The following is a 60948-nucleotide window of genomic DNA, read 5'->3' as shown; positions in this document are numbered from 1 at the left end:
AGGATGTCTTGGTGTCATAACTTCTTAAAAAAGTCAACAAACTCATAGATAATATCCTGTACAAAATATACGATCTATAATAAGAATTTCCTCAAAATAGGAATAAAATATGATTTTATGGGTCTAATATGTCGAAATACAAGTTTGGATGAAAATCCCCCGTCAAAATCATAAAAAATAAGCTTAAAATGCGAAAGTGGTCAAAAACCGGAAAGGAAGTGCGAACCAACAAAGCTGAGGTTCACATGGGAGAGGGTTCGCTGGCCAGAGGAGGTTTGCTGCGAAGGTGGGGAGGAGAATGTGCAAAGGTGACGTTCGGTGCGAAGGCAATTCAAGGTGTGAAAGTAGCTTCAAGGAGAGGAGGTTCAGAACGAGAGGGCTTCTGATGCGAGTCTTGTCGGTGAGAAGAGAACGCGTCCGAGTGCTTGCGAACCAACCCGTTTTCATGCGAAACTGCTCAGCTTTCGCCTGAGAGAGTGTCAGGTGCGAAACCTCCCGAGTAGACCTACGAACTTCGATTCAACAGCTGGCAAGGAGAGGGATGCGAAGGCTTACGAGGGTTTGCAGGTGAACAGTACCCTGCGAACCCTCAGCTCTCTAATTGACTTCTTTCTTCTGTATCAAGCTGTTTTCGACTAAGGGAAGGTTCGGGATGGTACACATGATCATATAAACATTGGAAAATTTGATTTTCACTACCAAGAAGTATGAGAGAGATTTTTGAGAGAGGTTTGGGAGAGATAGAGATATAGTATGAGAGATTGAGAGCATCAAACATAAAAACAAATATGTCAAAAATACAATTTCACGAACATAAAAAGAAAATGTATGCATGTTGTCTACTACTTCAAACAAATTAAACACATGTAGCTACATCAATTGAATACCCAATTACATGCAAATTGAAAATCTTAGTTTCATGGATTAAAGAACAAGACCATATGTTACTCATGACATGATACGATCGGTTGGAATAGCCGATTACAACCACATGAACAGTAAGTAAAGAAAATAGAGTTTTAAATACCATTCTTTATTAATCAAAAATCAACTCCTAAAACTCAAAGGTGGCTAACCTATTTATAATTAAACTAAAACCCTAATATGACTCATAATTATGATTGAAATCATATAAATTAGGAGATTATATAAATATAAATATTTTATTAATAAAGGGCATAAAAATTCCTAATAAAGATAACCCTTAACCGAAAAAATTATAAAATAAAATAACCTTAATAAAATTAAATCATTGATTTATCTTTCAAATACCTTGCATCATCTTTCTCATAGTGAAAACAACTCATCATCGAGTGTACATCTCTCATCCATGGTTTCCAAAGGACAAACAACTTCCACACTTCAAAATGAATACGGATAAATCAAACAAGACAACATGCACGATTATAGTTTCCACTTACATATATTCCTACTGATTGTCTCATTTATGAGTTCTTGAGTAACTTTAGGAGGACAACCATATTTATAAAAAAAAGCATTATATTATAACACTCGTGCCGCTATTTAATTTTATTGAATTTCCCTTAAGAGTTATAATAAATATATAACTAATATTACAAAAAAAACTATTAATTATCTAACATCTATAGAAAGATGTATATTTTTCGCAAAGAACTAAAAACTATAATTTTAAAAACTTAAAATGCTAAGATCTTTGAAGGAGCGACCTAAGTTGACAAATTCTTTTAACTTGCATGAAATCACATGGGGGATGAGATCCTTCATCGAGGCCGATGGTAAGACTTATCTCGCTTTCATCCCATATAAAACTCAACATTTTGAATCCTTATCAGACCATATCGTAACCTAAATGTCCCCCAAATCGGTAAGTTGTGTTTTGTAGATAAGAGTGTACAGAGAAAGTAGAGAACCATGTGGAAGAGGGTAATCAAGTGGAAGGCAGTGGAACAATAAAAGGTTATATGACCTTTCCCTTCATTAAACCCAAATTTTGGAAAAGAGAACTCGATTTTTTCAAAAACCATGTCTTCATTTACTTCTCTTATGTGTCTATTTGTAAGATTAAATCGTACCATGTGCTTTAAAAACGTGAGAAGTCCAACTTTTATTGTTTTTATCTTGACGAGTATGGTCGTTGTGGTTTCACTTACTTGCGTGACCGATAAATAACTATGTAAACTGACTTTCGTATATTTTTAAATGTGTTTTTTTTGTCTTTTTGTTTTACTTTTTATTGTTAAATAAGATAACAAATAAACCCAAACCCTACCCCCCCCCCCCCCCCCGACCTACCTTATGTCACTATACCTACCCCCATTCCATTCATCTCCCTTCTTTGGTCGCCCTCAACCGCTACCGTCATTACAATCACCATCCTCAATCACCAATTCAAAGCAGAAGGTTTTTAGGGTTTTACCCACCCGTACTTTCGTTATTGTCATCAACATGAACATCAATAAATAAAGCAACAACCTCCCCTTACCCATGGCAAATAAAATAAAATTATAAAGCCCTATGGTAACTAGCAAATGAGAGCAAAACTCATACAAGGATTCTCTTGAAATTTATTAGTAACAAGCAAGTGTGAACCTAAAACATATGAACAAATAAGCCAAAAATACAATGTCACTAGAAACAAAAAGTTAAAGTGTGAACGTTGCCTACTAGTTAATTAAATTAAACACATGTAGCTACATCCATATAATCAATAGCTAATAACATACAAAAATACGAATCTAGGTTTCATGGATTAAAGAACAAAACCTTGTGTTACTAATGGCAAATGGATTAAGATGACACAAGTTCCCGATCATTAAAACTCGTAGGTAATTGACTCGAACAGGGGGGAGCACATATCGTCTGATCAAGCAAAGAAGACGAGAATCAGTATGAAATAATTTATTGTTTCCTATTTTTTTTTAAAGTTGTTTAATAGTTTAACCTTTCATCAATCTTCGCCTCTTTGCTCGGTGTTCTATCATCGCAGAAATCTAGGAGGATCGTTGATCCAACATCCACACATAAATCAAAATTGTTGGTTGGGGTGTATTTTAGAAAAAAGTTAGTGGAAGAGACATATGATTAGATGTAGATTATTGTAGGATGTTCCTTCCAACTTCTTCATTAGAAAGCACACATAGAGATTTGGCACATGAAACATGCACTACAAGAATAATAACTATTAGTGACGACAGACGTCGCCGCTAAAAGCCCCGACATGTCGCCGCTGTTGCTTCGTCGCTAATACCCAATCGGTCGCTGCTAATGCTTACCGTCGCCACTAATAGTTTTTGTCGCCACTAAAAGTGTCGCCGCTAATTGTAGTTTTCTCTTTTTTTAGTTTTTTTTAAAACATTCTTTCCATATACAAAACAAACGTAATAAAATTATAAAAACTGTTATAAATTATAAAAACTTTATAAAAATATATAACCAAAAACACATCAATACATACACAATACACATACAAAAACATATACATACATATACAAAAACACATATGCATACATGATACACATACTAATATACACAAATACATACAATAGACACATATAAAAACACTATATATATATATATATATATATATATATATATATATATATATATATATAAACTAATACACAAATACATACATAATAGACATATAAATACACATACATATACAAAAGATACATTCTACATATAAATGAGTTCATAGAAGAGAGAAGAGGGAAGAAGGAGCTGAAGGAGGAAGATGGACCTGAAGGAGGAAGAAGGAGCTGAATTGGGGTATATCTGCGAATGGCATTAGCAGCGGCGCCTTTTAGCGGCGACACGTTGAGTATTAGCAGCGACATATAGAGTATTAGCGACGACACCTTTCGGGGGAATTTTAATGGTCAAATTTTTTGTGTATTATCGGCGACATCTTTGGGGGGAAACTTTGGCGGTCAAAATTTTCGAGTATTAGCGGCGACACAGTTGCTGCTATTGGTGTCGCTGCTATTGGTATGTACATTATCGATTTTCAGTAGTTGGATTAGGGACAAAATCAACGACTAAGGTTTCACCTTATATTTCGACGCGGATCGGGGTCGATGACGTTAGCGGCGACAGCCACCTTTACCGGCGACACATAATGCGAAAATTATGGTTATAAATCCCAACCATTGGTTGATCAAACTGCGTTGATTAGGCATTGCTATTTAGCAACCCACCTTGCTTTTTCCTAGTAGTTTATTTTTATGGGTATTTTTTTGCCAAAATTTTGGACTTATATTTACTGTTTCCATTAATACTATAAAATCCAAATATATTTTTTGTTATACTTTATCTTTCTATATTTTTTCAGGAAAATTAAGAATTTATTATTATTATTTTTTTTGCAATTTTAGACGTCTAATTAATACAAGTAATTTACAAACAACTAGTAAAGACATTGTGTTAGTAAAAGGGGATGTTAAATTTGTGTGCAATACATCGTTATAAAAGTTTATGCTGATAATCCGTAGTATTGTGCTTTTCTCGGTGAATGTAGTAAGTTTATAATGTATGTTATGTATGGGTACAAGATATTGCCCACATACACCTTCTTCTAACCAATTTTGATATGTGTCTAACAAACCAGTAAAACCCATCATCAAACGGATTATACACATAAATAGTTTTCGATAATTGTGCACTTTTTTGTAGTGCACGTAGGCTAATCTTTTGTGTCAAGAAAAGCTTGGAATGCATCAATTAAAAAATAAAATGTACATAAAGCATCCTTTAACTATAATAATTATCTCATGTGGAAACGGTCAATATTGTTCTTCAAGACTTTTTCATTTTCTTAAAAAATTGATATAAGTAGAAAATTCCTATACATAATAAACATTCAAGGTTCCATTAAAATTAATCCTAAGTATGGAAGTTATGAAAAAGTATATACCTAAATATAAGAATGGAAGGATCACAGACATATAAGGTAGTAGTTGCAACCTTTATGAAATTAAGAACCAGACAACGTAAGTTGAATGTATCTTGCTTCTAGAAATCGAACAACAAAATCTGAATGCATCTCAAGATGATAATGATGACGCTATGATGGTATTAGTCTTGATGATCCTATATTTTCACTATAAAAGCATTGCGAGTTCCATTCTTTATTTCATAGATTTCCCAAGCTACCATAATTAAGTCATCAAAAACAAGTTTTCGGCTTCTCAACAATGACGTCTCATTTGCTTTTACTTGGTCTCTTGGTGGCGGGTTGCTCCCTTGTGTTTGCATCGGACCCTAGTGCTCTTCAGGACTTCTGTGTGGCAGACCAAAATAGCACAGGTAAGAATTTATGTGTGAAGGTCAAGAAACTCTCCGGCATTTCCATGCATTATTTGAAAACATATTATATTTAATAGTTTATTTATTTAATTTTTTCCCTCGTAGTATTCGTGAATGGTTTGGTTTGCAAAGAGGCAAGGCTTGTACAACCTGATGATTTCTTTTATAGAGGACTGCAACTAATGGGAAACACTTCGAATGCGGTTGGGTCTGCTGTGACTCCGGTGACCGTAGAAGAGCTGCCAGGACTTAACACTCTTGGTATCTCAATGGCACGTATTGACTTTGCCCCACAGGGTATTAACCCCCCACATACACACCCTCGGGCCACTGAAATTTTGACTGTTATGGAAGGCCGTATTCTAGTCGGATTTGTCACGTCCAACCCTCAAAACCGACTCATCACAAAAGAACTTCAGAAAGGTGATGTTTTCGTGTTCCCAGAAGGTCTGATTCACTTCCAGAAAAACGTGGGAAATGGCTATGCTGTTGCAATTGCAGCTTTGAGTAGTCAAAATCCAGGAGTTATTACCATTGCAAACGCTGTTTTTGGGTCAAATCCCGATATCGCTGGAGATATTCTTGCGAAGGCCTTTCAAGTTGACATCAACGTCGTCTATCAAATTCAATCGAAATTCTAGCTTTTACATGCTTTTAAAATGTTGCTTTTCTTATCAATGTTATGATATTTGTTATGTTTATGTTGTTATATTTAAAATCGAATAATATATATACTACTATCATAGTGATTTTGATTTACTTATGTGGAATTAACTACTTCAAAAGTAAGATATAAACTCAAAACCCAAGAGTGTGCAAAAAATAGGCTTAGAAATCACAAACTTAAATTTATGTAAGAGTGTGAAAGAAATAGACTTAGAAATCACAAAGACAAACCTAAGTTTGTGCAAGAAATAGACTTGGAAATCACAAAGACAAACCTAAGAGTGTGCAAGAAATGGACTTAGAAATCACAAAGACAAATTTACGTAAATAACCCACTTGCTTTAGAAAGACTAGAAGTTCAACCATCAAATTTTTCAAAAAGATTAATATGGTCCTTGGTGTTTCGATTACTTACTAGGTCGGTCAACAAGCTATACCAATTTAATTTTCTTTCCTTTTAACTCTTTTGTTTTAGTTGTCATAATGAAAAATGAAATTAAATAATCCCTAAACCCATCCACCTCACTTGACGCCACCCACCTCCCATTCCATTCCGTTATTCTATCGCCTTCCACCACCACCGTTCCCATTCCATTCCGTTCTTCTGTCGCCTTCCACCACCATCGTTGTCAAGCAGAAGTTGGTTAGAATTTTCCCCAAACCTATTTGTATCATCTATCTTCAACTTATCCATCTATAATCAAAGAAAAAACCTCCCAAGATCCAAGCCTAAAAATAGAAATCACGAAGTGCTTTGGTCTCTGACCAGCCTTTCAAGATTTCGTTAACTAAAAGAAAATGAAGTATGCATAGTAAAACATAAAAATCTATGTTTGAAAAAGCCACATAAGAGCTTCAATTGACATTCAATTGTAACTAGAAAGTGAGAGCATCAAACATACAAACAAATATGTCAAGAATACAATTTCACAAACAGAAAAAGAAAATGTATGCATGTTGTCTACTACTTCAAACAAATTAAACACATGTAGCTACATCCATTGAATACCCAATTACATACAAATTGAAAATCTTAGTTTCATGTATTAAAGAACAAAACCATATGTTACTCATGACATGAGACGATCAGTTTGAATAGTCGATTAGTACCACATGAACACAAAGTAAAGAAATAAGAGTTTCAAATTCCATTCTTTATTAATCAAAATCAACTTCTAAAACTCAAAGGTGGCTAACCTATTTATAATTAAACTAAAACCCTAATATGACTCATAATTATGATTGAAATCATCCAAATTAGGAGATTATATAAATCTAAATATTTTATTAATATAGGGCATAACAATTCTTAATTAAGATAAATCTTAATTGAAAAAATTATAAAATAAAATAACCTTAATAAAATTAAATCATTGATTTATCTTTCAAATACCTTGCATCATCTTCCTCAGAGTGAAAGCAACTCATCATCGAGTGTACATCTCTCATCCATGGTTTTCGAATGACAAACAACTTCCACACTTTAAAACGAATACAGATAAATCAAACAAGACAACATGCACGATTATAGTTTCCACCTGCATATATTCCTAAAGGTTGTCTCATTTATGAGTTCTTGAGTAACCATAGGAGGACAACCATGTTTGTAAAAAAAATGCAATATAGTATAACATTCGTGTCGTTATTTAATTTTATTGAATTTCCCTTAAGAGTTATGATAAATATATAACTAATATTAAAAATAATAATTATTAATTATCTAACATAAAAAGATGTATATTTTTCGCATAGAACTACAAACTATAATTTTAAAAACTTAAAATGCTATGATCTTTGAAGGAGGGACCTAAGTTGACAAATTCTTTTTCTTGCATGTAATCACATGGGGGAGGAGATCCTTCATCGAGGCCGATGGTAAGACTTATCTCGCATTCATCCCATATAAAACTCAACCTTTTGAATCCTTATCAGACCATATCGTAACCAAAATGTCCCCTAAATCGGTTAGTTTTGTTTGAAGATAAGAGTGTATAGAGAAAGTATAGAAACATGAGGAAGAGGGTAACCAAGTGGAAGGCCAGGTGGAAGGCAGCGGGACAATAAAAGGTCATATGACCTTTCCCTTAATCAAACCCAAATTTTGCAAAAGAGAACTCGATTTTTTCAAAAATCATGTCTTCATTTACTTGTCTTATGTGCCTATTTGTATTAGATTAAATCATACCATGTGCTTTAAAAAAGTGAGAAGTCCAACACATATTGTTTTTATCTTGACAAGTATGGTCGTTATGGTTGCACTTACTTGCGTGACCGATACATAACTATGTAAACTGACTTTCGTATATTTTTAAATATATATTTTTTTGTTTGTTTTTGTTTTTTTTTTGTTTTTTTTTTTTTTACCTTTTTATTGGTAAGAAAGATAACAAATAAATCCAAACCCTACCCTCCCCCACCCCGGCGCTGACCTACCTTATGTCACCATACCTACCCCCATTCCATTCATCTCCCTTCTTCGGTCGCCCTCAACCACTACCGTCATTACCATCACCATCCTCAATCACCATTTCAAAACAGGAGATTTTTAGGGTTTTACCCAACCCTATTTTCGTAATTTGTCTTCAACCTGAACATCAATTAGTAAAGCAACAACCTCCCTATACCCATGGCAAATAAAATAAAATTATGAAGCCCTATGGTAACTAGCAAATGAGAGCAAAACTCATACAAGGATTCTTTTGAAATTTATTAGTAAGGAGCAAGTGTGAACCTAAAACATATGTACAAATAAGCCAAAACTACAATGTCACTAGAAACAAAAAGTTAAAGTGTGAACGTTGCGTACTAGTTAATTAAATTAAACACATGTAGCTACATCCATATAATCAATAGCTAATAACATACAAAAATACGAATCTAGGTTTCATGGATTAAAGAACAAAACCTTGTGTTACTAATGGCAAATGGATTAAGATTACACAAGTTCCCGGTCATTAAAACTCGTAGGTAATGGACTCGAACAGGGGGGGAGCACATATCGCCTGATCAAGCAAAGAAGATGAGAATCAGTATGAAATAATTTATTGTTTCCTAATTTTTTTTTAAATTTGTTTAATAGTTTAACCTTTCATCAATCTTCGCCTCTTTGCTCGGTGTTCTATCATCGCAGAAATCTAGGACGATCGTTGATCCAACATCCACACATAAATCAAAATTGTTGGTTGGGGTGTATTTTAGAAAAAAGTTAGTGGAAGAGACATATGATTAGATGTAGATTATTGTAGGATGTTCCTTCCAACTTCTTCATTAGAAAGCACACATAGAGATTTGGCACATGAAACATGCACTACAAGAATAATAACTATTAGTGACGACAGACGTCACCGCTAAAGGCCCTGACATGTCGCCGCTGTTGCTTCGTCGCTAATACCCAATCGGTCGCTGCTAATGCTTACCGTCGCCACTAATAGTTTTTGTCGCCACTAAAAGTGTCGCCGCTAATTGTAGTTTTCTCTTTTTTTAGTATTTTTTAAAACATTCTTTTCATATACAAAACAAACGTTATAAAATTATAAAAACTGTTATAAATTATAAAAATATATAACCAAAAACACATCAATACATACACAATACACATACAAAAACATATACATACATATACAAAAACACATATGCATACATGATACACATACTAATACACAAATACATACAATAAACACATATAAAAACACTATATATATATATATATATATATATATATATATACATATATATATATATATATATATATATATATATATATATATATATATATAAACTAATACACAAATACATACATAATAGACATATAAATACACATACATATACAAAAGACACATTCTACATATAAATGAGTTCATAGAAGAGAGAAGAGGGAAGAAGGAGCTGAAGGAGGAAGATGGACCTGAAGGAGGAAGAAGGAGCTGAAGGGGGTTATATCTGCGAATGGCATTAGCAGCGGTGCCTTTTAGCGGCGACACGTTGAGTATTAGCAGCGACATATAGAGTATTAGCAGCGACACCTTTTGGGGGAATTTTGATGGTCAAATTTTTTTGAGAATTATCGGCGACATCTTTGGGGGGAAACTTTGGCGGTCAAAATTTTCGAGTATTAGCGTCGACACAGTTGCTGCTATTGGTGTCGCTGCTATTGGTATGTACATTATCGATTTTCAATAGTTGGATTAGGGACAAAATCAACGACTAAGGTTTCACCTTATATTTCGACGCGGATCGGGGTCGATGACGTCAGCGGCGACACATAACGCGAAAATTATTGTTATAAATCTCAACCATTGGTTGATCAAACTGCGTTGATTAGGCATCGCTATTTAGCAACCCACCTTGCTTTTTCCTAGTAGTTTATTTTTATGGGTATTTTTTTGCCAAAATTTTGGACTTATATTTACTGTTTCCATTAATACTATAAAATCCAAATATATTTTTTGTTATACTTTATCTTTCTATATTTTTTCAGGAAAATTAAGAATTTATTTATTTATTTATTTATTTATTTTGCAATTTTAGACGTCTAATTAATACAGGTAATTTACAAACAACTAGTAAAGACATTGTGTTACTAAAAGGGGATCTTAAATTTGTGTGCAATACATCGTTATAAAAGTTTATGCTGATAATCCGTAGTATTGTGCTTTTCTCGGTGAATGTAGTAAGTTTATAATGTATGTTATGTATGGGTACAAGATATTGCCCACATACACGTTCTTCTAACCCATTTTGATATGTGTCTAACAAACCAGTAAAACCCATCATCAAACGGATTATACACATAAATAGTTTTCGATAATTGTGCACTTTTTTGTAGTGCACGTAGGCTAATCTTTTGTGTCAAGAAAAGCTTGGAATGCATCAATTAAAAAATAAAATGTACATAAAGCATCCTTTAACTATAATAATTATCTCATGTGGAAACGGTCAATATTGTTCTTCAAGACTTTTTCATTTTCTTAAAAAATTGATATAAGTAGAAAATTCCTATACATAATAAACATTCAAGGTTCCATTAAAATTAATCCTAAGTATGGAAGTTATGAAAAAGTATATACCTAAATATAAGAATGGAAGGATCACAGACATATAAGGTAGTAGTTGCAACCTTTATGAAATTAAGAACCAGACAACGTAAGTTGAATGTATCTTGCTTCTAGAAATCGAACAACAAAATTTGAATGCATCTCAAGATGATAGTGATGACGCTATGATGGTATTAGTCTTGATGATCCTATATTTTCACTATAAAAGCATTGCGAGTTCCATTCTTTATTTCATAGATTTCCCAAGCTACCATAATTAAGTCATCAAAAACAAGTTTTCGGCTTCTCAACAATGACGTCTCATTTGCTTTTACTTGGTCTCTTGGTGGCGGGTTGCTCCCTTGTGTTTGCATCGGACCCTAGTGCTCTTCAGGACTTCTGTGTGGCAGACCAAAATAGCACAGGTAAGAATTTATGTGTGAAGGTCAAGAAACTCTCCGGCATTTCCATGCATTATTTGAAAACATATTATATTTAATAGTTTATTTATTTAATTTTTTCCCTCGTAGTATTCGTGAATGGTTTGGTTTGCAAAGAGGCAAGGCTTGTACAACCTGATGATTTCTTTTATAGAGGACTGCAACTAATGGGAAACACTTCGAATGCGGTTGGGTCTGCTGTGACTCCGGTGACCGTAGAAGAGCTGCCAGGACTTAACACTCTTGGTATCTCAATGGCACGTATTGACTTTGCCCCACAGGGTATTAACCCCCCACATACACACCCTCGGGCCACTGAAATTTTGACTGTTATGGAAGGCCGTATTCTAGTCGGATTTGTCACGTCCAACCCTCAAAACCGACTCATCACAAAAGAACTTCAGAAAGGTGATGTTTTCGTGTTCCCAGAAGGCCTGATTCACTTCCAAAAAAACGTGGGAAATGGCTATGCTGTTGCAATTGCAGCTTTGAGTAGTCAAAATCCAGGAGTTATTACCATTGCAAACGCTGTTTTTGGGTCAAATCCCGATATCGCTGGAGATATTCTTACGAAGGCCTTTCAAGTTGACATCAACGTCGTCTATCAAATTCAATCGAAATTCTAGCTTTTACATGCTTTTAAAATGTTGCTTTTCTTATCAATGTTATGATATTTGTTATGTTTATGTTGTTATATTTAAAATCGAATAATATATATACTACTGTCATAGTGATTTTGATTTACTTATGTGGAATTAACTACTTCAAAAGTAAGATATAAACTCAAAACCCAAGAGTGTGCAAAAAATAGGCTTAGAAATCACAAACTTAAATTTATGTAAGAGTGTGCAAGAAATAGACTTAGAAATCACAAAGACAAACCTAAGTTTGTGCAAGAAATAGACTTGGAAATCACAAAGACAAACCTAAGAGTGTGCAAAAAATGGACTTAGAAATCACAAAGACAAATTTACGTAAATAACCCACTTGCTTTAGAAAGACTAGAAGTTCAACCATCAAATTTTTCAAAAAGATTAATATGGTCCTTGGTGTTTCGATTACTTACTAGGTCGGTCAACAAGCTATACCAATTTAATTTTCTTTCCTTTTAACTCTATTGTTTTAGTTCTCATAATGAAAAATGAAATTAAATAATCCCAAACCCCATCCACCTCACTTGACGCCACCCACCTCCCATTCCATTCCCTTCTTCTATCGCCTTCCACCACCACCGTTCCCATTCCATTCCCTTCTTCTGTCGCCTTCCACCACTACCGTTGTCAAGCAGAAGTTGGTTAGAATTTTCCCCAAACCTATTTGTATCATCTATCTTAAACTTATCCATCTATAATCAAAGAAAAAACCTCCCAAGATCCAAGCCTAAAAATAGAAATCACGAAGTGCTTTGGTCTCTGACCAACCTTTCAAGATTTCGTTAACTAAAAGAAAATGAAGTATGCATAGTAAAACATAAAAATCTATGTTTGAAAAAGCCACATAAGAGCTTCAATTGACATTCAATTGTAACTAGAAAGTGAGAGCATCAAACATACAAACAAATATGTCAAGAATACAATTTCACAAACAGAAAAAGAAAATGTATGTATGTTGTGTACTACTTCAAACAAATTAAACACATGTAGCTACATCCATTGAATACCCAATTACATACAAATTGAAAATCTTAGTTTCATGTATTAAAGAACAAAACCATATGTTACTCATGACATGAGGCGATCAGTTTGAATAGTCGATTAGTACCACATGAACACAAAGTAAAGAAATAAGAGTTTCAAATTCCATTCTTTATTAATCAAAATCAACTTCTAAAACTCAAAGGTGCCTAACCTATTTATAATTAAACTAAAACCCTAATATGACTCATAATTATGATTGAAATCATTTAAATTAGGAGATTATATAAATCTAAATATTTTATTAATATAGGGCATAACAATTCCTAATTAAGATAAATCTTAACCGAAAAAATTATAAAATAAAATAACCTTAATAAAATTAAATCATTGATTTATCTTTCAAATACCTTGCATCATCTTCCTCAGAGTGAAAGCAACTCATCATCGAGTGTACATCTCTCATCCATGGTTTTCGAATGACAAACAACTTCTACACTTTAAAACGAATACAGATAAATCAAACAAGACAACATGCACGATTATAGTTTCCACCTGCATATATTCCTAAAGGTTGTCTCATTTATGAGTTCTTGAGTAACCATAGGAGGACAACCATGTTTGTAAAAAAAAATGCAATATAGTATAACACTCGTGTCGTTATTTAATTTTATTGAATTTCCCTTAAGAGTTATGATAAATATAACTAATATTAAAAATAATAATTATTAATTATCTAACATAAAAAGATGTATATTTTTCGCAAAGAACTAAAAACTATAATTTTAAAAACTTAAAATGCTATGATCTTTGAAGGAGGGACCTAAGTTGACAAATTCTTTTTCTTGCATGTAATCACATGGGGGAGGAGATCCTTCATCGAGGCCGATGGTAAGACTTATCTCGCATTCATCCCATATAAAACTCAACCTTTTGAATCCTTATCGACCATATCGTAACCAAAATGTCCCCTAAATCGGTTAGTTTTGTTTGAAGATAAAAGTGTATAGAGAAAGTATAGAAACATGAGGAAGAGGGTAACCAAGTGGAAGGCCAGGTGGAAGGCAGCGGGACAATAAAAGGTCATATGACCTTTCCCTTAATCAAACCCAAATTTTGCAAAAGAGAACTCGATTTTTTCAAAAATCATGTCTTCATTTACTTGTCTTATGTGCCTATTTGTATTAGATTAAATCATACCATGTGCTTTAAAAAAGTGAGAAGTCCAACACATATTGTTTTTATCTTGACGAGTATGGTCGTTATGGTTGCACTTACTTGCGTGACCGATACATAACTATGTAAACTGACTTTCGTATATTTTTAAATATATATTTTTTTGTTTGTTTTTGTTTTTTTTTTTGTTTTTTTTTTTTTTTACCTTTTTATTGGTAAGAAAGATAACAAATAAATCCAAACCCTACCCTCCCCCACCCCGGCGCTGACCTACCTTATGTCACCATACCTACCCCCATTCCATTCATCTCCCTTCTTCGGTCGCCCTCAACCACTACCGTCATTACCATCACCATCCTCAATCACCATTTCAAAACAGAAGATTTTTAGGGTTTTACCCAACCCTATTTTCGTAATTTGTCTTCAACCTGAACATCAATTAGTAAAGCAACAACCTCCCTATACCCATGGCAAATAAAATAAAATTATGAAGCCCTATGGTAACTAGCAAATGAGAGCAAAACTCATACAAGGATTCTTTTGAAATTTATTAGTAAGGAGCAAGTGTGAACCTAAAACATATGTACAAATAAGCCAAAACTACAATGTCACTAGAAACAAAAAGTTAAAGTGTGAACGTTGCGTACTAGTTAATTAAATTAAACACATGTAGCTACATCCATATAATCAATAGCTAATAACATACAAAAATACGAATCTAGGTTTCATGGATTAAAGAACAAAACCTTGTGTTACTAATGGCAAATGGATTAAGATTACACAAGTTCCCGGTCATTAAAACTCGTAGGTAATGGACTCGAACAGGGGGGAGCACATATCGCCTGATCAAGCAAAGAAGATGAGAATCAGTATGAAATAATTTATTGTTTCCTAATTTTTTTTTAAAGTTGTTTAATAGTTTAACCTTTCATCAATCTTCGCCTCTTTGCTCGGTGTTCTATCATCGCAGAAATCTAGGACGATCGTTGATCCAACATCCACACATAAATCAAAATTGTTGGTTGGGGTGTATTTTAGAAAAAAGTTAGTGGAAGAGACATATGATTAGATGTAGATTATTGTAGGATGTTCCTTCCAACTTCTTCATTAGAAAGCACACATAGAGATTTGGCACATGAAACATGCACTACAAGAATAATAACTATTAGTGACGACAGACGTCACCGCTAAAGGCCCTGACATGTCGCCGCTGTTGCTTCGTCGCTAATACCCAATCGGTCGCTGCTAATGCTTACCGTCGCCACTAATAGTTTTTGTCGCCACTAAAAGTGTCGCCGCTAATTGTAGATTTCTCTTTTTTTAGTATTTTTTAAAACATTCTTTTCATATACAAAACAAACGTTATAAAATTATAAAAACTGTTATAAATTATAAAAATATATAACCAAAAACACATCAATACATACACAATACACATACAACAACATATACATACATATACAAAAACACATATGCATACATGATACACATACTAATACACAAATACATACAATAAACACATTTAAAAACACTATATACATATATATATATATATATATATGTATATATATATACATATATATATATATATATATATATATAAACTAATACACAAATACATACATAATAGACATATAAATACACATACATATACAAAAGACACATTCTACATATAAATGAGTTCATAGAAGAGAGAAGAGGGAAGAAGGAGCTGAAGGAGGAAGATGGACCTGAAGGAGGAAGAAGGAGCTGAAGGGGGTTATATCTGCGAATGGCATTAGCAGCGGCGCCTTTTAGCGGCGACACATTGAGTATTAGCAGCGACATATAGAGTATTAGCAGCGACACCTTTCGGGGGAATTTTGATGGTCAAAATTTTTTGAGAATTATCGGCGACATCTTTGGGGGGAAACTTTGGCGGTCAAAATTTCCGAGTATTAGCGTCGACACAGTTGCTGCTATTGGTGTCGCTGCTATTGGTATGTACATTATCGATTTTCAATAGTTGGATTAGGGACAAAATCAACGACTAAGGTTTCACCTTATATTTCGACGCGGATCGGGGTCGATGACGTCAGCGGCGCCACATAACGCGAAAATTATGGTTATAAATCTCAACCATTGGTGGATCAAACTGCGTTGATTAGGCATCGCTATTTAGCAACCCACCTAGCTTTTTCCTAGTAGTTTATTTTTATGGGTATTTTTTTGCCAAAATTTTGGACTTATATTTACTGTTTCCATTCATACTATAAAATCCAAATATATTTTTTGTTATACTTTGTCTTTCTATATTTTTTCAGGAAAATTAAGAATTTATTTATTTAGTTATTTATTTTTTTTTGCAATTTTAGACGTCTAATTAATACAGGTAATTTACAAACAACTAGTAAAGACATTGTGTTACTAAAAGGGGATCTTAAATTTGTGTGCAATACATCGTTATAAAAGTTTATGCTGATAATCCGTAGTATTGTGCTTTTCTCGGTGAATGTAGTAAGTTTATAATGTATGTTATGTATGGGTACAAGATATTGCCCACATACACGTTCTTCTAACCCATTTTGATATGTGTCTAACAAACCAGTAAAACCCATCATCAAACGGATTATACACATAAATAGTTTTCGATAATTGTGCACTTTTTTGTAGTGCACGTAGGCTAATCTTTTGTGTCAAGAAAAGCTTGGAATGCATCAATTAAAAAATAAAATGTACATAAAGCATCCTTTAACTATAATAATTATCTCATGTGGAAACGGTCAATATTGTTCTTCAAGACTTTTTCATTTTCTTAAAAAATTGATATAAGTAGAAAATTCCTATACATAATAAACATTCAAGATTCCATTAAAATTAATCCTAAGTATGGAAGTTATGAAAAAGTATATACCTAAATATAAGAATGGAAGGATCACAGACATATAAGGTAGTAGTTGCAACCTTTATGAAATTAAGAACCAGACAACGTAAGTTGAATGTATCTTGCTTCTAGAAATCGAACAACAAAATTTGAATGCATCTCAAGATGATAATGATGACGCTATGATGGTATTAGTCTTGATGATCCTATATTTTCACTATAAAAGCATTGCGAGTTCCATTCTTTATTTCATATATTTCCCAAGCTACCATAATTAAGTCATCAAAAACAAGTTTTCGGCTTCTCAACAATGACGTCTCATTTGCTTTTACTTGGTCTCTTGGTGGCGGGGTGCTCCCTTGTGTTTGCATCGGACCCTAGTGCTCTTCAGGACTTCTGTGTGGCAGACCAAAATAGCACAGGTAAGAATTTATGTGTGAAGGTCAAGAAACTCTCCGGCATTTCCATGCATTATTTGAAAACATATTATATTTAATAGTTTATTTATTTAATTTTTTCCCTCGTAGTATTCGTGAATGGTTTGGTTTGCAAAGAGGCAAGGCTTGTACAACCTGATGATTTCTTTTATAGAGGACTGCAACTAATGGGAAACACTTCGAATGCGGTTGGGTCTGCTGTGACTCCGGTGACCGTAGAAGAGCTGCCAGGACTTAACACTCTTGGTATCTCAATGGCACGTATTGACTTTGCCCCACAGGGTATTAACCCCCCACATACACACCCTCGGGCCACTGAAATTTTGACTGTTATGGAAGGCCGTATTCTAGTCGGATTTGTCACGTCCAACCCTCAAAACCGACTCATCACAAAAGAACTTCAGAAAGGTGATGTTTTCGTGTTCCCAGAAGGCCTGATTCACTTCCAGAAAAACGTGGGAAATGGCTATGCTGTTGCAATTGCAGCTTTGAGTAGTCAAAATCCAGGAGTTATTACCATTGCAAACGCTGTTTTTGGGTCAAATCCCGATATCGCTGGAGATATTCTTGCGAAGGCCTTTCAAGTTGACATCAACGTCGTCTATCAAATTCAATCGAAATTCTAGCTTTTACATGCTTTTAAAATGTTGCTTTTCTTATCAATGTTATGATATTTGTTATGTTTGTGTTGTTATATTTAAAATCGAATAATATATATACTACTATCATAGTGATTTTGATTTACTTATGTGGAATTAACTACTTCAAAAGTAAGATATAAACTCAAAACCCAAGAGTGTGCAAAAAATAGGCTTAGAAATCACAAACTTAAATTTATGTAAGAGTGTGCAAGAAATAGACTTAGAAATCACAAAGACAAACCTAAGTTTGTGCAAGAAATAGACTTGGAAATCACAAAGACAAACCTAAGAGTGTGCAAGAAATGGACTTAGAAATCACAAAGACAAATTTACGTAAATAACCCACTTGCTTTAGAAAGACTAGAAGTTCAACCATCAATTTTTTCAAAAAGATTAATATGGTCCTTGGTGTTTCGATTACTTACTAGGTCGGTCAACAAGCTATACCAATTTAATTTTCTTTCCTTTTAACTCTTTTGTTTTAGTTGTCATAATGAAAAATGAAATTAAATAATCCCTAAACCCATCCACCTCACTTGACGCCACCCACCTCCCATTCCATTCCCTTCTTCTGTCGCCTTCCACCACCACCGTTGTCAAGCAGAAGTTGGTTAGCATTTTTCCCCAAACCTATTTGTATCATCTATCTTCAACTTATCCATCTATAATCAAAGAAAAAACCTCCCAAGATCCAAGCCTAAAAATAGAAATCACGAAGTGCTTTGGTCTCTGACCAGCCTTTCAAGATTTCGTTAACTAAAAGAAAATGAAGTATACATAGTAAAACATAAAAATCTATGTTTGAAAAAGCCACATAAGAGCTTCAATTGACATTCAATTGTAACTAGAAAGTGAGAGCATCAAACATACAAACAAATATGTCAAGAATACAATTTCACATACAGAAAAAGAAAATGTATGCATGTTGTCTACTACTTCAAACAAATTAAACACATGTAGCTACATCCATTGAATACCCAATTACATACAAATTGAAAATCTTAGTTTCATGTATTAAAGAACAAAACCATATGTTACTCATGACATGAGACGATCAGTTTGAATAGTCGATTAGTACCACATGAACACAAAGTAAAGAAATAAGAGTTTCAAATTCCATTCTTTATTAATCAAAATCAACTTCTAAAACTCAAAGGTGGCTAACCTATTTATAATTAAACTAAAACCCTAATATGACTCATAATTATGATTGAAATCATCTAAATTAGGAGATTATATCAATCTAAATATTTTATTAATATAGGGCATAACAATTCTTAATTAAGATAAATCTTAACCGAAAAAATTATAAAATAAAATAACCTTAATAAAATTTAATCATTGATTTATCTTTCAAATAACTTGCATCATCTTCCTCAGAGTGAAAGCAACTCATCATCGAGTGTACATCTCTCATCCATGGTTTTCGAATGACAAACAACTTCCACACTTTAAAACGAATACAGATAAATCAAACAAGACAACATGCACGATTATAGTTTCCACCTGCATATATTCCTAACGATTGTCTCATTTATGAGTTCTTGAGTAACCATAGGAGGACAACCATGTTTGTAAAAAAAAAATGCAATATATTATAACACTCGTGTCGTTATTTAATTTTATTGAATTTCCCTTAAGAGTTATGATAAATATATAACTAATATTAAAAATAATAATTATTAATTATCTAACATAAAAAGATGTATACTTTTCGCAAAGAACTAAAAACTATAATTTTAAAAACTTAAAATGCTATGATCTTTGAAGGAGGGACCTAAGTTGACAAATTCTTTTTCTTGCATGTAATCACATGGGGGAGGAGATCCTTCGTCGAGGCCGATGGTAAGACTTATCTCGCATTCATCCCATATAAAACTCAACCTTTTGAATCCTTATCAGACCATATCGTAACCAAAATGTACCCTAAATCGGTTAGTTTTGTTTGAAGATAAGAGTGTATAGAGAAAGTATAGAAACATGAGGAAGAGGGTAACCAAGTGGAAGGCCAAGTGGAAGGCAGCGGGACAATAAAAGGTCATACGACCTTTCCTTTAATCAAACCCAAATTTTGCAAAAGAGAACTCGATTTTTTCCAAAACCATGTCTTCATTTACTTGTCTTATGTGCCTATTTGTATTAGATTAAATCATACCATGTGCTTTAAAAAAGTGAGAAGTCCAACACATATTGTTTTTATCTTGACGAGTATGGTCGTTATGGTTGCACTTACTTGTGTGACCGATACATAACTATGTAAACTGACTTTCGTATATTTTTAAATATATATTTTTTTTGTCTTTTTTTTTTTTTTTTTTTGTCTTTTTTTTTTTTTTTTACGTTTTTATTGGTTAGAAACATAACAAATAAATCCAAACCCTACCCTCCCCCCCCCCCCCCCCCACCCCGGCGCTGACCAACCTTATGTCACCATACCTACACCCATTCCATTCATCTCCCTTCTTCGGTCGCCCTCAACCACTACCGTCATTACCATCACCATCCTCAATCACCATTTCAAAACAGAAGATTTTTAGGGTTTTACCCAACCCTATTTTCGTAATTTGTCTTCAACCTGAACATCAATTAGTAAAGCAACAACCTCCCTATACCCATGGCAAATAAAATAATATTATGAAGCCCTATGGTAACTAGCAAATGAGAGCAAAACTCATACAAGGATTCTCTTGAAATTTATTAGTAACGAGCAAGTGTGAACCTAAAACATATGAACAAATAAGCCAAAAATACAATGTCACTAGAAACAAAAAGTTAAAGTGTGAACGTTGCGTACTAGTTAATTAAATTAAACACAGGTAGCTACATCCATATAATCAATAGCTAATAACATACAAAAATACGAATCTAGGTTTTATGGATTAAAGAACAAAACCTTGTGTTACTAACGGCAAATGGATTAAGATGACACAAGTTCCCGGTCATTAAAACTCGTAGGTAATGGACTCGAACAGGGGGGAGCACATATCGCCTGATCAAGCAAAGAAGACGAGAATCAGTATGAAATAATTTATTGTTTCCTAATTTTTTTTAAAGTTGTTTAATAGTTTAACCTTTCATCAATCTTCGCCTCTTTGCTCGGTGTTCTATCATCGCAGAAATCTAGGACGATCGTTGATCCAACATCCACACATAAATCAAAATTGTTGGTTGGGGTGTATTTTAGAAAAAATTTAGTGGAAGAGACATATGATTAGATGTAGATTATTGTAGGATGTTCCTTCCAACTTCTTCATTAGAAAGCACACATAGAGATTTGGCACACATGAAACATGCACTACAAGAATAATAACTATTAGTGACGACAGACGTCGCCGCTAAAGGCCCCGACATGTCGCCGCTGTTGGTTCGTCGCTAATACCCAATCTGTCGCTGCTAATGCTTAACGTCGCCACTAATAGTTTTTGTCGCCACTAAAAGTGTCGCCGCTAATTGTAGTTTTCTCTTTTTTTAGTTTTTTTTAAAACATTCTTTCCATATACAAAACAAACGTTATAAAATTATAAAAACTGTTATAAATTATAAAAACTTTATAAAAACATATAACCAAAAATACATCAATACATACACAATACACATACAAAAACATATACATACATATAACAAAACACATATGCATACATGATACACATACTAAAACAGAATTACATACAATAGACACATATAAAAACACTATATATATATATATATATATATATATATATATATATATATATATATATATATAACTAATACACAAATACATACATAATAGACATATAAATACACATACATATACAAAAGACACATTCTACATATAAATGAGTTCATAGAAGAGAGAAGAGGGAAGAAGGAGCTGAAGGAGGAAGATGGACCTGAAGGAGGAAGAAGGAAATGAAGGGGGTATATCTGCGACGCGTTGAGTATTAGCAGCGACATATAGAGTATTAGCGACGACACCTTTCGGAGGAATTTTGATGGTCAAATTTTTTGTGTATTATCGGCGACATCTTTGGGGGGAAACTTTGGCGGTCAAAATTTTCGAGTACTAGCGGCGACACAGTTGCTGCTATTGGTGTCGCTGCTATTAGTATGTACATTATCGATTTTCAGTAGTTGGATTAGGGACAAAATCAACGGTTTCACCTTATATTTCGACGTGGATCGGGGTCGATGACGTTAGCGGCGACAGCCACCTTTAGCGGCGACACATAACGCGAAAATTATGGTTATAAATCTCAACCATTGGTTGATCAACCTGCGTTGATTAGGCATTGCTATTTAGCAACCCACCTTGCTTTTTCCTAATAGTTTATTTTTATGGGTATTTTTTTGCCAAAATTTTGGACTTATATTTACTGTTTCCATTCATACTATAAAATCCAAATATATATTTTTTTATAATTTATCTTTCTATATTTTTTCAGGAAAATTAAGAATTTATTTATTTATTTTTTTGCAATTTTAGACGTCTAATTAATACAAGTAATTTACAAACAACTAGTAAAGACATTGTGTTAGTAAAAGGGGATCTTAAATTTGTGTGCAATACATCGTTATAAAAGTTTATGCTGATAATCCGTAGTATTGTGCTTTTCTCGGTGAATGTAGTAAGTTTATAATGTATGTTATGTATGGGTACAAGATATTGCCCACATACACCTTCTTCTAACCCATTTTGATATGTGTCTAACAAACCAGTAAAACCCATCATCAAACGGATTATACACATAAATAGTTTTCGATAATTGTGCACTTTTTTGTAGTGCACGTAGGCTAATCTTTTGTGTCAAGAAAAGCTTGGAATGCATCAATTAAAAAATAAAATGTACATAAAGCATCCTTTAACTATAATAATTATCTCATGTGGAAACGGTCAATATTGTTCTTCAAGACTTTTTCATTTTCTTAAAAAATTGATATAAGTAGAAAATTCCTATACATAATAAACATTCAAGGTTCCATTAAAATTAATCCTAAGTATGGAAGTTATGAAAAAGTATATACCTAAATATAAGAATGGAAGGATCACAGACATATAAGGTAGTAGTTGCAACCTTTATGAAATTAAGAACCAGACAACGTAAGTTGAATGTATCTTGCTTCTAGAAATCGAACAACAAAATTTGAATGCATCTCAAGATGATAATGATGACGCTATGATGGTATTAGTCTTGATGATCCTATATTTTCACTATAAAAGCATTGCGAGTTCCATTCTTTATTTCATAGATTTCCCAAGCTACCATAATTAAGTCATCAAAAACAAGTTTTCGGCTTCTCAACAATGACGTCTCATTTGCTTTTACTTGGTCTCTTGGTGGCGGGTTGCTCCCTTGTGTTTGCATCGGACCCTAGTGCTCTTCAGGACTTCTGTGTGGCAGACCAAAATAGCACAGGTAAGAATTTATGTGTGAAGGTCAAGAAACTCTCCGGCATTTCCATGCATTATTTGAAAACATATTATATTTAATAGTTTATTTATTTAATTTTTTCCCTCGTAGTATTCGTGAATGGTTTGGTTTGCAAAGAGGCAAAGCTTGTACAACCTGATGATTTCTTTTATAGAGGACTGCAACTAATGGGAAACACTTCGAATGCGGTTGGGTCTGCTGTGACTCCGGTGACCGTAGAAGAGCTGCCAGGACTTAACACTCTTGGTATCTCAATGGCACGTATTGACTTTGCCCCACAGGGTATTAACCCCCCACATACACACCCTCGGGCCACTGAAATTTTGACTGTTATGGAAGGCCGTATTCTAGTCGGATTTGTCACGTCCAACCCTCAAAACCGACTCATCACAAAAGAACTTCAGAAAGGTGATGTTTTCGTGTTCCCAGAAGGCCTGATTCACTTCCAGAAAAACGTGGGAAATGGCTATGCTTTTGCAATTGCAGCTTTGAGTAGTCAAAATCCAGGAGTTATTACCATTGCAAACGCTGTTTTTGGGTCAAATCCCGATATCGCTGGAGATATTCTTGCGAAGGCATTTCAAGTTGACATCAACGTCGTCTATCAAATTCAATCGAAATTCTAGCTTTTACATGCTTTTAAAATGTTGCTTTTCTTATCAATGTTATGATATTTGTTATGTTTGTGTTGTTATATTTAAAATCGAATAATATATATACTACTATCATAGTGATTTTGATTTACTTATGTGGAATTAACTACTTCAAAAGTAAGATATAAACTCAAAACCCAAGAGTGTGCAAAAAATAGGTTTAGAAATCACAAACTTAAATTTATGTAAGAGTGTGCAAGAAATAGACTTAGAAATCACAAAGACAAACCTAAGTTTGTGCAAGAAATAGACTTGGAAATCACAAAGACAAACCTAAGAGTGTGCAAGAAATGGACTTAGAAATCACAAAGACAAATTTACTTAAATAACCCACTTGCTTTAGAAAGACTAGAAGTTCAACCATTAAATTTTTCAAAAGGATTAATATGGTCCTTGGTGTTTCGATTACTTACTAGGTCGGTCAACAAGCTATACCAATTTAATTTTCTTTCCTTTTAACTCTTTTGTTTTAGTTGTCATAATGAAAAATGAAATTAAATAATCCCTAACCCCATCCACCTCACTTCACGCCACCCACCTCCCATTCCATTCCCTTCTTCTGTCGCCTTCCACCTCCACCGTTGTCAAGCAGAAGTTGGTTAGAATTTTCCCCAATCCTATTTGTATCATCTATCTTCAACTTATCCATCTATAATCAAAGAAAAAACCTCCCAAGATCCAAGCCTAAAAATAGAAATCACGAAGTGCTTTGGTCTCTGACCAGCCTTTCAAGATTTCGTTAACTAAAAGAAAATGAAGTATACATAGTAAAACATAAAAATCTATGTTTGAAAAAGCCACATAAGAGCTTCAATTGACATTCAATTGTAACTAGAAAGTGAGAGCATCAAACATACAAACAAATATGTCAAGAATACAATTTCACAAACAGAAAAAGAAAATGTATGCATGTTGTCTACTACTTCAAACAAATTAAACACATGTAGCTACATCCATTGAATACCCAATTACATACAAATTGAAAATCTTAGTTGCATGTATTAAAGAACAAAACCATAAGTTACTCATGACATGAGACGATCAGTTTGAATAGTCGATTAGTACCACATGAACACAAAATAAAGAAATAAGAGTTTCAAATTCCATTCTTTATTAATCAAAATCAACTTCTAAAACTCAAAGGTGGCTAACCTATTTATAATTAAACTAAAACCCTAATATGACTCATAATTATGATTGAAATCATCTAAATTAGGATATTATATAAATCTAAATATTTTATTAATATAGGGCATAACAATTCTTAATTAAGATAAATCTTAACCGAAAAATTATAAACTAAAATAACCTTAATAAAATTAAATCATTGATTTATCTTTCAAATACCTTGCATCATCTTCCTCAGAGTGAAAGCAACTAATCATCGAGTGTACATCTCTCATCCATGGTTTTCGAATGACAAACAACTTCCACACTTTAAAACGAATACAGATAAATCAAACAAGACAACATGCACGATTATAGTTTCCACCTGCATATATTCCTAACGGTTGTCTCATTTATGAGTTCTTGAGTAACCATAGGAGGACAACCATGTTTGTAAAAAAAATGCAATATATTATAACACTCGTGTCGTTATTTAATTTTATTGAATTTCCCTTAAGAGTTATGATAAATATATAACTAATATGAAAAATAATAATTATTAATTATCTAACATAAAAAGATGTATATTTTTCGCAAAGAACTAAAAACTATAATTTTAAAAACTTAAAATGCTATGATCTTTGAAGGAGGGACCTAAGTTGACAAATTCTTTTTCTTGCATGTAATCACATGGGGGAGGAGATCCTTCATCGAGGCCGATGGGAAGACTTATCTCGCATTCATCCCATATAAAACTCAACCTTTTGAATCCTTATCAGACCATATCGTAACCAAAATGTCCGCTAAATCGGTTAGTTTTGTTTGAAGATAAGAGTGTATAGAGAAAGTATAGAAACATGACGAAGAGGGTAACCAAGTGGAAGGCAGCGGGACAATAAAAGGTCATATGACCTTTCCCTTTATTAAACCCAAATTTTACAAAAGAGAACTTGATTTTTTCAAAAATCATGTCTTCATTTAATTGTCTTATGTGCCTATTTGTATTAGATTAAATCATACCATGTGCTTTAAAAAAGTGAGAAGTCCAACACATATTGTTTTTATCTTGACAAGTATGGTCGTTATGGTTGCACTTACTTGCGTGTCCGATACATAACTATGTAAATTGACTTTCGTGTATATATATATATATATATATATATATATATATATATATATATAAACTAATACACAAATACATACATAATAGACATATAAATACACATACATATACAAAAGACACATTCTACATATAAATGAGTTCATAGAAGAGAGAAGAGGGAAGAAGGAGCTGAAGGAGGAAGATGGACCTGAAGGAGGAAGAAGGAAATGAAGGGGGTATATCTGCGACGCGTTGAGTATTAGCAGCGACATATAGAGTATTAGCGACGACACCTTTCGGAGGAATTTTGATGGTCAAATTTTTTGAGTATTATCGGCGACATCTTTGGGGGAAAACTTTGGCGGTCAAAATTTTCGAGTATTAGCGGCGACACAGTTGCTGCTATTGGTGTCGCTGCTATTAGTATGTACATTATCGATTTTCAGTAGTTGGATTAGGGACAAAATCAACGACTAAGGTTTCACCTTATATTTCGACGTGGATCGGGGTCGATGACGTTAGCGGCGACAGCCACCTTTAGCGGCGACACATAACGCGAAAATTATGGTTATAAATCTCAACCATTGGTTGATCAAACTGCGTTGATTAGGCATTGCTATTTAGCAACCCACCTTGCTTTTTCCTAGTAGTTTATTTTTATGGGTATTTTTTTGCCAAAATTTTGGACTTATATTTACTGTTTCCATTCATACTATAAAATCCAAATATATATTTTTTTATAATTTATCTTTCTATATTTTTTCAGGAAAATTAAGAATTTATTTATTTATTTTTTTGCAATTTTAGACGTCTAATTAATACAAGTAATTTACAAACAACTAGTAAAGACATTGTGTTAGTAAAAGGGGATCTTAAATTTGTGTGCAATACATCGTTATAAAAGTTTATGCTGATAATCCGTAGTATTGTGCTTTTCTCGGTGAATGTAGTAAGTTTATAATGTATGTTATGTATGGGTACAAGATATTGCCCACATACACCTTCTTCTAACCCATTTTGATATGTGTCTAACAAACCAGTAAAACCCATCATCAAACGGATTATACACATAAATAGTTTTCGATAATTGTGCACTTTTTTGTAGTGCACGTAGGCTAATCTTTTGTGTCAAGAAAAGCTTGGAATGCATCAATTAAAAAATAAAATGTACATAAAGCATCCTTTAACTATAATAATTATCTCATGTGGAAACGGTCAATATTGTTCTTCAAGACTTTTTCATTTTCTTAAAAAATTGATATAAGTAGAAAATTCCTATACATAATAAACATTCAAGGTTCCATTAAAATTAATCCTAAGTATGGAAGTTATGAAAAAGTATATACCTAAATATAAGAATGGAAGGATCACAGACATATAAGGTAGTAGTTGCAACCTTTATGAAATTAAGAACCAGACAACGTAAGTTGAATGTATCTTGCTTCTAGAAATCGAACAACAAAATTTGAATGCATCTCAAGATGATAATGATGACGCTATGATGGTATTAGTCTTGATGATCCTATATTTTCACTATAAAAGCATTGCGAGTTCCATTCTTTATTTCATAGATTTCCCAAGCTACCATAATTAAGTCATCAAAAACAAGTTTTCGGCTTCTCAACAATGACGTCTCATTTGCTTTTACTTGGTCTCTTGGTGGCGGGGTGCTCCCTTGTGTTTGCATCGGACCCTATTGCTCTTCAGGACTTCTGTGTGGCAGACCAAAATAGCACAGGTAAGAATTTATGTGTGAAGGTCAAGAAACTCTCCGGCATTTCCATGCATTATTTGAAAACATATTATATTTAATAGTTTATTTATTTAATTTTTTCCCTCGTAGTATTCGTGAATGGTTTGGTTTGCAAAGAGGCAAGGCTTGTACAACCTGATGATTTCTTTTATAGAGGACTGCAACTAATGGGAAACACTTCGAATGCGGTTGGGTCTGCTGTGACTCCGGTGACCGTAGAAGAGCTGCCAGGACTTAACACTCTTGGTATCTCAATGGCACGTATTGACTTTGCCCCACAGGGTATTAACCCCCCACATACACACCCTCGGGCCACTGAAATTTTGACTGTTATGGAAGGCCGTATTCTAGTCGGATTTGTCACGTCCAACCCTCAAAACCGACTCATCACAAAAGAACTTCAGAAAGGTGATGTTTTCGTGTTCCCAGAAGGCCTGATTCACTTCCAGAAAAACGTGGGAAATGGCTATGCTGTTGCAATTGCAGCTTTGAGTAGTCAAAATCCAGGAGTTATTACCATTGCAAACGCTGTTTTTGGGTCAAATCCCGATATCGCTGGAGATATTCTTGCGAAGGCATTTCAAGTTGACATCAACGTCGTCTATCAAATTCAATCGAAATTCTAGCTTTTACATGCTTTTAAAATGTTGCTTTTCTTATCAATGTTATGATATTTGTTATGTTTGTGTTGTTATATTTAAAATCGAATAATATATATACTACTATCATAGTGATTTTGATTTACTTATGTGGAATTAACTACTTCAAAAGTAAGATATAAACTCAAAACCCAAGAGTGTGCAAAAAATAGGTTTAGAAATCACAAACTTAAATTTATGTAAGAGTGTGCAAGAAATAGACTTAGAAATCACAAAGACAAACCTAAGTTTGTGCAAGAAATAGACTTGGAAATCACAAAGACAAACCTAAGAGTGTGCAAGAAATGGACTTAGAAATCACAAAGACAAATTTACTTAAATAACCCACTTGCTTTAGAAAGACTAGAAGTTCAACCATTAAATTTTTCAAAAGGATTAATATGGTCCTTGGTGTTTCGATTACTTACTAGGTCGGTCAACAAGCTATACCAATTTAATTTTCTTTCCTTTTAACTCTTTTGTTTTAGTTGTCATAATGAAAAATGAAATTAAATAATCCCTAACCCCATCCACCTCACTTCACGCCACCCACCTCCCATTCCATTCCCTTCTTCTGTCGCCTTCCACCACCACCGTTGTCAAGCAGAAGTTGGTTAGAATTTTCCCCAATCCTATTTGTATCATCTATCTTCAACTTATCCATCTATAATCAAAGAAAAAACCTCCCAAGATCCAAGCCTAAAAATAGAAATCACGAAGTGCTTTGGTCTCTGACCAGCCTTTCAAGATTTCGTTAACTAAAAGAAAATGAAGTATACATAGTAAAACATAAAAATCTATGTTTGAAAAAGCCACATAAGAGCTTCAATTGACATTCAATTGTAACTAGAAAGTGAGAGCATCAAACATACAAACAAATATGTCAAGAATACAATTTCACAAACAGAAAAAGAAAATGTATGCATGTTGTCTACTACTTCAAACAAATTAAACACATGTAGCTACATCCATTGAATACCCAATTACATACAAATTGAAAATCTTAGTTGCATGTATTAAAGAACAAAACCATAAGTTACTCATGACATGAGACGATCAGTTTGAATAGTCGATTAGTACCACATGAACACAAAATAAAGAAATAAGAGTTTCAAATTCCATTCTTTATTAATCAAAATCAACTTCTAAAACTCAAAGGTGGCTAACCTATTTATAATTAAACTAAAACCCTAATATGACTCATAATTATGATTGAAATCATCTAAATTAGGATATTATATAAATCTAAATATTTTATTAATATAGGGCATAACAATTCTTAATTAAGATAAATCTTAACCGAAAAATTATAAACTAAAATAACCTTAATAAAATTAAATCATTGATTTATCTTTCAAATACCTTGCATCATCTTCCTCAGAGTGAAAGCAACTAATCATCGAGTGTACATCTCTCATCCATGGTTTTCGAATGACAAACAACTTCCACACTTTAAAACGAATACAGATAAATCAAACAAGACAACATGCACGATTATAGTTTCCACCTGCATATATTCCTAACGGTTGTCTCATTTATGAGTTCTTGAGTAACCATAGGAGGACAACCATGTTTGTAAAAAAAATGCAATATATTATAACACTCGTGTCGTTATTTAATTTTATTGAATTTCCCTTAAGAGTTATGATAAATATATAACTAATATGAAAAATAATAATTATTAATTATCTAACATAAAAAGATGTATATTTTTCGCAAAGAACTAAAAACTATAATTTTAAAAACTTAAAATGCTATGATCTTTGAAGGAGGGACCTAAGTTGACAAATTCTTTTTCTTGCATGTAATCACATGGGGGAGGAGATCCTTCATCGAGGCCGATGGGAAGACTTATCTCGCATTCATCCCATATAAAACTCAACCTTTTGAATCCTTATCAGACCATATCGTAACCAAAATGTCCGCTAAATCGGTTAGTTTTGTTTGAAGATAAGAGTGTATAGAGAAAGTATAGAAACATGACGAAGAGGGTAACCAAGTGGAAGGCAGTGGGACAATAAAAGGTCATATGACCTTTCCCTTTATTAAACCCAAATTTTACAAAAGAGAACTTGATTTTTTCAAAAATCATGTCTTCATTTACTTGTCTTATGTGCCTATTTGTATTAGATTAAATCATACCATGTGCTTTAAAAAAGTGAGAAGTCCAACACATATTGTTTTTATCTTGACAAGTATGGTCGTTATCGTTGCACTTACTTGCGTGTCCGATACATAACTATGTAAATTGACTTTCGTATATATATATATATATATATATATATATATATATATATATATATATATATATATAAACTAATACACAAATACATACATAATAGACATATAAATACACATACATATACAAAAGACACATTCTACATATAAATGAGTTCATAGAAGAGAGAAGAGGGAAGAAGGAGCTGAAGGAGGAAGATGGACCTGAAGGAGGAAGAAGGAAATGAAGGGGGTATATCTGCGACGCGTTGAGTATTAGCAGCGACATATAGAGTATTAGCGACGACACCTTTCGGAGGAATTTTGATGGTCAAATTTTTTGAGTATTATCGGCGACATCTTTGGGGGAAAACTTTGGCGGTCAAAATTTTCGAGTATTAGCGGCGACACAGTTGCTGCTATTGGTGTCGCTGCTATTAGTATGTACATTATCGATTTTCAGTAGTTGGATTAGGGACAAAATCAACGACTAAGGTTTCACCTTATATTTCGACGTGGATCGGGGTCGATGACGTTAGCGGCGACAGCCACCTTTAGCGGCGACACATAACGCGAAAATTATGGTTATAAATCTCAACCATTGGTTGATCAAACTGCGTTGATTAGGCATTGCTATTTAGCAACCCACCTTGCTTTTTCCTAGTAGTTTATTTTTATGGGTATTTTTTTGCCAAAATTTTGGACTTATATTTACTGTTTCCATTCATACTATAAAATCCAAATATATATTTTTTTATAATTTATCTTTCTATATTTTTTCAGGAAAATTAAGAATTTATTTATTTATTTTTTTGCAATTTTAGACGTCTAATTAATACAAGTAATTTACAAACAACTAGTAAAGACATTGTGTTAGTAAAAGGGGATCTTAAATTTGTGTGCAATACATCGTTATAAAAGTTTATGCTGATAATCCGTAGTATTGTGCTTTTCTCGGTGAATGTAGTAAGTTTATAATGTATGTTATGTGTGGGTACAAGATATTGCCCACATACACCTTCTTCTAACCCATTTTGATATGTGTCTAACAAACCAGTAAAACCCATCATCAAACGGATTATACACATAAATAGTTTTCGATAATTGTGCACTTTTTTGTAGTGCACGTAGGCTAATCTTTTGTGTCAAGAAAAGCTTGGAATGCATCAATTAAAAAATAAAATGTACATAAAGCATCCTTTAACTATAATAATTATCTCATGTGGAAACGGTCAATATTGTTCTTCAAGACTTTTTCATTTTCTTAAAAAATTGATATAAGTAGAAAATTCCTATACATAATAAACATTCAAGGTTCCATTAAAATTAATCCTAAGTATGGAAGTTATGAAAAAGTATATACCTAAATATAAGAATGGAAGGATCACAGACATATAAGGTAGTAGTTGCAACCTTTATGAAATTAAGAACCAGACAACGTAAGTTGAATGTATCTTGCTTCTAGAAATCGAACAACAAAATTTGAATGCATCTCAAGATGATAATGATGACGCTATGATGGTATTAGTCTTGATGATCCTATATTTTCACTATAAAAGCATTGCGAGTTCCATTCTTTATTTCATAGATTTCCCAAGCTACCATAATTAAGTCATCAAAAACAAGTTTTCGGCTTCTCAACAATGACGTCTCATTTGCTTTTACTTGGTCTCTTGGTGGCGGGGTGCTCCCTTGTGTTTGCATCGGACCCTAGTGCTCTTCAGGACTTCTGTGTGGCAGACCAAAATAGCACAGGTAAGAATTTATGTGTGAAGGTCAAGAAACTCTCCGGCATTTCCATGCATTATTTGAAAACATATTATATTTAATAGTTTATTTATTTAATTTTTTCCCTCGTAGTATTCGTGAATGGTTTGGTTTGCAAAGAGGCAAGGCTTGTACAACCTGATGATTTCTTTTATAGAGGACTGCAACTAATGGGAAACACTTCGAATGCGGTTGGGTCTGCTGTGACTCCGGTGACCGTAGAAGAGCTGCCAGGACTTAACACTCTTGGTATCTCAATGGCACGTATTGACTTTGCCCCACAGGGTATTAACCCCCCACATACACACCCTCGGGCCACTGAAATTTTGACTGTTATGGAAGGCCGTATTCTAGTCGGATTTGTCACGTCCAACCCTCAAAACCGACTCATCACAAAAGAACTTCAGAAAGGTGATGTTTTCGTGTTCCCAGAAGGCCTGATTCACTTCCAGAAAAACGTGGGAAATGGCTATGCTGTTGCAATTGCAGCTTTGAGTAGTCAAAATCCAGGAGTTATTACCATTGCAAACGCTGTTTTTGGGTCAAATCCCGATATCGCTGGAGATATTCTTGCGAAGGCATTTCAAGTTGACATCAACGTCGTCTATCAAATTCAATCGAAATTCTAGCTTTTACATGCTTTTAAAATGTTGCTTTTCTTATCAATGTTATGATATTTGTTATGTTTGTGTTGTTATATTTAAAATCGAATAATATATATACTACTATCATAGTGATTTTGATTTACTTATGTGGAATTAACTACTTCAAAAGTAAGATATAAACTCAAAACCCAAGAGTGTGCAAAAAATAGGTTTAGAAATCACAAACTTAAATTTATGTAAGAGTGTGCAAGAAATAGACTTAGAAATCACAAAGACAAACCTAAGTTTGTGCAAGAAATAGACTTGGAAATCACAAAGACAAACCTAAGAGTGTGCAAGAAATGGACTTAGAAATCACAAAGACAAATTTACTTAAATAACCCACTTGCTTTAGAAAGACTAGAAGTTCAACCATTAAATTTTTCAAAAGGATTAATATGGTCCTTGGTGTTTCGATTACTTACTAGGTCGGTCAACAAGCTATACCAATTTAATTTTCTTTCCTTTTAACTCTTTTGTTTTAGTTGTCATAATGAAAAATGAAATTAAATAATCCCTAACCCCATCCACCTCACTTCACGCCACCCACCTCCCATTCCATTCCCTTCTTCTGTCGCCTTCCACCACCACCGTTGTCAAGCAGAAGTTGGTTAGAATTTTCCCCAATCCTATTTGTATCATCTATCTTCAACTTATCCATCTATAATCAAAGAAAAAACCTCCCAAGATCCAAGCCTAAAAATAGAAATCACGAAGTGCTTTGGTCTCTGACCAGCCTTTCAAGATTTCGTTAACTAAAAGAAAATGAAGTATACATAGTAAAACATAAAAATCTATGTTTGAAAAAGCCACATAAGAGCTTCAATTGACATTCAATTGTAACTAGAAAGTGAGAGCATCAAACATACAAACAAATATGTCAAGAATACAATTTCACAAACAGAAAAAGAAAATGTATGCATGTTGTCTACTACTTCAAACAAATTAAACACATGTAGCTACATCCATTGAATACCCAATTACATACAAATTGAAAATCTTAGTTGCATGTATTAAAGAACAAAACCATAAGTTACTCATGACATGAGACGATCAGTTTGAATAGTCGATTAGTACCACATGAACACAAAATAAAGAAATAAGAGTTTCAAATTCCATTCTTTATTAATCAAAATCAACTTCTAAAACTCAAAGGTGGCTAACCTATTTATAATTAAACTAAAACCCTAATATGACTCATAATTATGATTGAAATCATCTAAATTAGGATATTATATAAATCTAAATATTTTATTAATATAGGGCATAACAATTCTTAATTAAGATAAATCTTAACCGAAAAATTATAAACTAAAATAACCTTAATAAAATTAAATCATTGATTTATCTTTCAAATACCTTGCATCATCTTCCTCAGAGTGAAAGCAACTAATCATCGAGTGTACATCTCTCATCCATGGTTTTCGAATGACAAACAACTTCCACACTTTAAAACGAATACAGATAAATCAAACAAGACAACATGCACGATTATAGTTTCCACCTGCATATATTCCTAACGGTTGTCTCATTTATGAGTTCTTGAGTAACCATAGGAGGACAACCATGTTTGTAAAAAAAATGCAATATATTATAACACTCGTGTCGTTATTTAATTTTATTGAATTTCCCTTAAGAGTTATGATAAATATATAACTAATATGAAAAATAATAATTATTAATTATCTAACATAAAAAGATGTATATTTTTCGCAAAGAACTAAAAACTATAATTTTAAAAACTTAAAATGCTATGATCTTTGAAGGAGGGACCTAAGTTGACAAATTCTTTTTCTTGCATGTAATCACATGGGGGAGGAGATCCTTCATCGAGGCCGATGGGAAGACTTATCTCGCATTCATCCCATATAAAACTCAACCTTTTGAATCCTTATCAGACCATATCGTAACCAAAATGTCCGCTAAATCGGTTAGTTTTGTTTGAAGATAAGAGTGTATAGAGAAAGTATAGAAACATGACGAAGAGGGTAACCAAGTGGAAGGCAGCGGGACAATAAAAGGTCATATGACCTTTCCCTTTATTAAACCCAAATTTTACAAAAGAGAACTTGATTTTTTCAAAAATCATGTCTTCATTTACTTGTCTTATGTGCCTATTTGTATTAGATTAAATCATACCATGTGCTTTAAAAAAGTGAGAAGTCCAACACATATTGTTTTTATCTTGACAAGTATGGTCGTTATCGTTGCACTTACTTGCGTGTCCGATACATAACTATGTAAATTGACTTTCGTATATTTTTAAATATATATTTTTTTGTTTTTTTGTTTTTTTTTTTTTTTACCTTTTTATTGGTAAGAAAGATAACAAATAAATCCAAACCCTACCCTCCCCCACCCCGGCGCTGACCTACCTTATGTCACAATACCTACCCCCATTCCATTCATCTCCCTTCTTCAGTCGCCTTCAACCACTACCGTCATTACCATCACCATCCTCAATCACCATTTCAAAACAGAAGATTTTTAGGGTTTTACCCAACCCTATTTTCGTAATTTGTCTTCAACCTGAACATCAATTAGTAAAGCAACAACCTCCCTATACCCATGGCAAATAAAATAAAATTATGAAGCCCTATGGTAACTAGCAAATGAGAGCAAAACTCATACAAGGATTCTCTTGAAATTTATTAGTAACGAGCAAGTGTGAACCTAAAACTTATGAACAAATAAGCCAAAAATACAATGTCACTAGAAACAAAAAGTTAAAGTGTGAACGTTGCGTACTAGTTAATTAAATTAAACACATGTAGCTACATCCATATAATCAATAGCTAATAACATACAAAAATACGAATCTAGGTTTCATGGATTAAAGAACAAAACCTTGTGTTACTAATGGCAAATGGATTAAGATGACACAAGTTCCCGATCATTAAAACTCGTAGGTAATGGACTCGAACAGTGGGGAGCACATATCGCCTGATCAAGCAAAGAAGACGAGAATCAGTATGAAATAATTTATTGTTTCCTAATTTTTTTTTTTAAAGTTGTTTAATAGTTTAACCTTTCATCAATGTTCGCCTCTTTGCTCGGTGTTCTATCATCGCAGAAATCTAGGACGATCGTTGATCCAACATCCACACATAAATCAAAATTGTTGGTTGGGGTGTATTTTAGAAAAAAGTTAGTGGAAGAGACATATGATTAGATGTAGATTATTGTAGGATGTTCCTTCCAACTTCTTCATTAGAAAGCACACATAGAGATTTGGCACATGAAACATGCACTACAAGAATAATAACTATTAGTGACGACAGACGTCACCGCTAAAGGCCCCGACATGTCGCCGCTGTTGGTTCGTCGCTAATACCCAATCGGTCGCTGCTAATGTTTACCGTCGCCACTAATAGTTTTTGTCGCCACTAAAAGTGTCGCCGCTATTTGTAGTTTTCTCTTTTTTTAGTTTTTTTTAAAACATTCTTTCCATATACAAAACAAACGTTATAAAATTATAAAAACTGTTATAAATTATAAAAACTTTATAAAAATATATAACCAAAAACACATCAATACATACACAATACACATACAAAAACATATACATACATATACAAAAACACATGCATACATGATACACATACTAATACACAAATACATACAATAAACACATATAAAAACACTATATATATATATATATATATATATATATGTATATATATATATATATATATATATATATATATATATATATATATATATAAACTAATGCACAAATACATACATAATAGACATATAAATACACATACATATACAAAAGACACATTCTACATATAAATGAGTTCATAGAAGAGAAAAGAGGGAAGAAGGAGCTGAAGGAGGAAGATGGACCTGAAGGAGGAAGAAGGAGCTGAAGGGGGTTATATCTGCGAATGGCATTAGCAACGGCGCCTTTTAGCGGCGACACGTTGAGTATTAGCAGCGACATATAGAGTATTAGCGGCGACACCTTTCGGGGGAATTTTGATGGTCAAATTTTTTGAGAATTATTGGCGACATCTTTGGGGGAAACTTTGGCGGTCAAAATTTTCGAGTATTAGCGTCGACATAGTTGCTGCTATTGGTGTCGCTGCTATTGGTATGTACATTATCGATTTTCAATAGTTGGATTAGGGACAAAATCAACGACTAAGGTTTCACCTTATATTTCGACGCGGATCGGGGTCGATGACGTTAGCGGCGACAGTAACCATTAGCGGCGACACATAACGCGAAAATTATGGTTATAAATCTCAACCATTGGTTGATCAAACTGCGTTGATTAGGCATTGCTATTTAGCAACCCACCTTGCTTTTTCCTAGTAGTTTATTTTTATGGGTATTTTTTTGCCAAAATTTTGCACTTATATTTACTGTTTCCATTCATACTATAAAATCCAAATATATTTTTTGTTATAATTTTCTTTCTATATTTTTTCAGGAAAATTAAGAATTTATTAATTTTTTTTTTTTTTGCAATTTTAGACGTCTAATTAATACAAGTAATTTACAAACAACTAGTAAAGACATTGTGTTAGTAAAAGGGGATCTTAAATTTGTGTGCAATACATCGTTATAAAAGTTTATGCTGATAATCCGTAGTATTGTGCTTTTCTCGGTGAATGTAGTAAGTTTATAATGTATGTTATGTATGGGTACAAGATATTGCCCACATACACCTTCTTCTAACCCATTTTGATATGTGTCTAACAAACCAGTAAAACCCATCATCAAACGGATTATACACATAAATAGTTTTCGATAATTGTGCACTTTTTTGTAGTGCACGTAGGCTAATCTTTTGTGTCAAGAAAAGCTTGGAATGCATCAATTAAAAAATAAAATGTACATAAAGCATCCTTTAACTATAATAATTATCTCATGTGGAAACGGTCAATATTGTTCTTCAAGACTTTTTCATTTTCTTAAAAAATTGATATAAGTAGAAAATTCCTATACATAATAAACATTCAAGGTTCCATTAAAATTAATCCTAAGTATGGAAGTTATGAAAAAGTATATACCTAAATATAAGAATGGAAGGATCACAGACATATAAGGTAGTAGTTGCAACCTTTATGAAATTAAGAACCAGACAACGTAAGTTGAATGTATCTTGCTTCTAGAAATCGAACAACAAAATTTGAATGCATCTCAAGATGATAATGATGACGCTATGATGGTATTAGTCTTGATGATCCTATATTTTCACTATAAAAGCATTGCGAGTTCCATTCTTTATTTCATAGATTTCCCAAGCTACCATAATTAAGTCATCAAAAACAAGTTTTCGGCTTCTCAACAATGACGTCTCATTTGCTTTTACTTGGTCTCTTGGTGGCGGGTTGCTCCCTTGTGTTTGCATCGGACCCTAGTGCTCTTCAGGACTTCTGTGTGGCAGACCAAAATAGCACAGGTAAGAATTTATGTGTGAAGGTCAAGAAACTCTCCGGCATTTCCATGCATTATTTGAAAACATATTATATTTAATAGTTTATTTATTTAATTTTTTCCCTCGTAGTATTCGTGAATGGTTTGGTTTGCAAAGAGGCAAAGCTTGTACAACCTGATGATTTCTTTTATAGAGGACTGCAACTAATGGGAAACACTTCGAATGCGGTTGGGTCTGCTGTGACTCCGGTGACCGTAGAAGAGCTGCCAGGACTTAACACTCTTGGTATCTCAATGGCACGTATTGACTTTGCCCCACAGGGTATTAACCCCCCACATACACACCCTCGGGCCACTGAAATTTTGACTGTTATGGAAGGCCGTATTCTAGTCGGATTTGTCACGTCCAACCCTCAAAACCGACTCATCACAAAAGAACTTCAGAAAGGTGATGTTTTCGTGTTCCCAGAAGGCCTGATTCACTTCCAGAAAAACGTGGGAAATGGCTATGCTGTTGCAATTGCAGCTTTGAGTAGTCAAAATCCAGGAGTTATTACCATTGCAAACGCTGTTTTTGGGTCAAATCCCGATATCGCTGGAGATATTCTTGCGAAGGCCTTTCAAGTTGACATCAACGTCATCTATCAAATTCAATCGAAATTCTAGCTTTTACATGCTTTTAAAATGTTGCTTTTCTTATCAATGTTATGATATTTGTTATGTTTATGTTGTTATATTTAGAATCGAATAATATATATACTACGATCATAGTGATTTTGATTTACTTATGTGGAATTAACTACTTCAAAAGTAAGATATAAACTCAAAACCCAAGAGCGTGCAAACAATAGGCTTAGAAATCACAAACTTAAATTTATATAAGAGTGTGCAAGAAATAGACACAAAGACAAATTTACGTAAATAACCCACTTGCTGTAGAAAGACTAGAAGTTCAACCGTCATAATTTTAAAAAAGTTTAATATGGTCCTTGGTGTTTCGATTGGTTACTAGGTGGGTCGATCAAAGACCTATACAAATTTAATTTCCTATCCTTTTAACTCTTATATTTTAATTGTTATAATTAAAAATGAAATTAAATAATCTCCAACCCCATCCACCTCCCTTTACGCCATCCCATTCCATTTTCTTCTTCTGTCGCCTTCCACCACCACCACCACCATTGTCAACCATAAGGTGGTTATGGTTTTACCCAAACCTATTTGCATCATCTATCTTCAGCATATCCATCTATAATCAAAGAAAAAACCTCCCAAGATCCAAGCCTAAAGATAGAAATCACAAAGTTCTTTGGTCACCGACCAACCTTTCAAGATTTCGTTAACTAAAAGAAAATGAAGTGTACATAGTTAAACATAAAAATCTATGTTTGAAAAAGCCACAGAAGAGCTTCTATTGACATTCATTGGTAACAAGAGAGTGAGAGCATCAAACATACAAACAAATATGTCAAAAATACAATGTCACGAACAAAAAAAGAAAATGTATGCATGTTGTCTACTATTTCAAACAAATTAAACACATGTAGTTACATCCATATCAATACCCAATAACATACAAAATGAAAAATCTAAGTTTCGTGGATTAAAGAAGCAAACCATATGTTACTCATCACATAAGACGATGGGTTTGAATAGCCGGTTACAACCACATTAATACAAAGTAAATAAAAACAGAGTTTCAAATACCATTTTTTATTAATCAAAATCAACTCCTAAAACTCAAAGGCGGCTAAACAATTTATAATTAAACTAAAACACTAATATGACTCATAATTATGATTGAAATCATCTAAAGTAGGAGATTCTATAAATCTAAATTTTTTTATTAATATAGGACATAAAAATTTCTAATAAAGATAAACCTTAACCGAAACAATTATAAAATAAAATAACCTTAATAAAATTAAATCATTGATTTATCTTTCAAATACCTTGCATCATCTTCCTCATAGTGAAAACAACCTATCATCGAGTGTACATCTCTCATCCATGGTTTCCAAAGGACAAACAACTTCCACACTTTAAAAAGAATACGGGGTAAATCAAACAAGACAACATGCACGATTGTAGTTTCCACCTGCATATATTCCTACTGACTGTTTCATTTATGAGTTCTTGAGTAGCCTTTGGAGGACAACCATGTTTATAAAAAAAAATTGCAATATATTATAACACCGATGCCGTTATTTAATTTTATTGAATTTCCCTTAAGAGTTATAATAAATATATAAATAATATTAAAAAATAATTATTATTAATTCTCGAACATAAAAAGATGTAAATTTTGGCAAAGAACTAAAAACTATAATTTTAAAACTTAAAATGCTAAGATCTTCGAAGGAGGGACCAAGGTTGACAAATTCTTTTTACTTGCATGAAATCACTTGGGGGAGGAGATCCTTCATCGAGGCCAATCGTTAGATTTAACTTGTTTTCATCCCATGTAAAACTTGACTTTTTGAATCCTTATCAGACCATATCGTAACCTAAATGTCCCCCAAATCAGTTTGTTGTGTTTGTAGATAAGAGTGTACCGAGAAAGTAGAGAAACATGAGAAAGAGGGTAATCAAGTGGAAGGCAACGGCACAATAAAGGTCATATGACCTTTCCCTGCATTAAACCTATATTTTGCAAAAGAGAACTCGATTTTTTCAAAAACCATGTCTTCATTTACTTCTTATGTACCTATTTGTATTAGATTAAATCATACCATGTGCTTTAAAAAAGTGAGAAGTTCAGAGCTTATTGTTTCTATCTTGACTAGTATGGTCATTATGGTTTCACTTACTTGTGTGACCGATACATAACTATTTTTAAATATGTTTTTTGTCTTCTTGTTTTAATTTTATAATTAAGAAAGACAACAAATAGACACAAACCCCCCCCCCCCCCCCCCCAACCCAACCTAACTTATGTCACCATACCTACCCCCATTCCATTCATCTCCCTTCTTCAGTCCCCCCTCAACCACCACCATCATTATCAACACCATCCTCAATCACCATTTCAAAGCATAAGGTTTTTAGGGTTTAACCCACCCTTATTTTCATTATTTGTCTTCAACCTGGACATCAATAAATAAAACAACAACCTCCCTGCAGGCGTGTAGCCATGGCAAATAAATAGAAATTATGAAGATCTATGGTAACTAGCAAATGAGAGCAAAACACATAAAAGGATTCTCTTGAAATTTATTAGTCACTAGCAAGTGTGAACCTAAAACATATGAACAAATAAGCCAAAAATACAATATCACTAAAAACAAAAAGTGGAAGTGTGAACCTTGCCTACTAGTTAATTAAATTAACATGTACCTACATCCATATCAATAGCATATAACATACAAAATTACGAATCTAGGTTTCATGGATTAAAGAACAAAACCTTGTGTTACTAATGGCAAATGTATTAAGATGACACAAGTTCGCTAGTTTTAAAACTTATAGGGAAGGGAGTCGAACAAGGGGTGCACATATCGCCTGATCAAGCAAGGAAGATGAGAATCACTATGAAATAATTTATTGTTTCCTGAATTTTTCTAGAGTTGTTTAATAATTTAACCTTTCCTCAATCATCGTCGCTTTGCTCGGTGTTCTATAATCGCTGAAATCTATGGCGGTCGTTGATCCAACATCCACACAAAAATCAAAATTGGTGGTTGGGGCATGTTTTAGAAAAATGTTGCTGGAAGAGACATATGGTTAGATGTATATTATTGTAGTTTAATTTTATGGGTTTTTTTCCAAAATTTTGGACTTATATTTACTGTTTCCATTCATACTATAAAATCCAAATCTATTTTTTGTTATAATTTATCTTTCTTTATTTATTCAGAAAAATTAAGATTTTTTTTGTGTAATTTTAGACTTCTAATTAATACAAGTAATTTACAAACAACTAGTATAGACACTGTGTTTGTAAAAGGGGATCTTAAATTTGTGTGCAATACATCGCTATAGAGTTTATGCTGATAATCCGTAGTATTGTGCATTTATCACTGAAAGTAGTAAGTTTGTAATCTTTGTTATGTATGGATACATGATATTGCCCACGTACACCTTCTAACCAATTTTGATATGTGTCTAACAAACAAATAAAACCCATTATCAAACGGATTATACACATAAATGGTTTTCGGTAATTGTGCACTTTTTTGTAGTGCAGGTAGCTAATCTTTTGTTTCAAGAAAAGCCTGGAATGCATCATTTGAAAAATAAAATATACATAAAGCATTCTTTAACTATGATATTTATCTCATATGGAAACGGTCAATATTGTTCTTCAAGACTTTTTCATTTTCTTAAAAAATTGATATAAGTAGAAAATTCTTATGCATAATAAACATTCAAGGTTCCATTAAAATTAATCCTAAGTATGGAAGTTATGAAAAAGTATATAAGTAAATATACGAAATGGAAGGATCATAGACATATAATTAAGGTTAGTAGTTGCAACCTTTATGAAATTAAGAACCAGACAACGTAAGTTGAATGTATCTTGCTTCTAGAAATTGAACAGCAAAATTTGAATGCATCTCAAGATGATTATGATGACGCTATGATGGTATTAGTCTTGATGATCCTATATTTTCACTATAAAAGCATTGCGAGTTCCATTCTTTATTACGTACATAGCTTTGATTTCCCAATCTACCATAATTAAGTCATCAAAAACAAGTTTTCAGCTTCTCAACAATGACGTCTCATTTGCTTTTATTTGGTCTCTTGGTGGCGGGTTGCTCCCTTGCGTTTGCTTCGGACCCTAGTCCTCTTCAGGACTTCTGTGTTGGAGACCAAAATAGCACAGGTAAGAATTTATGTGTGGAGGTCGAGAAACTCTCTACATTTTCATGCATGATTAGAAAACATATCATATTTAATTGTGATTAATAGTTTATTTATTTTTCTTGGTAGTATTCGTGAATGGCTTGGTTTGTAAAGAGGCAAGGCTTGTACAAGCTGATGATTTCTTTTATAGAGGACTGCAACTAATGGGAAATACCTCGAATGCTGTTGGGTCTGCTGTGACTCCAGTGACTGTAGCAGAGTTGCCCGGACTTAACACTCTTGGTATCTCAATGGCACGTATTGACTTTGCCCCTCACATACACACCCTCGGGCCACTGAAATTTTGACTGTTATGGAAGGCCGTATTCTAGTCGGATTTGTCACGTCCAACCCTCAAAACCGACTCATCACAAAAGAACTTCAGAAAGGCGATGTTTTCGTTTTCCCAGAAGGCCTGATTCACTTCCAGAAAAACGTGGGAAATGGCTATGCTGTTGCTATTGTAGCTTTGGGTAGTCAAAATCCAGGTGTTATTACCATAGCAAACGCTGTTTTTGGGTCAAATCCCGATATCGCTGGAGATATTCTTGCGAAGGCCTTTGAAGTTGACATCAACGTCGTCTATCAAATTCAATCGAAATTCTAGCTTTTACATGCTTTTAAAATGTTGATTTTCTTTTCAATCTTGTGATATTTGTTATGTTTATGTTGCTATATTTAAAATTGAATAAAATAAATATATATTACTGTCATAGTATTTTGATTTACTTTTGTGTAATTAACTACTTCAAAAGTAAGATACAAACTCAAAACCTAAGAGTGTGCAAGAAATAAACTTAGAAATCACAAAGACAAATTTACGTAAGAGTGTGTAAGAAATAGACTTAGCAATCACAAAGAAAAACCTATGATTATGCAAGAAATAGACTTAGAAATCACTAAGACACACCTTAGAGTGCGCAAGAACTAGACTTTGAAATCACAAAGATAAATTTAAGTAAATAACCTACTTGCATTTGATGGACTAGAAGTTCAACCATAAACTTTTTTAAAATGATTAATATGGTCCTTGGTGCTTCCATTTGTTAGTGATTGCACTTTAAGGTTTTGATTGTGTCTCGTGTGTAATCAGTGGAGAAGCGCTTAAGAGGCAAGGGGAGGTCATGGACCTCCCTGCTTTTAAGCCTAGTAACCGTAGGATATAAAACTCTTCAACAATTAGGTGGATCGGTCGATCATCCAAGAGAATAAATAAAACCAATAAATTTTTGCTCAGCAGATCACTCGTTTCATCTTAATTTATTTATTTTTTTAATTTATACCTAGAAATTTGTGGAATAGAAACAAAATGGCAAGCTGAGCTGATAGAGTTGTTCAACCCTAAAAAATCGCTATAAAAATTCCACAAATTCCAATAATAAAGAAAGGTAGATCCTGTGGATCATGAAATACTAGAAGATACACAAAATAAAACAAAAAAGTTAAAACATATAACCCACCACCACACCACCGTTCTGTAAAATCGGAGAAGATTGATAGAAACGGCAGATGTCGGAGAACTGCTCCTTTTCCGGCAACCTGCTAATCGTCGTCCCTACTCTGTTATGGTTAGTTCTCTTCTCTCTACCTGTCACTGCCACTGCCTCGATTTTGTTCTTACCCCTTCTTTTAGTTTTCCACACCGCCATTTGTGTTTCATTCTTTTAATCTAACTGTTTATGTATATAAAGAGATTTTAGTATTTTATATTATTATATGTTATAGTTAACTGGTTTTTTTTTTTTTTTTTTTTTTTTTTTTTTTATATATATAGTAGGGATATCTACGGTAAAGATCTAATATTTTTGAAAAAGTTATAAAAAAAAGTCATATTTTTTTTTTTTTTTTTTGAATAAAAAAGCTTAAAAAATGAGGAAATTTTTTCAGTCCCTTTTTACTTATTAAGCTGGTCATCAACCTACTTGGCATGCCAAGTGGGACACTTTTTTGATGTGCTAGTTGATATGGCCATGCTACATGATCACAAGCCTCTTTACTAAAAATGGAAAGCCTTAAGGAAAATTGAGGATATGGAAATCGAACCTAGGTCTCTCTCTCTTGTTCCTTCACCTTAACCAATTGAACTACATACAGTTCATCTCATTTCCTCTCCACTCAAATGTTTTATACCTTGATTCGAACCTCTTTATAACAAAGTCTTTTTAAAGAAAATGGAGGGGATGGGATTCCTATGCCAAATCCATCTCATTCCACCACCCGAACTACATACATTTTATATCTTTTCCTCACCACTCAAAACTTTTATGCATTAGCTTTTAATACAGCAACGATTTTATTATTATTATTATTATTATTATTATTATTATTATTATTATTATTATTATTATTATTATTATTAAAAACGTAAATAAATATAATAATTCAAAAATAAATATATTTAAAATATATATGTATTTTTTATATATTTTTAAAATATTTAAATATTTGTTTATGTATTCTAAGTATATTTAAGTATTTTTTTTTATGCATTATAAGTATTTTTTTCATGTATTCTAAGTATTTTTAAATATATATGTATTGTTAACATATTTTTAATATATTTAAAAAAAGTATATATATTTATGTGTATTTTTTTATTTATTTGTATGTAATTTTATGTATTTTTATATATATTTATGCGTAATAATAGTTAAAATACTTAAAAATATAAATAATACTTAAAAAATAATTAAAATACTTAAATATATTAAAAATACATAAAATAGAAAAAAATACTTAAAATATTTTAAAAAATACATATAAATATGTATAAAATATGTATATATATTAAATATATTTATTTACGTTTTTATAGATTAAATATATTTACTTACGAATTATTAAAATATTTACAAATTAATATATTTATTTATGAATCAAGCCATAAAAGATTTGAGTGGAGAGGAAAAGACATGAAATGTATGTAGGTTAATTGGTTAAGGTGGAGGAATAAGAGGGGGAGACCCAAGTTGGGTCTTCATTTCCCTTAAAACTTCAATTTTTTAGCAAAGAGGCTTAGGCTGACGTGGCATGGCCATGTCAGCTGCCACATCAAAAAAATATCCAACTAGGCATGCCACATAGTTTGATGACTGGATTAATAGGTAAAAAGGGACTAAACTGAATAAATTTTCCGGCTTTTTTTTCAAAAAAAAAAAAAATAGACTTTTTTAAAATTTTTTTCAAAATTTTGGGATTTTACTGTATATATCATTTATATAGTACATATGAAATATGGTGATATTTAGCGATCTTACAACTAAAGTTTGTTCAATATATTCATATTGATATTTCTAACTATTTTTTATTTTTAAATTTCTATATATGAAAAATGGTTTTTTGAAATATCAAAACTCTAAGTGGTGTTTACCAAAAACTGTAAGTAACTTTGTTTCAGCCCCCTAGGTTTTAGTATCGTGTTCCGCCGGTGTGTAACCCTATTTATATGAGGTTTAACATCACTATTTATCAAAGAAACAATCTATTATCTTACATGATTAGATACTAGGTCGGTCAATGTCCAATGCAAATTTAATTTGCTGTCTTTTTAACTGTTTTTTATTATAATTAAAAGTGAAATTAAATAAACCCCAACCCTATCCACCTCATATGTTACCCGCTTCCGATTACATTGCCTTCTTTGGTCGCCTTACACAACCACCACCACCGATGTCAACTAGAAGGTGTATAGGGTTTTACCCACACATATTTCCATCATCTATCTTCAACCTATCCATCTATAATCAAAGAAAAAACCTCCCAAAATCCATGCCTAAAAATAGAAATCACGAAGTGCTTTGGTCTCCGACCACCCTTTCAAGTTTTCGTTAACTAAAAGAAAATGTAACATACATAGTAAAACATCAAAATCTATGTATGAAAAGCCACAAAGCTTCTCTTGACATTTATTAGTAACTAGAAAGTGAGAGCATCAAACATACAAAAAAAATATGTCAAAAATACAATGTCACAAACAAAAAAGAAAATGTATGCATGTTGTCTACTACTTTCAAAATAATTAAACACGTATAGCTACATCCATATTAATACCCAATAACATACAAAATTAAAAATCTATGTTTTGTGGATTAAAGAGCAAAACCATGTGTTACTCATGACATATAGATTAAGATGATTACCAGGCAATCCATTTGAATGAACACAAAGATAAGAGAAAAGGGTTAGACCTCTTGTCTTATATTTCAAATACTCATTGTTTTCTGAAAGTCTTCATTGTTCTTATTTGTTATGTATATTTATTCACTTTCACAGTTTGTAGGCACCTCAAGTAAGCAATCATCAAGATACTTTGACTGCCAGTCCACCACTTCTGACTGCTTCTGCACTACCTACAACCGCCATTACACCACCACTACCTGTAGTCGCTGCCAACAAGGAAACGAAGTGTTATTATGTCACCAAGTTTACACTACTTTGTATATTACACTATAATTTTTGTGTAATGATTTGTCTTTCTTTGTATACACAATATTTTTTTGTATAATGAAATATTGAATGTGATTTAGTTCTAATATTAGTATATTCATAAATATATATAGTTTTATAAAAATGTAAAGTTTGTTGTGATTGTATGTCAAAATATATGTCAATTTTTTTTTAAATATATAAAAACTTACGACACACAACTTTATGTCATTTTTTTTTCTTTTAGCAGAGATATTGTAATCTATTATACAACTATATAGAACTTTGTAATTTTACTAGTACACAATGACCATTCTTGTAATTTCGTTTTAGACATTATCTATTAGGGTAGCTTTTGTAAATCTTAAATTAAGTAGTGACCATTTTTGTAACTTTTATTTCTTGCTGCTACACATGAACATTTTATATAATTTGGTTTTACATATGGACCATTTATATGACCTTAGGTCATCCAAGAATAAATTTCAATATAGAGTAAAATACACGAATCATCCTTATGGTTAGGGATAAGTTGTGTGCTTGGTTTCTAATTTATTTTTTTAACTCGGAAGGTCTCTATTGTTTGTTTTTGTTATGTGTTTTGTTACTACTGTTTGTTTTTGTTACACACTTGATCATTATTTTATTTAAAAAGACTTACTTAAATACAGAAAAATGATGGGGTAGTTAAGATAAGGTATGGAGGTGGGGTTGGAAGTGTGTTTATTTAAATAAATTAAAAAAATCAAGGGCTAAGTAGTCTTTTTAGGTAAGATAGGGACCAAACGCGTAACAAAAACAAATAATAAGGACCTTACAATCTAAAAAAACAAGTTAGAGATCAAATGCATAAATTACCCTAAACAATACGGACTATTCGTGTAATTTACTCTTCAATATAATATAGAAAAGAGAAAATGTAAGAGTTCAATCACCATAGTGAAAACTTTTGAGTTTTTTTAAAAATTGACCAAAAATTATTTATAGTCATAGTTTTTTCTTTTATCATTAATATATATATATATATATATATATATATATATATATATATATATATATATATTATTATTTGTTTACACACATATAAATTATAATGTAACCATAAACTACCAAAATAGTAATATCTTTTTAGTATTAGTATGACTATTGTTTACTTTTACACATACATACAAACATAAACCGTCACTATAAAATAGTTATATACGTTTTTTAATTAAACCATGATCATAAATTACTTATAGTTACATGTTTTTTTTCTTTTATTATTAGCATTGTTATTTTTTTAATACACATAAACAATTAAAATGTGACCAACAACTACTAACGGTTATGTTATTTTGTTTTACCATCGTGTTTACTTTGACACACAGAAAAACTTAAATCGTCACCCTAAATTACTTATAGTCCAAAGTTTTCCCTTTAAACTGTGACCATAAATTATTTATAGTCACATTTTTTCCCTTTTATTCTTAGTATTGTTTACTATTTGATACATATAAACAATTAAACCAGGACCATAAACTACTAACAATCACATATTTTTTGTTTTAGTATGAACATTGTTTACTTTTAGACACATGTAAAAACTTAAACAGTCACTATAAAATACTATATTCTTATGTTTTTTTATTAAATCATGACCATAAATTATTTATAGCCAAATATTTTTTTTTCTTTTACCATTAGCATTGTTTATTTTTTTTTCACATACATAAACAATTAAACCGTGACCATCAACTACTAATAGTGTTACACACACACACATATATATATATATATATATATATACATATATATATATATATATAGAAATATATATATATATATATATATATATATATATATATATATATATATATATATATATATATATATATCAAGGTTGTAAAAATCATTTGGTGGTAGCTTGGCGGTCGACTGGGGTCAAGCGATTAATCGGTTTTGCGGGGATTAATCGGAGGATTAATCGGGGACCATAAATTACTAATAAAACTATATTAAAACTTAATATATCCTAAGAAAAAATAGTATTTGAAAATTTAAAATTTTTAAATTTTGAATTTTTGAAATATTTGGTAATAATATTTGAAAATTTGAATATTTAAAAATTTAAAATTTTAAAGTTTTGAAAATTTTGGTATAATATTTGAAATTTTGAAAATTTGAATTTTTTAAAATCTTCCCGCCGAGGACCGCCTAGCCCGAGTTTGACCGATATTGACCAATTTCCACCTAGCACCACTAATCGTAATCAGTTGCAGACCGCCTAGACCGATTTTTACAACACTGATATATATATATATATATATATATATATATATATATATATATATATATATATATATATATATATATATATATATATATATATATATATATTTATTTTAACATGACCATTGTTTACATTTAGACACACATATAAACTTAAACCGTGAGCATAAAATATTTATAGCTACTAGTTTTGCTTCTTTTAGTGACTAATAAACACTACTCTTTGGTCACAAAAAATAATTTATACGACCATATATATTAGCCTTTAGCCACATCAAATTCATGTGGCTAATTAAACTTTATGATTTAGGCATATAAACAATTGTTTCAAATAACCATATATGTATCTATCGTGTCAAATAAAAAGAATCACAAAAATATTTAAAAAGTAAAAGAAATGTCGTGGCAGTTGGTCACATTTAGCTACATTTTTCGATAGTGGCTAGCAAATGTAACATTTTTTTATTAGAGTGTCGCTAAAGGTTTTAAAATATTATACAATGGTCACATAAATCAATAAAAGGTGTATCTAAAGCTAGGCTAGAATTTTATTAATGACCTTTGGTCACTAGAACAAATGAAAGTGTGGCAGGTCTGTTTCAGGCAAAGTGTAACCGTAGGTGATTTTTGTACTAATAGGCTAACATATTTATAATTAAAATAAAACCATAATATTACTCATAATTATGATAGAAATCATCTAAATTAGGAGATAATACAAATCTACATATTTTATTGAATTAGGGCACAAAAATTCCTAATAAAGATACATCTTAACATAAAATCTTATAAAATAAAATAACCTTAATAAAATTAAAACATTGATTCATCTTTCAAATACACCGCATGATCTTCCCCATTGTGAAAAACTCTTCCTCGAGTCTTTATCTCTCATCCACGGTTTCCAAAGGACAAACAACTTCCACACTTTAAAACGGATACGGATAAATGAAACAAGATAGCATGCACAATTATAGTTTCCACCTATATATATTCCTACCGGTTGTCTCATTTACGAGTTCCTGAGTAACCTTAGGAAGATAACCATGTTTATAAAAAAGATGCAATATATTGTAACACTTGTTTTGTTATTTAATTTTATTGATTTTCCCTTAAGAGTTATAATAAATATATAAATAATTTTGAAAAATAATAATAAATAATTATATAACATAAAAGGATGTATATTTTTTTTTACAAAGGACTAAAAACTATAATTTTAAAACATAAAATGCTAAGATCTTGGATGGAGGGACCAAAGTTGCCAAATTCTTTTTACTTGCAAGTACTATTAGAAAACCGCCATTTAATGACACACAAACAATGACACGCAATAATTTACGATACACACTTTTTACGCGTCCTAAAGTAATGTCAACTTTCTAAATTTTGAAGGATAGAGGACACGCATTTTTGCGTGCCCTAAAATATATGTTCAACAAAAAATACAAACACGGAAGGCGCTTATCTTAAATGTGTGTCATCTACAAGTGTCACTTTATAATTTTCTACTGGAACACACGTTTTGAAAGGGGGAAAATGAAATCCTCTCAAATTATAAAATTTTGAACTACCCCGCACTCTCTCCCCTCTGTATCTCCCTCCATTCTCTCTTTAAACCCTAATTCATCGCTACCACCATTGAACCCTAAAAACTCAATCCACACTTCATGCCTTCTGTGATTCTCTCCTCTTCGGCTCTCTAATCTCCGATTTCAGTTTGAAAACCTGTATCAACCTCCCGGCTTCGATTAGAAACCCAAAAATTAGAAAATGCCACATTGCCGAGCGTGTTGGTGTCGGTGTGCTCTGGTGTACCTTGTCATCGCTTTATAATTTGTCTGACCTTCTAATTTTAGCAAACCCACCGGAACCCTAACTCTTGCCTTTTAAGCTTTCACATCCTTCCTTCCCTTATTGCCTGCATTTAGTTCACAATTTGGGCATTTAGGTAAGAGCGTAACGATTTCATTGCAAGTCTCACAAATTCCGCTATGAAAGCAGCCTCTCGCTCATTAGCTTCTAACGATTGCATTACCAGATTCACCGTCGGTCGCCATTCCTTTGCAGACATTGTTAGGGTTAAGCGACGGAATGGAGTGACTCGTGTTGTATCAACTGAACTGAAGCCTAAGGCAGCCGATCCTAGAATGTTAAGAATCGTCGATGAATTTTCAATCAACAACACTTCCATCGTACATTAATATTTTCTCTTGCTTTCAATTCTTACATGTAAGTTATTAGTTATGTGTTCTGTCTATGAAGAAATATTTATGTTTCAAATTTGAATTGTTATTGTCTGCAGAGAAAGGAGACAGTTTTATAAGCGTTTAAAAGAGTTAGGGCTCAGAAAGAAGAGAATGAGCAATTGGCGTCACATATGAAAGGACTTAGGGGTCAAAATTTAAACGTTTCTCAGTTTGCTACAGATGATGTTGAACTTCGCCTTGTTGAGGTCTTATTCACAAGCCATCACTTTCCTCCATGAAAACCATAAGTTTTTTTTAGCTCGGTTTGGTTTAGGATTTTAGTTTGCTTTTGAGTTCTCATCTATTTGCATTTTTGATTTCACAGGTTTGGATTTGGTGGGATTTTCTACGCATGTAATTTTGGTATCTCTATTTTTTCCCATGAAATTAGAAGTTTGCAATCGTCTTGACAAGTATTCTTTTATTAATCATGTTAATGCTTATATGTTAATCCATGAACATGTATTTAGATCATGTTATGAACCCAGTCTTCTAAAGATGTGACAACCCGAAATTTCTATCTTGTACAGTTGTTCAACTGAATCACAGTCAAACTTATTTCTGCTAACTTTTAGCACTGTTTAGAGTCTATTTGTGTGTTCTAATCATATTCCATTCAAGAATCAAGTGTTAGGAAGTATCTTCTAGGGTTCAATGTACAACAAACAATCCTTAAGCCCATTATGAGGTGTTTACTATCAAACTTCATGAGTTTGGGCCATAAACTCATCCTTGGCCGTAAACTCATGATATATACATGAGTTTACATCATTTTTCATCACTTCTTTCCTTTCAAGTTCAAAAACTCCCATTCTCTCTCAAGTTTCATAAAGTTCTTCATATTGATCTTCCAAAAATGTAAGAATTCTTTCCTTTAATTTTTTGTTACAACACTTTATCTAGTAAGGATCATTGATTTCGCCCATGAAATCACTCCATTTTGATATATCTTCAAGTGTTCTTCATTTCACCAAGAACACACACTAGTGTTCTTGGACCTTAAACACCCTTACAAGCTTCTTATATATAAGTATACTACTCTTAGCTTTTTATATGCTTTAATTACGTGTTAAACAACTAGAAAACATCAACAAACTCAAGAACATAAGGTGTTTACGGCCAAGGCAATCACCTTGGGCCGTAAACCATAATTTGTGGTGTATTTGTGCCACCACTCCTTCCTAAGGCTTAGACTTCAACCTAGAACACTTCCTAATGACTTGTAAGACCTTAAACACAATTTAGTACAAAATACCATGAGTTTACAACCGTAAAATCATAGGGCCGTGAACCTTTGGCTGTAAACTCATGTCAGACTTCCATGCTGGCCGTAAACTCCTTTGTGAGGCCATATTCCCTCATATGCAATCCTATGTGGTTTAACACTTCATAACAAGTGTTGCCTAGTCCCTAAGGTTGTTCAATTTCATGGTTAGATGTTATAAACACTAACTAGATACATATATGTGTCTTTATAAGATAAATAGGATCCTTGTATGTGCTCAAGTCTTCACTTGACACTTAGCATCCTATACCACTCGTTCATCCAAACCACTCACTACAGGTGAGTTCATACCACTTAATCAACCTTATAAATGTTTTAAATGCTTTTATGGGGGGAGGGGGGATACAAGTTGAATCATTATAAATTAATAACTATCAAACAATTGGATTTGCTATACTTTTAGCTGTTTTATCAAACAAACTACTTCAAAATGTTTATCAAACTCTTTTTACATGTTAAACTCTTTATCAAACTTATTTCTATATGTCAAAAGACTTTTAAACCGTTTTATAAAATGAAATCAAGCCATCAATATTTATTTAAACTCTTCAAAAGGTTTTACAAAACTTTTTTTTTTGGTTAATGATAGTCACACTTGGGAAAATACACACTCTTACAAGAAAATATATACAGAACATTTGATGCCTTGGTAGAAGGCTACTTTTAGTAGAAAATATAGGATTTTCTAGGAGATACAAACATTTATTACAAACTTATACATTCAAGCACTTACAAATATTTTCATACAAACAATGACACTAAAGTGCTTATGAACTCACGAGCTTTAAAGCTGATAAACTCTTTCAAAATAACTTGTATTCTCAGGTCATCAGTAGACAGGTACCAATGCCAGGTTTTGAGAAGATGGAGCCCGTTCAAGACTCATCTCTTATTTTGATTTACATTTTGGTGTCTTATAAACTTCACATAACACACTTGCATTTAATTATATTATTAATGCAATGGATGATGTTGTTGCTTGTTTACTACTATGCTTTGTTGGGGTATTGCACATGACGTCCTCCACCGCCGAACGTTTCCGTCGTTCCGGTTTTGGGGTGTGACAAAAGACCCTCAAGATGACCTCTTAATCCTTTTAACAACATTTACTTTAATTTGGCCTCTAAATAGTTTTTTTTTTAATTTTTTTTAACCTATTTGCCATGTAATTATCTATTGTAAATCGGTCAAAGAGTAGAGGACTTTAGGGAACCAATGAACCTGCTTATGATCCATTGTGATTTGTGCGATAAAAAATTACAATGGTTAATTCTTATAGGTTAATCCATGAACAACGTTCTTTCCATGAGTGTGGTAAAAACTTATAATTTTTTACTTTTGACCTGCTTTTTCTGTTTTGGTCTCACGAAGATGGTATTATTACTGATTTACTATATACACAGTTTGCTTAAAGGGAGGAAGGGACTTTACTTTGTGATACCCATGCTTCTAGACTTGTATATTCTGGAAACACGTTAATTGCAACCCTTTGTTATATATGCCCTGGGAACATTTATAAAATAGTTGAAATTTGGTCAAATAATGTTACCACTAAGCACAAAGGAGAATCCTATGTTTCCCTTCTTCAGGTAAACACTTGTTTATGAAAAGATTTAAGTTAAAATTTGAGTAGTAAGTGTTAATTTGTGTTTTCTTTTTTGTTTGTGTTGGGATTTGATTGAGAAGACTGTGGTTCTTGCTTTAGAAACATGATAGAAGAGATTCAATGCCTCTTTATGTAAACTTTTTGGAAAGTATGCTCAGATTTTAGCAAGTCAAGGACTTTTGACTACAGCTATGGAGTATTTGAAGCTAATGGGCACAGAAGATTTGTCTCCTGAACTTGTGATTTTAAGAGATCTAATTATTATTATTATTATTATTATTATTATTATTCATTCTATATTGCTATTTTTAATAATTCCCTTGTGTTTATTTATTTTTGCAGAAAAAGAGTCAAATGGTTCTGCTGATTTAATTAATATTGGAATCTTATTTTTTGTTTTTAGGATGAGAATTCTTATCAACGTGAAAGCTATCAACAACCACCAGCTCCTTTATACAACACACAATATGAACAGCCACAACATCCTTCCATGTTTGTTCCATCTCCTGCGACTCAAATTCCACGTGTATGTATTCACTACTAGAAAAATAGCCTTTTACGACGCTCATTGCGCGTCGTAAAAGGCTCAGACGACGCGAAAATGCGCGTCAAGGAAGGCCTTGTCATAAAGGTAGATGACGCGCTCACATTTACGACGCGCAATTACGACGCGCATTTATGACACACAATGCGTATCAAGGAAGACAACATGCATTCGCGTGTCGTAACCTTACGACGCGTGTGTTAATGATAGGTAATGCGTATCAAGAAAGCCCCTATCAAGAAAGGCCATGTAATAAATGAAGATGACACACATTTTTGCGTATCATAATTTTAAATGTTTAAAAAAAATATTATTTATAGATTTACTTATTTTCAAATTAAATTTGTATTTAATGTTTCATAGTAGAAATTAAAATATAATATACAAAAATAGAATCTATTGCATCAATTTAATGTCATACAAATAATCGTTCCATGGAAAGAGGTTTTCCTAACTATATAACCTAATACTACATTGTTATTAAGGAACACCTTCTTGTTTCTACTTCTTATTGTTATGCTTCTGTTTCCGCATGATACCTGTTTTCATCGTCAACACATTAGTATTCAGAAAGGCTTCAAGCATCATCAATCTATGTTATAAAATATTAAAATTTAATACACATGTAGTCACATACATTTTTCCAAGAATCCAAACTTCAATACAACCAATTAATGAATAACTTGAAATACGGTCTGGGGTTGAATGATGTACATCATGAACCAACACAACACAACATATATGATAGTTACCTTGAATTGCAAAGTGCTGTTAATGGCATCACTTATAAGCTCCCGGTTGGATCCATATCATGAACCAACACAACAAGTGACTGAGGAGACAACACACATTTTATAAACAACACTTATTTCTCAACAAATATAATACATAAAAATTTAGTGAAAAAAGTTTGACCTGGTCTTCAAATAACGACCATGGACTTCCTGACCCTAGCTGCCCAACAGGGATCTGCAGAGTTGACTTTACAATTAATCCATACTGAAATACAATAGGAATTTAGAGTTCGCTTTGTGATGATTGTTCCGCCACCACTGTGTTCTGGTTGGGCTGTATAAAGAAATCAAAACATTGATAAAAGGGTATTTTAGTCTTTTCTCAAATATATATATATATATATATATATATATATATATATATATATATATATATATATATATATATATATATATATATATATATATATATATATATATATATATATATATATGGGGTTAGGTTCATTTGAGACCACCTATATTTTGTGAGACCGTGAAACGCATTTTTTTATTTTTTATTTTTATTTATTTTTTATTTTTTTAATTTTTTTTAGTTAATTCATGTTCCGAAAATAATATTTAAAAAAAGAATTTTTTGATTTTTCCATTTATTTTGCATTTTAAAATTATTTTTAGAATATGTACAGTGTAATATTCTATTTAGAATATTTCACGTATTTTTCAAAAAAAAAAAAATAGAATTTTTTTTTTATTTTTTTTTTTAAATTTTTTTTAGTTAATTCAAGTTCCGAAAATAATATTTAAAAAAAGAATTTTTAGATTTTTCCATTTATTTTGCATTTTAAAATTATTTTTTAGAATATGTCAGTGTAATATTCTATTTAGAATATTTCACGTAATTTTAAAAAAAAAAACGGAATTTTTTTTTATTTTTTTTATATTCTTTTAAATTTTTTTTAATTAATTCAAGTTCCGAAAATAATATTTAAAAAAAGAATTTTTGGATTTTTCCATTTATTTTGCATTTTAAAATTATTTTTAGATTTGATCTCACGGTCTCACAAATTTAGAATGGTCTCAAATGAACCTGAACCTATATATATATATATATATATATATATATATATATATATATATATATATATATATATATATATATATATATATATATATATATATATATATATATATATATATATATATATATATATATATAAGGAATGAACTTCGTTCCATCAGTTTGGCCAACCAAACCAGCAATGGAATGGAATCTCAAATTCCAATTCCGTTGGAACTCACCCGAATCATATGCATAGCCTCACGTGATCTCAACATGGAGTTTCCTTGAGCAAGTGTTGGTGTTGGTGTAGGTGTACTGGAAGTCAACAAACCAGTGGTGGAATTCATGATGGAGGAAGAGGGGGGTCTTGCCATCTTGATGCCTCTAGTCATCCCACACACAATACCCATACCGCTTCCAGCTGGCAACATGCGTACACCTGTAAAATGTAATTTACAATATTTTAAGCTCAAGTCCAAAACAAATAAATAAACTTACATACAAATAAGATTAGTTTCAATTCATCACATAACTAACATCACAACAGATGATTAGTTTCAATCCAAAGTGGTTGGGGTGTATGGTTTAATAACCTCTTCACCTTGTCCATCTGTACCCCTAAAGGATCAAATACAAAACAAGCAATTTGATTAGTAAAAAAAACGTTCCTTTATGTATATGCATTTTGAGATCAAAATTTATATGGTTACATGCAAAAAAGAGCAATGTACTATCATTGATTTGTTTATTATAGCATCATACTTTCTTTCTTTCCTATTTCAGCATTGTACTATGAAAACTCTACCCAATTATAAGAATGCCAAATTTCACTAATAGATTTGGGTAGATTTTCAAAGCAAAATGCCTAGAAAAAAAAACTGAAAGCACACTTCTGTAATAGAAAGAAATAAAAGTTATAAAACACAAATAAAAAAAAGTACATTGTGTTTCTTGCATTTAGCCTTAATGTATATGTATTTGTTATCAATTAAAATCAAGAATTTTCCGATGTACCACAATTAATATCTCGAGAGTTGTAGAATTTCATGTCAATTTTGGTGAAATTTTGAAATGGATAAACAAGCTTTTCAATCTATCACTATACATTTTTTGATCAACCAATTCATAATACAATAAAAATAGTACCAAAGATTGATTAATTCAATCAAGTCTTTAAAAAATGGTGCAACACTTACTGTTCGTGAAAGCAAGGAATGTAGAGCATGCCCAAATTCATGGAAAAGGGTATCCACATCAGAGTGGTTAAGTCTCACGATTGATGAATTATGGGGCTTTGAGAAGTTGCAAACAACGGCAATCACCTTCACAATAATAATCAACAAAAACATTTCATCACTTTTTTTCTATTCTTGGTAATGGAATACAATAATAATTCCTGCAATTTTCCCTTGATGAACAAAACAAAATATACTGTAATAACAATTTACTGGCAACTGGTATTCTGTTTTGGAAACTGCACGCCCTCCTCTTATGGCAAAATGAGCACAACCAGGATACTTCCCCTGTCTACAATTTAAATCAAGGTATATATACCCCAAATCCCTCTGAGATACATTTAATAACAAAACAAACAACAGTTAATTACATTTTTGTTCCCCTAATTTTTGCAATTCTGGTCTTATTTGAAGTTTTTGGTATCTGTTTCAAGAAAATGACTATATTTTTGGGGCCAAAGTTGAAATCAATCAGGTATTACTTGGAAAAAGGACCAAAAAAGTTATAAGAACCTCAAAGGATGACCAAAACTGCAAGAGAAAACTTTTGGGACCAAATTGAAAAAATAAGCCATATTCAGAGACCAAACATTTAATTCACTCGATAAAACAAAATTGGGAATATTCATAGAAATGGATATGTACCTCATCAGGATGATGAAGGGCCATTTTGATTACATATGGATGCCATGATTCACCGGGTGCAAGAGGACAATTTAGGAATTTCATTCCAAACAAGGAAGTCCCAATACCTGCAAGAAAAGTAATGATAGATTTATAATTACTTGGATATCAAGGCAGCTTTGATGGAATGTGGAAGGGAAACCGTCACAACAAATCAAGTCACCACCATCTCCACATATATTACACCTGTCATCATTAGGATCATCTCCTTCAACATCAACAATATTAAATTTGATAGTATTTGAATCCTTTTCTTTCTTCCAAGATTCCAGGAGACACTTCAGAAAAGAAGATCCAGACTGGAAATATAAATTTTTTAGTGTCTGATTGAGTTTCCCTTTTCCCCATACTGCAACTTGCCACCTGGCATAACAACACCCAAATCTATCATCCATGAAAGAAGATTCTGTTTCCCACTGTATATCAAACACCCTTAATCATCTTCATCATTTCCCTTACTGGAGATTCTAGCAACAAGCTGTGGCTTTCTGCTCTGTTGACCTTTCTGACTTACTTTTGGTTGACTTTTTAATGATTTATTACCCAATTTTACATCAGATTTATGCGTTTGCTTCTTCTTTTTACCATCTTTTAGCTTCTTCTTAACTGGAGCTTCACTTCCACTTCCACTTCCACCACTCATGACTATTTCACCCTCACTTGTACCCTTGTCACTATTATTTTTCTTTTTCTTTTTCTTATGTTTTTTTCAGCTTATCTTTATCGCTTCTGACCTTTGTAACAACCCTGAGTAGTACACTGATTTTCTCATCAGGTATAGGGGTAAAAGCGGACCCAGAAGAAAATAATTGGTGCAATAAGCTCTCCAATGTACTGCGAAACAGCTGAATTCAATCACCTTGATGTATAATAACCTCATAAAAGAGCTACTTCCAGTTAGTCACAAAAAAAAAAAAAAAAAAAAAAAAAAAAAAAAAAAAACCAAGTCTAGATAGCTCAGTTTTGTCCCTCAATGACACAATCAATATCAATCTGTATTATAAACTAGTGAGAGGATTAAAGATAAACTGAAAAAAAAAAAACCTCTGATCTGGAGTTGTATTGTAGTTTTTTAGAAAGGTTCTCAAGTACAGCAGCAACCAGCTCCCTGTAGTAAAATGATTGCAATAAGTATAAAGGCTTTG

General features: G+C 32.4%; 7 protein-coding genes, 1 long non-coding RNA gene and 1 pseudogene across 8 annotated transcripts; 8 read left to right on the top strand and 1 right to left on the bottom strand.

The window, feature by feature from the left end:
- Positions 1 to 5131: 5131 nt before the first annotated feature.
- On the top strand, positions 5132 to 6042 carry LOC145015608 (putative germin-like protein 2-1). The gene is made up of 2 exons (XM_078974076.1): positions 5132 to 5286; positions 5392 to 6042. Exons 1-2 carry the CDS (start codon positions 5175 to 5177, stop codon positions 5925 to 5927), a joined length of 648 nt encoding a protein of 215 aa, XP_078830202.1. The 5' UTR covers positions 5132 to 5174; the 3' UTR covers positions 5928 to 6042.
- Positions 6043 to 11255: 5213 nt separating this feature from the next.
- On the top strand, positions 11256 to 12071 carry LOC145016324 (putative germin-like protein 2-1). The gene is made up of 2 exons (XM_078974678.1): positions 11256 to 11410; positions 11516 to 12071. The coding sequence occupies exons 1-2, from the start codon at positions 11299 to 11301 to the stop codon at positions 12049 to 12051; spliced, it is 648 nt and encodes a 215-aa protein (XP_078830804.1). The 5' UTR covers positions 11256 to 11298; the 3' UTR covers positions 12052 to 12071.
- A 5299-nt stretch (positions 12072 to 17370) lies between these two features.
- Positions 17371 to 18194, top strand: LOC145015423 (putative germin-like protein 2-1). The gene is made up of 2 exons (XM_078973899.1): positions 17371 to 17520; positions 17626 to 18194. Exons 1-2 carry the CDS (start codon positions 17409 to 17411, stop codon positions 18159 to 18161), a joined length of 648 nt encoding a protein of 215 aa, XP_078830025.1. The 5' UTR covers positions 17371 to 17408; the 3' UTR covers positions 18162 to 18194.
- Positions 18195 to 23417: 5223 nt separating this feature from the next.
- On the top strand, positions 23418 to 24269 carry LOC145015864 (putative germin-like protein 2-1). Its single transcript, XM_078974337.1, has 2 exons — positions 23418 to 23572; positions 23678 to 24269. The coding sequence occupies exons 1-2, from the start codon at positions 23461 to 23463 to the stop codon at positions 24211 to 24213; spliced, it is 648 nt and encodes a 215-aa protein (XP_078830463.1). The 5' UTR covers positions 23418 to 23460; the 3' UTR covers positions 24214 to 24269.
- A 3766-nt stretch (positions 24270 to 28035) lies between these two features.
- LOC145015877 (putative germin-like protein 2-1) lies at positions 28036 to 28904 on the top strand. The gene is made up of 2 exons (XM_078974349.1): positions 28036 to 28187; positions 28293 to 28904. The coding sequence occupies exons 1-2, from the start codon at positions 28076 to 28078 to the stop codon at positions 28826 to 28828; spliced, it is 648 nt and encodes a 215-aa protein (XP_078830475.1). The 5' UTR covers positions 28036 to 28075; the 3' UTR covers positions 28829 to 28904.
- Positions 28905 to 32660: 3756 nt separating this feature from the next.
- LOC145015389 (putative germin-like protein 2-1) lies at positions 32661 to 33529 on the top strand. Its single transcript, XM_078973854.1, has 2 exons — positions 32661 to 32812; positions 32918 to 33529. The coding sequence occupies exons 1-2, from the start codon at positions 32701 to 32703 to the stop codon at positions 33451 to 33453; spliced, it is 648 nt and encodes a 215-aa protein (XP_078829980.1). The 5' UTR covers positions 32661 to 32700; the 3' UTR covers positions 33454 to 33529.
- A 5200-nt stretch (positions 33530 to 38729) lies between these two features.
- LOC145015580 (putative germin-like protein 2-1) lies at positions 38730 to 39544 on the top strand. Its single transcript, XM_078974052.1, has 2 exons — positions 38730 to 38884; positions 38990 to 39544. Exons 1-2 carry the CDS (start codon positions 38773 to 38775, stop codon positions 39523 to 39525), a joined length of 648 nt encoding a protein of 215 aa, XP_078830178.1. The 5' UTR covers positions 38730 to 38772; the 3' UTR covers positions 39526 to 39544.
- Positions 39545 to 43575: 4031 nt separating this feature from the next.
- LOC145017155 (putative germin-like protein 2-3) lies at positions 43576 to 44314 on the top strand (annotated as a pseudogene).
- Positions 44315 to 56549: 12235 nt separating this feature from the next.
- Positions 56550 to 58415, bottom strand: LOC145014057 (uncharacterized). Its single transcript, XR_013665385.1, has 4 exons — positions 58124 to 58415; positions 57003 to 57155; positions 56840 to 56919; positions 56550 to 56626 (listed from the first exon to the last, which is right to left on the bottom strand). It is a non-coding gene; the product is annotated as an uncharacterized LOC145014057 (long non-coding RNA).
- Positions 58416 to 60948: the final 2533 nt, after the last annotated feature.

Source organism: Lactuca saligna, chromosome 9 (assembly GCF_052625555.1).
Source record: "Lactuca saligna cultivar CGN05327 chromosome 9, ASM5262555v1, whole genome shotgun sequence".
In the NCBI taxonomy this organism is placed as follows: Eukaryota; Viridiplantae; Streptophyta; class Magnoliopsida; order Asterales; family Asteraceae; genus Lactuca; species Lactuca saligna.
This window is presented reverse-complemented; position numbering and strand designations above follow the sequence as displayed.

What these genes read in the sequence shown, in the direction of transcription:
- LOC145015608 (XM_078974076.1), top strand. Translation starts at nt 5,175, where the DNA reads ATGACGTCTCATTTGCTTTTACTTGGTCTCTTGGTGGCGGGTTGCTCC. An exon ending in GGCAGACCAAAATAGCACAG is followed by an intron (nt 5,287 to 5,391) that starts GTAAGAATTTAT and finishes TTTCCCTCGTAG; the next exon opens with TATTCGTGAATGGTTTGGTT.
- LOC145016324 (XM_078974678.1), top strand. Translation starts at nt 11,299, where the DNA reads ATGACGTCTCATTTGCTTTTACTTGGTCTCTTGGTGGCGGGTTGCTCC. An exon ending in GGCAGACCAAAATAGCACAG is followed by an intron (nt 11,411 to 11,515) that starts GTAAGAATTTAT and finishes TTTCCCTCGTAG; the next exon opens with TATTCGTGAATGGTTTGGTT.
- LOC145015423 (XM_078973899.1), top strand. Translation starts at nt 17,409, where the DNA reads ATGACGTCTCATTTGCTTTTACTTGGTCTCTTGGTGGCGGGGTGCTCC. An exon ending in GGCAGACCAAAATAGCACAG is followed by an intron (nt 17,521 to 17,625) that starts GTAAGAATTTAT and finishes TTTCCCTCGTAG; the next exon opens with TATTCGTGAATGGTTTGGTT.
- LOC145015864 (XM_078974337.1), top strand. Translation starts at nt 23,461, where the DNA reads ATGACGTCTCATTTGCTTTTACTTGGTCTCTTGGTGGCGGGTTGCTCC. An exon ending in GGCAGACCAAAATAGCACAG is followed by an intron (nt 23,573 to 23,677) that starts GTAAGAATTTAT and finishes TTTCCCTCGTAG; the next exon opens with TATTCGTGAATGGTTTGGTT.
- LOC145015877 (XM_078974349.1), top strand. Translation starts at nt 28,076, where the DNA reads ATGACGTCTCATTTGCTTTTACTTGGTCTCTTGGTGGCGGGGTGCTCC. An exon ending in GGCAGACCAAAATAGCACAG is followed by an intron (nt 28,188 to 28,292) that starts GTAAGAATTTAT and finishes TTTCCCTCGTAG; the next exon opens with TATTCGTGAATGGTTTGGTT.
- LOC145015389 (XM_078973854.1), top strand. Translation starts at nt 32,701, where the DNA reads ATGACGTCTCATTTGCTTTTACTTGGTCTCTTGGTGGCGGGGTGCTCC. An exon ending in GGCAGACCAAAATAGCACAG is followed by an intron (nt 32,813 to 32,917) that starts GTAAGAATTTAT and finishes TTTCCCTCGTAG; the next exon opens with TATTCGTGAATGGTTTGGTT.
- LOC145015580 (XM_078974052.1), top strand. Translation starts at nt 38,773, where the DNA reads ATGACGTCTCATTTGCTTTTACTTGGTCTCTTGGTGGCGGGTTGCTCC. An exon ending in GGCAGACCAAAATAGCACAG is followed by an intron (nt 38,885 to 38,989) that starts GTAAGAATTTAT and finishes TTTCCCTCGTAG; the next exon opens with TATTCGTGAATGGTTTGGTT.